The 63,259-nt window shown below is 41.0% G+C and overlaps 1 protein-coding gene across 3 annotated transcripts; it reads left to right on the forward strand.

Moving 5' to 3' along the window:
• The first annotated feature begins 30,169 nt into the window (after nt 1–30,169).
• LOC139767571 (uncharacterized) lies at nt 30,170–54,817 on the forward strand. 3 transcript variants are annotated; one of them, XM_071697003.1, is made up of 2 exons: nt 30,170–30,261; nt 48,635–54,817. In XM_071697003.1, exon 2 carries the CDS (start codon nt 51,947–51,949, stop codon nt 53,036–53,038), a length of 1,092 nt encoding a protein of 363 aa, XP_071553104.1. In that variant the 5' UTR covers nt 30,170–30,261; nt 48,635–51,946; the 3' UTR covers nt 53,039–54,817. The 3 variants fall into 3 exon arrangements, with proteins under 3 accessions (XP_071553104.1, XP_071553105.1, XP_071553106.1); XM_071697004.1 differs by having other exon boundaries at nt 30,180–30,219; XM_071697005.1 differs by having other exon boundaries at nt 30,182–30,288.
• The last annotated feature ends 8,442 nt before the right edge of the window (nt 54,818–63,259 follow it).

Raw genomic sequence — 63,259 nt, forward strand, 5'->3', positions numbered from 1 at the left:
GTGTGGTTTCAGAAGTGGTAGAGGATATGTGGATCAGGTGTTTGCTTTGAGCAATGTATGTGAGAAATACTTAGAAAAGCAAATGGATTTGTATGTAGCATTTATGGATCTGGAGAAGGCATATGATAGAGTTGAGAGAGATGCTCTGTGGAAGGTATTAAGAGTATATGGTGTGGGAGGCAAGTTGTTAATAGCAGTGAAAAGTTTTTATCAAGGATGTAAGGCATGTGTACGTGTAGGAAGAGAGGAAAGTGATTGGTTCTCAGTGAATGTTGGTTTGTGGCAGGGGTGTGTGATGTCTCCATGGTTGTTTAATTTGTTTATGGATGGGGTTGTTAGGGAGGTGAATGCAAGAGTTTTGGAAAGAGGGGAAAGTATGAAGTCTGTTGGGGATGAGAGAGCTTGGGAAGTGAGTCAGTTGTTGTTCGCTGATGATACAGCGCTGGTGGCTGATTCATGTGAGAAACTGCAGAAGCTGGTGACTGAGTTTGGTAAAGTGTGTGAAAGAAGAAAGTTGACAGTAAATGTGAATAAGAGCAAGGTTATTAGGTACAGTAGGGTTGAGGGTCAAGTCAATTGGGAGGTAAGTTTGAATGGAGAAAAACTGGAGGAAGTGAAGTGTTTTAGATATCTGGGAGTGGATTTGGCAGTGGATGGAACCATGGAAGCAGAAGTGAATCATAGGGTGGGGGAGGGGGCGAAAATTCTGGGAGCCTTGAAGAATGTGTGGAAGTCGAGAGCATTATCTCGGAAAACAAAAATGGGTATGTTTGAAGGAATAGTGGTTCCAACAATGTTGTATGGTTGCGAGGCATGGGCTATGGATAGTGTTGTGCGCAGGAGGGTAGATGTGCTGGAAATGAGATGTTTGAGGACAATATGTGGTGTGAGGGTTTGATCGAGTAAGTAATAATAGGGTAAGAGAGATGTGTGGTAATAAAAAGAGTGTGGTTGAGAGAGCAGAAGAGGGTGTTTTGAAATGGTTTGGTCACATGGAGAGAATGAGTGAGGAAAGATTGACCAAGAGGATATATGTGTCAGAGGTGGAGGGAACGAGAAGTGGGAGACTAAATTGGAGGTGGAAAGATGGAGTGAAAAAGATTCTGAGTGATCGGGGCCTGAACATGCAGGAGGGTGAAAGGCGTGCAAGGAATAGAGTGAATTGGAACGATGTGGTATACCAGGGTCGATGTGCTGTCAATGGATTGAACCAGGGCATGTGAAGCATCTGGGGTAAACCATGAAAAGTTCTGTGGGGCCTGGATGTGGAAAGGGAGGTGTGATTTCGGTGCATTACTACATGACAGCTTGAGACTGAGTGTGAACAAATAGGGCCTTTGTTGTCTTTTCCTAGTGCTACCTCACACACATGAGGGGGGAGGAGGTTGTTAGTTCATGTGTGGCGAGGTGGCAATGGGAATGAATAAAAAAGGTCGACAGTATGAATTATGTACATGTGTATATATGTATATGTCTGTGTGTGTATACATATGTATACGTTGAGGTGTATAGGTATATATATTTGCGTCTGTGAACATGTATGTATATACATGTGTATATGGGTGGGTTGGGCCATTCTTTCGTCTGTTTCCTTGCGCTACCTCGCTAACGTGGGAGACTGCGACAAAGCAAAAAAAAGAAAAAAAGAGTAAAGTAATGGTGTAAGAAAATGGAGTGAAAGTATAGATTTTGTACAACCATACAGAGTGAAAGAAGAAAGGGTACTAAATTGTGCTGTGGATATGAGGGGAAAAGACTGGAAGAAATGACGGAATTTAAGTATCTGGGAGCTATCTTGGATAAGTGAGGTGATATGTTAGGAGAGATAAAGGAGAGAGCAGTACAAGATAGGAAACTCATTGGGTTCCTTCATAGAATAATGAAGGGTAGAGGTGTAAGTATGGAAATGAAGAGAAGATAAAGGGACAGCACTGTCCTCCCAACCCTGACCTATGCAGCCAAAACATGGACATGGAATGAGTCACAGAGGTCAAAAATCCAGACTGTGGAAATGAGCTATTTGAGAAGAGCATGTGGTGTGATTAGATGAAATGAAGAAAGAAATGAAAGGGTGTATGAGAGATGTGGTATGGCAAGGAATACAAAGGGAATGAATAGTGGAGTGGTAGAATGGATGAAAAGCAACACTTTGAGTAGTTTGGGAATGTGGAAAGAATACAAGACTGAGAGTTTAAAAGGAGAGTGTATGAGAGTACAATTATAAGGGTTGGTGTGAGTGGAAGACCATCTGTGACATGGGGAAATGGGGTGAAAGAATACTGGAGGGAGAAAAACAGAGGGAGAATGCATGGAATGGTGCATGCGAGGGAGGCATGTAAGGACAGGAATAAGTGGAGACTCTTTTGCCATGGCCACCCCTTGAGGGGAGTTCCCAGAAGGAACAGGCATCAGAGATATAGACATATAGAGATAGTAAACCTTATCACATGCATGAGTACAAATCTACCATATAGTCTTATATACTATATTAAGAAAAATAATTTTCATATGGCATGGACTATTTCTTCAAATCCTGCACTAGGAGTATACATAATGTATGGAGCAGGTGCATTCATTTTGTTAATAACTGGAAAGTGAGAGCAGAAAGAAAAGCACACATTAATGACAGGGTGAAAAAAATCTCAAAAATGATGAATATATTTGATTTAACAGAATCAAAGTGTCCATAATATGTGCATCAAATCTATGGTACCAACACTTATTTCACAAGGTATGTAACTTTTCAGAATCTGTTACATCTGTATGAGAAAGTCAGATTATCACAATCAGTGAGCATATTCTATGTACAATTCAACTAATGTCAAAACCTTATTCGGAGCAGGCAGATTATGCATGGAGTCTGAGGGTATAAATAGGGACTGTTCAGTCATTGTTTGTTTATATGACTAAAACAATTTTTTGATTGGTGCTTATGGTTGACGTTCAAGGCTTTAATAACTTTGGCAATCTACAGCCCTAACCCCAAATAACCGACAAACTTGTCGCAGGAATTTACCTTATAATCGTCATTGTTAACAGTAGTCGAAATCAGGTATAAGTAGCAGGCTTGAGGCTTTTGGAGGTGAACAGTGTGCCTGCAGGGAGAGATGTCTTATTCTATAGCACTTGTTAAGACTAGTGGAAACATAAAGTAATGGAACATGGATTGTCAAACAAGAGATCTGGCATGTCTAGATGCTTGAGCTGATATGGGGAGCATGGTGTTTTATTGTATAGAGAGAAGTGGAGAGGGACCTGGCCTCACCTAAACTCTGCAAAAGGACCACAAGAAGCACAGAAGCCACTGCTTTCAACAACGCACTGATTGTGAACAGTTCATCTTGGTACACCTAACTCTGGGTGTCCTGGAGTAGGTTGGGCTTAATTTGCTATAGCACTCCTTACCTCACAGACCTCAGATGTCAAGGGGTAGGTCAGTTCAAGACTGATCCATCATTCAATTCGCATATGGATTGTGAAGTTATGTTGTTAAAGTTAACCAATGTGACTTGGGATGAGGCTAGTGCTTCACTTTTCATCATGCAGAGACTGTGAGCAGTTCCTCTCACTAATTCATTATAGATGATCTGGAGCAGATCTGGTTGTGGTTGGTGTTCCCCTTTACACCACATATGTGTTATGGGCACATTATCTCACAACAGTTGACACTGAATGATCTTGATTAAGATGGATAAGAGTAGTATCACAACACTCACTTATCTTGTGCACAACCCAAAGGCCACACATACAGGTTATTCAATACAGGTCTGGTGTTTGTACTCTGAACCATTAGTTGTCGCAGCTTGCACCTTTGGAGAGCAGTATAATCATTTAACAAGACTGCATCATGGAGAGGCTTTTTGAATCTTAACAATGCCAAAAATCTTCACCAAAAAAGTTCTTCAATGCAACATATGACAACTCATATATGAGAGAAGCCACATATATATTTACAGTGCATAAAGACCTTCTTACTAAAGGATAATTTTGTATGGCACATGACAGTTCATACTGAAAAGAGGCCACATTAATGTTCACAATGCTTGTCAAAAAGTACATTAGTGCAACACATGACTAACCATCATAGAGAGAATCATTATGAATGTGCACTGTGCCAAAACACCTTTTCCCAGAAGAGCCTCTGAGTGAAGCATACGACTATTCATCGGAAAGCTTAGCCATGTGAATGTTTCCACTGCCTAAAGACCTTCTTTCAAAGGAGTAATTCATTATGCACAGGAATGTTCATAATATGTCAAGAAGCCATATGAATATTCTCATTGCTTACAGATCTTTTCCTCCGGAAGAAGTATTTAGCGGAGCACATGACTGTCAATTCAGGAAAAATGTAACATGGCTTTGTTGAAATACATTTTTGAAATATATTTAGTTAAATATATATATTCCCTTTTACATATTTCATCCTTGGGGTAGGGGAGAAAGGACATTACTTAAGTATCTCCTGCATGTCTTAGGAGGTGACAAAGAGGGGCAGGAGTGGAGTGACTGAAAATCCCCCCAAACCAAAGGAATAGAAGGAGACAGAAGAAGTTTTTTTCTCAAAGGGTTAGACATCTCATCCTGACACTACCTCACTAAGAGCGGCAGGAGTGGAGTGACTGAAAATCCTCCCAAACCAATGGAACAGAAGGAGACAGAAGAAGTTTTTCCTCAAAGGGTCAGACATCTCATCCTGACACTACCTCACTAAGTCAGGAAATGGGGAACAAACATAACAGAAATAAGAAATAAATTTCTTACACTTTTCACACAAAGCTGATACACTTCAAAGATACAGTAAAATTTATCATGTTTAGTACATTCACTCCCATAGGAACAATAACAGATATATCACAACCATTACCTACTACACTAAATGGGCCAACGTTAATGGTACTTGACTCATTTAACAGAATAAAGGTTGCTCTTATGTCATTAACTGCCTATGAATCAGTCTCAAGTGTCCAACCCCATCCTGACTGAAGTGAACTCTGTCACCGAGCTGCCAAGGACTTCTTTAACCTTTTGGGAACAATGGTTTTCCCAACATTATTAGTAACAGATGGCAGAATACTATCAATAATTGAAATATTTAAAAACTGTTACCTAAACAACTGAAACAAACATAATGTCACAAAGACCTTGGTGCATAACTAAGGCCTTTTAACCTTCATGTGCTACCGTAACTTAACACATTGTATTCAGAGACCAAATCTCCCTTTGATAATATATTAAGAACCATCCTCCAGGGTCTTTTGATATGTAAATATGATGGCTGGCTATTTTTGTCATCTGGATCACACACACCAGCTTTGATTACACTACACATTCAGGTAAGGCCCTACAAGGGATGAGCCCAGAGCACTCTCTGGCCATGGATATCTCTGATATCGGAGCCTTGTTGATATTTCTGCAAGTTAATTAGAGATGGGTTGACGTCTGGCTTTTATATATACCCCCATTCAACAAGTAAAGCTAGAATCCTTCAGTCACAGGTATAAAGTTAGGCCTGCAACTTTTGCATATTTTGTCCACACTGGGTGCCCACATATGTTCCTGGGATTATACTTAAGGGATCATCTTTTACAGTATGTTGATCCTGGTCTGTCTCCATTCTTCCATTCAGCTGTTGCTCAGGCATTTTCTTATCTGGGGCTCTTAATGTTGCTGTGTGGGTGAGGAAAAGTAAGTGAGGTGGTCACAGTCACTTCTGCCTGCTGATCAGCTTGCTCTTTTCACAGAAATGGTAACATGAGCTGGAACCTGGTAGAGTTGTCGCCCTGCATCAAATAGATAATGATGCAAACCAGTGGATTTCCTTAGCCACTCGGTGAGAAGAGTTTTAATTAAGTATAACCTAAAATATATTGTGAACGTTGGGATATAGGACATCATGTTTTGGCTCTCTAACTCCTAGGTCATCTCACCTGCCAAAAGTATGGCATGGAATATGGTGGTTTGGATGGAAGCCACATGTGGGTAGCTACCTCCATTGGTCATCCTACTACTTATTGCCATAAATACCACCTAATCATTGGATGTGGAGCTACATGTGAGTAAGCTTGATTTTTTCACAAGTCTTTTCTCTCTTCCCAATCTATCCAAATCCTTACAGTGTGGCTATATTGTATTGGTCCATGGTGGGGTCCCCAGATCACTACTTCTTGTAGAATCTTGCATAGATTCAAAATGATGTGTGTTTACAGAATCTCTTATTCTCCCACCAAAGGACAACACATTTGATCGAGGATCCAGCCCTATAACAAGGAGATTCATGATTTTTCAGGTTTATATATTTTCATTACAGAGGTATAAGTTTGTTGAGTATTCCTGGTAAACTATATGGGAGGGTATTGATTGAGAGGGTGAAGGCATGTACAGAGCATCAGATTGGGGAAGAGCAGTGCGGTTTCAGAAGTGGTAGAGGATGTGTGGATCAGGTGTTTGCTTTGAAGAATGTATGTGAGAAATACTTAGAAAAGCAAATGGATTTGTATGTAGCATTTATGGATCTGGAGAAGGCATATGATAGAGTTGATAGAGATGCTCTGTGGAAGGTATTAAGAATATATGGTGTGGGAGGCAAGTTGTTAGAAGCAGTGAAAAGTTTTTATCGAGGATGTAAGGCATGTGTACGTGTAGGAAGAGAGGAAAGTGATTGGTTCTCAGTGAATGTAGGTTTGCGGCAGGGGTGTGTGATGTCTCCATGGTTGTTTAATTTGTTTATGGATGGGGTTGTTAGGGAGGTAAATGCAAGAGTCCTGGAAAGAGGGGCAAGTATGAAGTCTGTTGGGGATGAGAGAGCTTGGGAAGTGAGTCAGTTGTTGTTCGCTGATGATACAGCGCTGGTGGCTGATTCATGTGAGAAACTGCAGAAGCTGGTGACTGAGTTTGGTAAAGTGTGTGGAAGAAGAAAGTTAAGAGTAAATGTGAATAAGAGCAAGGTTATTAGGTACAGTAGGGTTGAGGGTCAAGTCAATTGGGAGGTGAGTTTGAATGGAGAAAAACTGGAGGAAGTGAAGTGTTTTAGATATCTGGGAGTGGATCTGTCAGCGGATGGAACCATGGAAGCGGAAGTGGATCATAGGGTGGGGGAGGGGGCGAAAATTTTGGGAGCCTTGAAAAATGTGTGGAAGTCGAGAACATTATCTCGGAAAGCAAAAATGGGTATGTTTGAAGGAATAGTGGTTCCAACAATGTTGTATGGTTGCGAGGCGTGGGCTATGGATAGAGTTGTGCGCAGGAGGATGGATGTGCTGGAAATGAGATGTTTGAGGACAATGTGTGGTGTGAGGTGGTTTGATCGAGTAAGTAACGTAAGGGTAAGAGAGATGTGTGGAAATAAAAAGAGCGTGGTTGAGAGAGCAGAAGAGGGTGTTTTGAAATGGTTTGGGCACATGGAGAGAATGAGTGAGGAAAGATTGACCAAGAGGATATATGTGTCGGAGGTGGAGGGAACGAGGAGAAGAGGGAGACCAAATTGGAGGTGGAAGGATGGAGTGAAAAAGATTTTGTGTGATCGGGGCCTGAACATGCAGGAGGGTGAAAGGAGGGCAAGGAATAGAGTGAATTGGAGCGATGTGGTATACAGGGGTTGACGTGCTGTCAGTGGATTGAATCAAGGCATGTGAAGCGTCTGGGGTAAACCATGGAAAGCTGTGTAGGTATGAATATTTGCGTGTGTGGACGTGTGTATGTACGTGTGTATGGGGGTTGGGCCATTTCTTTCGTCTGTTTCCTCGCGCTACCTCGCAAACGCGGGAGACAGCGACAAAGTATAAAAAAAAAAAAAAAAAAAAAAAAAAAATATTTTCATGCAATTTTTGATGTGGTTTTCTGTTGTGTGCATAAAAGCAAGGACGGCACAGGTAAAGACAGAACGGTGCCAGTGCAAAACCTTAGAGCTTCTTTCTGGACTGGATCGAACATCTTTAGAACTGTAGATAATGCTGACAAATATCCCTTAAGAGGCTGGTTTTGACTCACACCCAAACTTTGTGGATGCAAGAAAGTCCTGGAGTGAGGTGAGGTCCCTGCAAACCAATGGAGTGCAACTTATTTATGATAACAAGCTTCCACATGATATCATCAGCTTTCAACAAAATTGCCAAGAGGTAACGGTAGTGTGAAGGAATTCCTAATGGTAGTTTATAGTCTAACAAAGGCATCTACAGCTGACCTCAACTTTTGATATCTGAACTGTAATGAAGTTAGCACTTTTCTAAAAACTAGTATAACCTAAAATTGACTATCCTATAGTCGGTTGCAGATGCAGCTTGTAGGTCTCTCATACTGCAACACCCTTAACAGGTTTGGAAACTGGGATAATGATTGCTCTCCTCAATGCATGAGGCACCGTGTCTTCCCAGAAAAGTCTGTTACACAGAGACAGCAGGAGTTATCCTAAGAATTTTCTGGTGAAATATCACTTGATACAGAATATCATTTTCTGTAGCAGTTCATCAGCAAAGGCTTTCGACAGCTTGTTCAGGAGGCTGGTCTGTAAGTTTCTCATTCTAAAGCATCCTTACCAGATTCGGGAATTGAAATAATGATTACTTCCCTCCATGCTATAGGCACTGTGTCTTTCCAGAAGACCCTATCATACAGACATGCAGGAGCTTCCTTTAGACTTTTCTGTTGAACTACCTTTTGTTACAGAATGTTGTCATTTTTCATGACAGTCCATAAGTAAAGGCTTATGGCAGTTTGTTAGGGAGATCAGTCTATTATTAGAGAGGGACTGATCCATAAGATTCTCATACAGGTTGAGCATCCCTAATCCAAAAATCCTAAATCCCAAATGCTCCAAAATCCCAAACCTTTTGAGTGGCAAAATGATGTTACAAGTGGAGAATTCCACACCTAAACACATTATTTTTTCATTGTATTAATGGTAACTTTTGTGCAAGCCACCACTGCTTCCCCAAATACATCCCATTCCTCCTCCACTCCCTTTACGTCATTTGCTTTCACTTTTTCCATTCTGCACTCAATCTCTCCTGGTACTTCCTCACATCTCACTTCCAAACTCACTTACTCTCACTACTCTCTTCTTTTCTGAAAACCTCTACAAATCTTCACCTTCACCTCCAAAAATAACGATCAGACTTCCCTCTAGCTGCCCTTCTCAGCACATCAACATCCAAAAGTCTCTCTTTCACACGCCTATCAATTAACATGTAATCCATTAATGCTCTCTTGCCATCTCTCCTACTTACATATGTATACTTATGTATATCTCTCTTTTTAAACCAGGTATTCCCAGTCACCAGTCCTTTCTCAGCACACAAATCTACAAGCTCTTCACCATTTCCATTTACAACACTGAACACCCCATGTACACCAATTATACCCTCAACTGCCACATTACTCACCTTTGCATTCAAATCATCCATCACTATAACCCAGTCTCATGCATCAAAGCTGCTAACACACTCACTCAACTGCTCCCAAAACACTTGCCTCTAATGATCTTTCCTCTCATGACCGGGTGCATAGGCACCAATAATCATCCATCTCTCTCCATCCACTTTCAGTTTTACACATATCAATCTAGAGTATACTTTCTTACACTCTATCATGTACTCCCACAACTCCTGCTTCAGGAATTGTGTTACTCCTTTCTTTGCTCTTGTCCTCTCATCAACCCCTGACTTTAATCCCAAGACATTCCCAAACCACTCTTCCCCATTACCCTTGAGATTCATTTCATTCAGAGCCAAAACATGGGCAGATTAGAAAGGGTAGTAAGTGGTGGGATGAAGAAGTAAGACTGTTAGTGAAGAAGGAGAAAGGCATTTGAATGATCTTTGCAGGGAAGTAGTGCAAATGACTGGGAGGTGAATAAAAGAAAGTGGCAGGAGGTCAAGAGAAAGATGCAGGAGGTGAAGTAGAGTGCAAATGAGAGTTGGGATGAGAGAGTATCATTAAATTTTTGGGAGGATAAAAAGATGATTTGGAAGGAGGTAAATAAAGTGTGTAAGACAAGAGAACAAATGGGAACATCAGTGAAGGGGGCTAATGGGGAGGTAATAACAAGTAGTGGTGAACTGAGAAAGAGAAGGAGTGAGTATCTTGAAAGTTTGTTGAACGAGTCTGATGATAAGAGTGGCAGATATAGTGTGTTTTGGTCTAGGTGGTGTGTGAAGTGAGAGGGTAAGGGAAAATGGTTTGGGTAAAAAAAAGAAGAGGTAGTGAAGGCTTTGCGGAAGGTGAAAGTCACTAAGGCAGAGGGTTTGGATGGTATTGCAGTGGAATTTATAAAAAAAAAAAAAGGCAATGACTACGTTGTTGATTGGTTGGTAAGAATATTCAATGTATGTATAGTTCATGGTGAAGTGCCTGAGATTTGGCGGAATGCATGCATAGTGTCACTGTACAAAGGCAAATGGGATAAAGGTGAATGTTCAAATTACAGAGCTATAAGTTTGTTGAGTATTCCTGGGAAATTGTATGGGAGGGTATTGATTGAGAGGGTAAAGGCATGTACAGAGCATCAGATTAGGGAATAGCAGTGTGGTTTCAGAAGTGGTAGAGGATAAGTGGATCAGGTGTTTGCTTTGAAGAATGTATGTGAGAAATACTTAGAAAAACAGATGGACATGCATGTAGCATTTATGGATCTGGAGAAGGCATATGATAGGGGTGATAGAGAAGCTTTGTGGAAGGTATTAAGAGTATATGGTACAGAAAGTTAGTTGCGAGAATCAGTGAAAAGTTTTTACCAAGGATGTATGGCATGTGTACAGGTAGGAAGAGAGGAAAGTGATTGGTTCCCAGTGAATGTCAGTTTGTGACAGGGGTGCGTGATGTCCCCATGGTTGCTCAATTTGTTTATGGATGGGGTGGTTAGGGAGGTGAATGAAAAAGTTTTGATGAGAGGGGCAAGGATGCAGTCTGTTGTGGATGAGAGGGCTTGGAAAGTGAGTCAGTTGTTGTTTGTTGATGATAAAGCGCTGGTGGCTAATTTGGCTGAGAAACTGTAGAAGTTGGTGAGTGAGTTTGGTAAAGTGTGTGAAAGAAGAAAGCTGAGAGTAAATGTGAATAAGAGCAAGGTTATCAGGTTCAGGTAGGGTTGAGGGACAAGTAAATTGGGAAGTAAGTTTGAATGGAGAAAAACTGGAGGAAGTGAAGTATTTTAGATACCTAGGAGTGGATTTAGCAGCAGATGAAACCATGGAAGCAGAAGCGAGTGACAGGGTGGGAGAGGGGGCAAAGGTTCTGGCAGCGTTGAAGAATGTGTGGAAGGCAAGAATGTTATCTCGGAGAGCAAAAATGGGTGTGTTTGAAGGAATAGTGATTCCAACACTGTTATATGGTTGTAAGGCATGGGCTATAGATAGGGTTATGCAGAGGAGGGTGGATGTGTTGGAAATGAGATGTTTGAGGACATGTAGTGTGAGGTGGTTTGACTGAGTAAGTAATGAAAGGGTAAGAGAGATGTGTGGTAATAAAAAGAGTGTGGTCAAGACAGCAGAAGAGGGTGTGTTGAAATGGTTTGGTCATATGGAGAGAATGAGTGAGGAAAGAGTGACAAAGAGGATAGATGCATCAGAGGTAGAGGGAACGAGGAGAAGCGGGAGACCAAATTGGAGGTGGAAGGATGGAGTGAAAAAGATTTTGAGCAATTGGGGCCTGAACATACAGGAGGGTGAAAGGCATGCAAGGAATAGAGTGAATTGGAACGATGTGATATATCGGGGTGGACGTGCTGTCAATGGACAGAACCAAGGGGCGTGAAGCGTCTGGGGTAAACCATGGAAAGTTTTGTGGGGCCTGGATGTGGAAAGGGAGCTGTGGTTTCAGTAAATTCCACATGACAGCTAGACTGAGTGTGAACGAATGTGGCCTTTTTTGTCTTTTCCTAGCACTACCTCGCTCAGCGGTGGCATGGGGGGGATTTTATGTGTGGCGGGTTGGCAATGGGAATGGATGAAGGCAACAAGTATGAATATGTACATGTGTACATATGTATATGTCTGTGTATGTATATGTATGTATACACTGAAATGTATAGGTATGCATAAGTGCATGTATGGGCATTTATGAATATACATGTGTATATGGGTGGGTTGGGCCATTCTTTTATGTTTCCTTGTGCTACCTCACTAACGCGGGAGACGGCGATTAAGTATAATAAAAATGAAATATCAATGGTATATCTCATTTCTTTACTGTTAAGTATCTATGTGTGAATAAGTGTAAAAAAGTGATTATCAGTAACATATAAATTCAGAGTCAGGAATGAAGGTGATGCCAAACAACCAAAGACTGTCCGCATGGGTGGCTGAGGTTGTGACATCTTAGCTTTCCGATGGTTCAGTTATGCAAACTTTGTTTCATGTGCAAAATGATTGAAAATATCGTATAAACTACCTTCAGGCTATGTGTATAAGGTGTATATGTAAAATAAGTATATTTTGTATTTGGATTGGGTCCCATCCCCTAGATATCTCATTAGTTATGTGCAAATATTCCAAAATCCAAAAAAATCCATAATCCAAAACACTTCTGGTCCCAGGCATTTCAGATAAGGAATACTCTACCTGTACCATGGCATCCTTACCAGATTTGGGAATTACAATAATAAATGCTTCCAAGAAAACACTGTTTTTCAGAGACAGCAAGAGTTTTCCTAGGAGTTTGTTGTGAAATGATATCATTTTCCAAAGTAGTATATCATCAAAGGCTTAAGGCAGAGTCCAATTCCTTCCTCGCTCCTTCTAGAGAAAGAGGATGGTTTTCATTCTTATTCCCTCTATGGAGGGAAATCTGGCATAGTAAAATGATTCACATGAGACCTATGACAAATATGCACAAGTACTTGCTATTTTTAAATGATGCTTAGTGAGCTGTCCATGTTTAAAGCTGGATGGGAAACTGATGACGATTCATCTGCAATATTGCAAATTTTATTACATGCAAGTGAAAAAGACATTCCCAAACTGATCCTAAGGACGTTTACTGCGCTTATGAAACACCTCACATTCTCGAGTATGCACATAGCCTTGGTGTTGGTCCTTTTGTAATGAACCAAAATCATTGTGTTATATGGGGCCTCTACTGCTACTGCTGCTGCTCTTTTGTGGTAGTAGCAGAGGATGGCAGGCAATCACCAATCACAGATATGCGACCATCTAAAAGGGACAGTGAGCCAGCATTGCAGCGTTTGTTACAAACACCTACTACTCACTTCATGGATAATGGGTCTCTTAACTTTAATGCCGTCTGGCTTAAAATCTCTAACTTCTATTACCTTGCTTTTGCGTGGCAAACAATTACCATGCAGGGACATACTACCGCCTAGGAGGGACAGTAGTAGCAATGCAATAAGCCAGCACTGCAGCATTTGTTACAAACCCCCTTTCAGGTCCAGATTGCTGTCTCTTTTCCCTTTCCTCATACACATGTGGTGCTTGCATTCAACCCAACCTTACACACTATTTTTCTCAAACACAACACTAAACAACACATAACACACATATTTCTGCAGATTCTCCCCAACTTACGACCTATGCAACTTATGATCATCCATATATATGACTGAATAAAATATGAATTAAAAAATTTATGCAAATATAAACTCTAGATTGATATGGGTAAAACTGAAAGTGGATGAAGAGAGATGGGGGATTATTGGTACATATGCATCTGGGCATGAGAAGAAAGATCACGAGAGGCAAGTGTTTTGGGAGCAGCTGAATGAGTGTATTAGTGGTCTTGATGCACGAGACCGGGTTATAGTGATGGGTGAATTGAATGCAAAGGTGAGTAATGTGACAGTTGAGGGAATAATTGGTATACATGGGGTGTTCAGTGTTGTAAATGGAAATGGTGAAGAGCTTGTAGATTTATGTGCTGAAACAGGACCGGTGATTGGGAATACCTGGTTTAAAAAGAGAGATATACATAAGTATACGTATGTAAGTAGGAAAGATGGCCAGAGAGCGTTATTGGATTATGTGTTAATTGATAGGCACGTGAAAGAGAGACTTTTGGATGTTAATGTGCTGAGAGGTGCAACTGGAGGGATGTCTGATCATTATCTTGTGGAGGCTAAGGTGAAGATTTGTATGGGTTTTCAGAAAAGAAGAGTCAATGTTGGGGTGAAGAGGGTGGTGAGAGTAAGTGAGCTTGGGAAGGAGACATGTGTGAGGAAGTACCAGGAGAGACTGAGTACAGAATGGAAAAAGGTGAGAACAAAGGAGGTAAGGGGAGTGGGGGAGGAATGGAATGTATTTAGGGAAGCAGTGATGGCTTGCACAAAAGATGCTTGTGGCATGAGAAATGTGGGAGGTGGGCAGATTAGAAAGGGTAGTGAGTGGTGGGATGAAGAAGTAAGATTATTAGTGAAAGAGAAGAGAGAGGCATTTGGACGTTTTTTGCAGGGAAATAATGCAAATTGAGTGGGAGATGTATAAAAGAAAGAGGCAGGAGGTCAAGAGAAAGGTGCAAGAGGTGAAAAAAAGGGCAAATGAGAGTTGGGGTGAGAGAGTATCATTAAATTTTAGGGAGAATAAAAAGATGTTTTGGAAGGAGGTAAATAAAGTGCATAAGACAAGGGAACAAATGGGAACTTCAGTGAAGGGGGTTAATGAGGAGGTGATAACAAGTAGTGGTGATGTGAGAAGGAGATGGAGTGAGTATTTTGAAGGTTTGTTGAATGTGTTTGATGATAGAGTGGCAGATATAGGGTGTTTTGGTCGAGGTGGTGTGCAAAGTGCGAGGGTTAGGGAAAATGATTTGGTAAACAGAGAAGAGGTAGTAAAAGCTTTGCGGAAGATGAAAGCCGGCAAGGCAGCAGGTTTGGATGGTATTGCAGTGGAATTTATTAAAAAAGGGGGTGACTGTATTGTTGACTGGTTGGTAAGGTTATTTAATGTATGTATGACTCATGGTGAGGTGCCTGAGGATTGGCGGAATGCGTGCATAGTGCCATTGTACAAAGGCAAAGGGGATAAGAGTGAGTGCTCAAATTGCAGAGGTATAAGTTTGTTGAGTATTCCTGGCAAATTATATGGGAGGGTATTGATTGAGAGGGTGAAGGCATGTACAGAGCATCAGATTGGGGAAGAGCAGTGTGGTTTCAGAAGTGGTAGAGGATGTGTGGATCAGGTGTTTGCTTTGAAGAATGTATGTGAGAAATACTTAGAAAAGCAAATGGATTTGTATGTAGCATTTATGGATCTGGAGAAGGCATATGATAGAGTTGATAGAGATGCTCTGTGGAAGGTATTAAGAATATATGGTGTGGGAGGCAAGTTGTTAGAAGCACTGAAAAGTTTTTATCGAGGATGTAAGGCATGTGTACGTGTAGGAAGAGAGGAAAGTGATTGGTTCTCAGTGAATGTAGGTTTGCGGCAGGGGTGTGTGATGTCTCCATGGTTGTTTAATTTGTTTATGGATGGGGTTGTTAGGGAGGTGAATGCAAGAGTTTTGGAAAGAGGGGCAAGTATGAAGTCTGTTGGGGATGAGAGAGCTTGGGAAGTGAGTCAGTTGTTGTTCGCTGATGATACAGCGTTGGTGGCTGATTCATGTGAGAAACTGCAGAAGCTGGTGACTGAGTTTGGTAAAGTGTGTGAAAGAAGAAAGTTAAGAGTAAATGTGAATAAGAGCAAGGTTATTAGGTACAGTAGGGTTGAGGGTCAAGTCAATTGGGAGGTGAGTTTGAATGGAGAAAAACTGGAGGAAGTGAAGTGTTTTAGATATCTGGGAGTGGATCTGGCAGCGGATGGAAACATGGAAGCGGAAGTGGATCATAGGGTGGGGGAGGGGGCGAAAATTCTGGGAGCCTTGAAGAATGTGTGGAAGTCGAGAACATTATCTCGGAAAGCAAAAATGGGTATGTTTGAAGGAATAGTGGTTCCAACAATGTTGTATGGTTGCGAGGCGTGGACTATGGATAGAGTTGTGCGCAGGAGGATGGATGTGCTGGAAATGAGATGTTTGAGGACAATGTGTGGTGTGAGGTGGTTTGATCGAGTAAGTAACGTAAGGGTAAGAGAGATGTGTGGAAATAAAAAGAGCGTGGTTGAGAGAGCAGAAGAGGGTGTTTTGAAATGGTTTGGTCACATGGAGAGAATGAGTGAGGAAAGATTGACCAAGAGGATATATGTGTCAGAGGTGGAGGGAACGAGGAGAAGAGGGAGACCAAATTGGAGGTGGAAAGATGGAGTGAAAAAGATTTTGTGTGATCGGGGCCTGAACATGCAGGAGGGTGAAAGGAGGGCAAGGAATAGAGTGAATTGGAGCAATGTGGTATACCGGGGTTGACATGCTGTCAGTGGATTGAATCAAGGCTTGTGAAGCGTCTGGGGTAAACCATGGAAAGCTGTGTAGGTATGTATATTTGCGTGTGTGGACGTATGTATATACATTTGTATGGGGGTGGGTTGGGCCATTTCTTTCGTCTGTTTCCTTGCGCTACCTCGCAAACGCGGGAGACAGCGACAAAGCAAAAAAAAAAAAGAAAAAAAAAAATGATTCATGGTGAGGTACCTGAGGATTGGTGGAAAGCTTGCATAGTGCCATTGTACAAAGGCAAAGGGGATAAGAGTAAGTGCTCAAATTACAGAGGTATAAGTTTGTTGAGTATTCCTGGTAAATTATATGGGAGGGTATTGATTGAGAGGGTGAAGGCATGTACAGCGCTTCAGACTGGGGAAGAGCAGTGTGGTTTCAGAAGTTGTAGAGGATGAGTGGATCAGGTGTTTGCTTTGAAGAATGTATGTGAGAAATACTCAGAAAAGCAAATGGATTTGTATGTAGCATTTATGGATCTGGAGAAGGCATATGATAGAGTTGATAGAGATGCTCTGTGGAAGGTATTACGAATATATGGTGTGGGGGGCAAGTTGTTAGAAGCAGTGAAAAGTTTTTATCGAGGATGTAAGGCATGTGTTCGTGTAGGAGGAAAGGAAAGTGATTGGTTCTCAGTGAATATAGGTTTGCGGCAGGGGTGTGTGATGTCTCCATGGTTGTTTAATTTGTTTATGGATGGGGTTGTTAGGGAGGTGAATGCAAGAGTTTTGGAAAGAGGGGCAAGTATGCAGTCTGTTGTGTATGAGAAAGCTTGGGAAGTGAGTCAGTTGTTGTTCACTGATGATACAGCGCTGGTGGCTGATTCATGTGAGAAACTGCAGAAGCTGGTGACTGAGTTTGGCAAAGTGTGTGAAAGAAGAAAGTTGAGAGTAAATGTGAATAAGAGCAAGGTTATTAGGTACAGTAGGGTTGAGGGTCAAGTCAATTGGGAGGTAAGTTTGAATGGAGAAAAACTGAAAGAAGTGAAGTGTTTTAGACATCTGGGAGTGGATTTGGCAGCAGATGGAACCAGGGAAGCAGAAGTGAATCATAGGGTGGGGGAGGGGGCAAAAATTTTGGGAGCATTGAGAAATGTGTGGATGTCGAGAACATTATCTCAGAAAGCAAAAATGGGTATGTTTGAGGGAATATTGGTTCCAACAATGTTGTATGGTTGCGAGGCATGGGCTTTGGATAGAGTTGTGTGGAGGAGGGTGGATGTGCTGGAAATGAGATGTTTGAGGACAATATGTGGTGTGAGGTGGTTTGATCGAGCAAGTAATAATTGGGTAAGAGAGATGTGTGGTAATAAAAAGAGTGTGGTTGAGAGAGCAGAAGAGGGTGTTTTGAAATGGTTTGGTCACATGGAGAGAATGAGTGAGGAAAGATTGACCAAGAGGATATATGTGTCAGAGGTGGAGGGAACGAAGAGAAGTGGGAGACCAAATTGGAGGTGGAAAGATGGAGTGAAAAAGATTTTGAGTGATCGGGACCTGAACATGCAGGAGGGTGAAAGGCATGCAAGGAATAGAGTGAATTGGATTGATGTGGTATACCGGGGTTGACGTGCTGTCAATGGATTGAACCAGGGCATGTGAAGCTTCTGGCGTAAACCATGGAAAGTTCTGTGGGGCCTGGATGTGGAAAGGGAGATGTGGTTTCGGTGCACTATTACATGACAGCTAAAGACTGAGTGTGAATGAATGGGGCCTTTGTTGTCTTTTCCTAATGCTACTTCGCACACATGAGGGGGGAGGGGGTTGTTATTCCATGTGTGGCGAGGTGGCAATGGGAATGAATAAGGGCAGACAGTATGAATTATGTACATGTGTATATATGTATATGTCTGTGTGTGTATATATATGTGTACATGGAGATGTATAGGTATGTATATTTGCGTGTGTGGACATGTATGTATATACATGTGTATGTGGGTGGGTTGGGCCATTCTTTCGTCTGTTTCCTTGCGCTACCTCGCTAACACGGGAGACAGCGACAAAGCAAAATAAATAAAATAAAAATTACACTTGGTCATATATCTGTCAGCGCTAACAGCTGCATGCATGCAACAGTGAACGTCAGACGAGCCTGGCATTGTGTACATCAGAGCATTTCTCTCAGTTCTTGCATCAGATACCATTCAGGAAGCATGCATTATTCAAGTGAATCTAATGAATTTTCATGCTTAATTAAACCATTTTTGTATTAAACCCCAAAGATGTTGAGCAAGAGGAAAACCCATCACATGTTGATAGATCTGGCAAGAAGCCAAGGAATATGCTCGATTTGAGAGTGAGAATGAAGGTAATCACCCATTACGAAGGAGGAAAAAAATTAATGTGATTGCAGTGATCTACAGTTGTCCCACTCAATGGTTTACACAACTGTAAAGGATAAAGAAAAAATATGTAAAGCAGTATAAGATTCAGCAGGTATGAAGTCTACAATAATAACAAAGTAATAGTGAGGGCTCATCCATGAAATGGAAAAATTGTTGATGCTTTAGATGAAAGATCAAATTCAAAAACATGTACCACTAAGCTCACTAATATTTCAAGCTAAGGCTAGAAGTCTCTTTGAGACTCTGAAGGAGCAAGTGGGAGAGATTATATCAAGAACTTCACAGCAAATCATGGTTTGCTCAACAGATATAAAAGAAAATATAGCTTGCACAATGTTTGAGTCACAGGTGAAGCAGCAAGTGCTGACGAAGGAGCTACTGAAAACTTCATTGAAAGTTTGGATGAATCAATCCCTGAAGTAAAGAATCTGAAGTTAAAGGTAAAAAGAAACTACAGAACCATATAATAAAGTTGGTTAATAAAAAATGAGATAATCATGATAGGAATTGAGTGGGATAACAGAAAGCTGTACAGGTATACTAATTCTACATACCATGCTGATATGTCTGACTTACGCCCATTTCGAGATCTGACCAGTCGGTCAGAATGGAACTTAAGACATATATTGGGGGGCATCTTACTTCTTTTTATATCATTTCTTACTTTTCAGTATTTCAAAATATGGCAGTACAACCATCAAATAATGCTCTAGTGCTGATTTGGATTTGGACCCAATGGTCAAGAAGGGTTGAGCAGAACCCAGGGTCCACTTGATCACCATCTGCAACTGCAATCCACCCCACTTCCTTAGCTACAGCTCCTAGACCTCTTTCTTTTTCTATCTATATTTGCAACATTCGCAGTCATAATTCCTGCTTTTCTGAACACCACGTGATTTTTTCTCCTCTCTGAAATTCAACTATCCAAGGCCATCTTTCCTTTGCACTGTCAGAGCTCCGAATATTTCAATCATTGTTTCCACTCTAAGGGTGGAATTCATGCCTAATGCAGTGCAAAGAGACCTATTGCCCAAGTTATGGGTCTTGGGTCTCCTAACTAAAATCTCTCTACCTTTTATCAACTTGCTTTTGTGTTTTGTTAATTGCCCCAATTCCTCTTCAACCATTTGACTTCTTGCCACAAAGTTCTGCTCTCTTCACATCCAAGTGCTGAGATCCTCTATGCACGGGACTTCAATATATACCACAAGGATTTGTTAACTAGCACAATTCTGCTGGAGCCAAGACTCTTTTCTTTTCTTCTCCTTAATGATCTAGATGAATTAATCACACACCCCGCCTGAGTTCATGACCATCATGATCACTCTTCTAGCATACTTTATTTCTTTTTTAACCTCTGAACTTTCCTGCTACTCATACACCATTTCTACCCCCCTTAGGATCCTCTGACTACATTATTATTTCTGTTAATTCATACTGGGCATTCCCATCCTCTATCCCACCCCTCAAAATGCCAACTATGGCTCTTTGGGAGAACTCACAGGTAATCCCTGCACAAAGTTTTATAGACTCGCCTTGAGATGGTTACTGCTTCTCTAGCTTGGAAGTTTTGTACTGTGCTGAATGCATAGCAAAAGTTATCTTGGCTTGGATGGAGTTCTACATCTCATCTCATAAATCTTTTTCTTCAACAATCATGATTTCATTGCTCCTGCTCTGATACTTGTTGCTGTTCCTCAAAGAGCCAAATGTATTTTCAAAAAAGAAACTGTGTTGACTTGATCTTCTGACAAATTATTTTGATCCTTAACCAAAAGCATCTCCAACTACTTCTGTAGTTCAGCCTTTCCTCCTTTTTTCCAACCTGATCGATCTATTTTCAACTCTCCAACTATAAAGCTACTCTCTTTGGTACCTTGTTCTCCTCTAACTCAATTTTGGACGATTCAGGTTCTAACCCTTAGCCCTCATCTCCTCCCACTGAAGCTACTCAGTCTTCTAAATTCTCCTTATGTGGGTCATCCATGTACTCTTTCAGCTTTAGGCAGACAAGGTGTAAAGCTTGGATGGCAAACCTCCTTGGGTTCTAAGAGAATGTGCCTCTGACCAAGTACCAATCCTCACTTGCCTATTTTGCCTGTGTAAAAAAAGAACGAAAAAACAGACTTTCCCTTCTATTTGAAAGCAAGCCTTTTTACAGCCCATCCTTAAGAAATAATCCTCCAACTATCGTACCATAGCTCTCACTTCTGGTATTTCCAAAGTCTTTGAAACTTTCACTTTCTCATATACTTAAAATCCCATTCCTTTCTCTCAGATCAGCAGCATGGTTTTCACAGTGCTAGGTCTACTGATGTTCTTGTCTTTTGACTCATCTATGGTCCTTGACATTTCTAAAGCATTTGACAGGGTATGGCACAAGTCTTTCCCCTCTAAATTCCTTCCCTCTGGTTTCACTGCTTCTTTTCTCTAATGCATAGCTTCCTCTATTGCCATTCTACTGCAACTGTCATTGATGGACCAACTTCCCCATCCCATCCTAACAAAAGTGGTATTCCTTAAGGGTCTGTCCTATTGCCTACTCTCTCTCTTCACTTTCAATAGATGATCTCTTCTACTTTTAACCTTATTCACTCTTATGCTGCTGGATTCCACTTTACCTACTTCAGTCTGTTTTCCCTCCCCTCCTCCCTTTAATACTCATTTTTATTATCATTATTATCATTTTCATTTTCATTATTATTATTATCATAATTATTATTATTATTATTATTATTATTATTATCACTATTATCATTATCATCATTGTTATTAATATCATTATCATTATTATTTTCTCTTCATACTATTCGCCATTTCCCGCATCAGAGAGGTTGCGTTAAGAACAGAGGACTGAGCCTTTGAGGGAATATCCTCACTTGGCTCCCTTCTCTGTTCCTTCAATTGGAAAATCAAAATGAGAGGGGAGGATTTCCAGCCCCCCCACTTCCTCCCCTTTTAGTCGCCTTCTATGACATGCAGGGAATACGTGGGAAGTACTCTTTCTCCCCTATCCCTAGGGATAATCAATATTATCATCATCATTATTATTATCATTGTCTATATATGTATATGTATATCATAGGCTCAGATTGGGGTGTCTAAATGTGTGTGGATGTAACCAAGATGTGAAAAAAGGAGAGATAGGTAGTATGTTTGAGGAAAGGAACCTGGATGTTTTGGCTCTGAGTGAAACGAAGCTCAAGGGTAAAGGGGAAGAGTGGTTTGGGAATGTTTTAGGAGTAAAGTCAGGGGTTAGTGAGAGGACAAGAGCAAGGGAAGGAGTAGCACTACTCCTGAAACAGGAGTTGTGGGAGTATGTGATAGAATGTAAGAAAGTAAATTCTAGATTGATATGGGTAAAACTGAAAGTTGATAGAGAGAGATAGGTAATTATTTGTGCATATGCACCTGGGCATGAGAAGAAAGATCATGAGAGGCAAGTGTTTTGGGAGCAGCTGAATGAGTGTGTTAGTGGTTTTGATGCACAAGACCGGGTTATAGTGATGGATGATTTGAATGCAAAGGTGAGTAATGTGGCAGTTGAGGGAATAATTGGTATACATGGGGTGTTCAGTGTTGTAAATGGAAATGGTGAAGAGCTTGTAGATTTATGTGCTGAAAAAGGACTGGTGATTGGGAATACCTGGTTTAAAAAGCGAGATATACATAAGTATATGTATGTAAGTAGGAGAGATGGCCAGAGAGCGTTATTGGATTACGTGTTAATTGACAGGTTAGGTTAATGTGCTGAGAGGTACAACTGGAGGGATGTCTGATCATTATCTTGTGGAGGAGAAGGTGAAGATTTGTATGGGTTTTCAGAAAAGAAGAGTGAATGTTGTGGTGAAGAGGGTGGTGAGAGTAAGTGAGCTTGGGAAGGAGACTTGTGTGAGGAAGTACCAGGAGAGACTGAGTACAGAACGGAAAAAGGTGAAAACAAAGGAGGTAAGGGGAGTGGGGGAGGAATGGGATGTATTTAGGGAATCAGTGATGGCTTGTGCAAAAGATGCATGTGGCATGAGAAGCGTGGGAGGTGGGTTGATTAGAAAGGGTAGTGAGTGGTGGGATGAAGAAGTGAGATTGTTAGTGAAAGAGAAGAGAGAGGCATTTGGACGATTTTTGCAGGGAAAAAATGCAAATGAGTGGGAGATGTATAAAAGAGAGAGACAGGAGGTCAAGAGAAAGGTGCAACAGGTGAAAAAGAAGGCAAATGAGAGTTGGGGTGAAAGAGTATCATTAAATTTTAGGGAGAATAAAAAGATGTTCTGGAAGGAGGTAAATAAAGTGCATAAGACAAGGGAGCAAATGGGAACTTCAGTGAAAGGGGCTAATGGGGAGGTGATAACAAGTAGTGGTGATGTGAGAAGGAGGTGGAGTGAGTATTTTGAAGGTTTGTTGAATGTTTTTGATGATAGAGTGGCAGATATAAGGTGTTTTGGTCGAGGTGGTGTGCAAAGTGAGAGGGTTAGGGAAAATGATTTGGTAAACAGAGAAGAGGTAGTATAAGCTTTGCGAAGGATGAAAGCCGGCAAGGCAGCAGGTTTGGATGGTAATGCAGTGGAAGTTATTAAAAAAGGGGGTGACTGTATTGTTGACTGGTTGGTAAGGTTATTTAATGTATGTATGATTCATGGTGAGGTGCCTGAGGATTGGCAGAATGCTTGCACAGTGCCATTGTACAAAAGCAAAGGGGATAAGAGTGAGTGCTCAAATTACAGAGGTATAAGTTTGTTGAGTATTCCTGGTACATTATATGGGAGGGTATTGATTGAGAGGTTGAAGGCATGTACAAAGCATCAGATTGGGGAAGAGCAGTGTGGTTTCAGAAGTGGTAGAGGATGTGTGGATCAGGTGTTTGCTTTGAAGAATGTATGTGAGATATACTTAGAAAAGCAAATGGATTTGTATGTAGCATTTATGGATCTGGAGAAGGCATATGATAGAGTTGATAGAGATGCTCTGTGGAAGGTATTAAGAATATATGGTGTGGGAGGCAAGTTGTTAGAAGCAGTGAAAAGTTTTTATCGAGGATGTAAGGCATGTGTACGTGTAGGAAGAGAGGAAAGTGATTGGTTCTCAGTGAATGTAGGTTTGTGGCAGGGGTGTGTGATGTCTCCATGGTTGTTTAATTTGTTTATGGATGGGGTTGTTAGGGAGGTGAATGCAAGAGTTTTGGAAAGAGGGGCAAGTATGAAGTCTGTTGGGGATGAGAGAGCTTAAGAAGTGAGTCAGTTGTTGTTCGCTGATGATACAGCGCTGGTGGCTGATTCATGTGAGAAACTGCAGAAGCTGGTGACTGAGTTTGGTAAAGTGTGTGAAAGAAGAAAGTTAAGAGTAAATGTGAATAAGAGCAAGGTTATTAGGTACAGTAGGGTTGAGGGTCAAGTCAATTGGGAGGTAAGTTTGAATGGAGAAAAACTGGAGGAAGTAAAGTGTTTTAGATATCTGGGAGTGGATCTGGCAGCAGATGGAGCCATGGAAGCAGAAGTGAATCATAGGGTGGGGGAGGGGGTGAAAATCCTGGGAGCCTTGAAGAATGTGTGGAAGTCAAGAACATTATCTCGGAAAGCAAAAATGGCTATGTTTGAAGGAACAGTGGTTCCAACAATGTTGTATGGTTGCGAGGCGTGGGCTATGGATAGAGTTGTGCGCAGGAGGGTGGATGTGCTGGAAATGAGATGTTTTAGGACAATGTGTGGTGTGAGGTGGTTTGATCGAGTAAGTAATGTAAGGGTAAGAGAGATGTGTGGAAATAAAAAGAGCATGGTTGAGAGAGCAGAAGAGGGTGTTTTGAAATGGTTTGGGCACATGGAGAGAATGAGTGAGGAAAGACTGACCAAGAGGATATATGTGTCGGAGGTGGAGGGAATGAGGAGAAGTGGGAGACCAAATTGGACGTGGAAAGATGGAGTGAAAAAGATTTTAAGTGATCGGGGCCTGAACATGCAGGAGGGTGAAAGGTGGGCAAGGAATAGAGTGAATTGGATCAATGTGGTATATATACTGGGGTCGACGTTCTGTCAATGGATTGAACCAGGGCATGTGAAGCGTCTGGGGTAAACCATGGAAAGTTCTGTGGGGCCTGGATGTGGAAAGGGAGCTGTGGTTTCGGGCATTATTGCATGACAGCTAGAGACTGAGGGTGAACGAATGGGGCCTTTGTTGTCTTTTCCTAGCGCTACCTCGCACACATGAGGGGGGAGGGGGATGTTATTCCATGTGTGGCGAGGTGGCGATGGGAATAAATAAAGGCAGACAGTGTGAATTGTGTGCATGTGTATATATGTATGTGTCTGTGTGTGTATATATATGTGTACATTGAGTTGTATGGGTATGTATATTTGCGTGTGTGGATGTGTATGTATATACATGTGTATGGGGGTGGGTTGGGCCATTTCTTTCATCTGTTTCCTTGCGCTACCTCGCAAAAACGCGGGAGACAGCGACAAAGCAAAATAAATAAATATAAATATTAATATGTGTATGTATGTATATGTTTAAATGTATAGGTATGTATATGTGCGTGTGTAGGTATGTATGTATATACGTGTATATGGGTGAGTTGGGCCATTCTTTCGTTAGTTTCCTTGCGCTGCCTCACTAATGCGGGAGACAGTGACAAAGTATAATATAAAAAAAATAAAATCATTATCTTCATTATCAAGTGCAACCAGCCCCTCAAGGGAAAGGGAGCCCAAAGGACAATGTCTAAAAACCACCAATATGTGGTAATGTTCACCCCTACCCTAACTGTCAGATACATGCACAACCTGAACCTTAACTGCATCCACAACATTTTACATCAACTTCACCCTAAGCTTCAACAAATTCTCATATAAGCTCACCCATAACCCCATCATCAGTCATTGTTAATCTCACCCTCAACCTCACCAATAATACCAGTGCAGGAGTGGTATTGGCTCCCCAGAGGAGAAGCTACACAAAGGACAATGTAAGAGAAAAAACTGATTCAGTGCCAAGTTTCACCCTAAACTACCCAACAGACACATGCGCAACCTCATCCTTAACCTTATCCACAAAGATCACCGCTCACCCTAACATATCCTTAAACTCAAAAGCAACCTCACCCTTAACTTCATCCACAATATTAAACAACACCTATCTCACTTTCAACCTCATCAGGTTGCCACAAAATATAAGGCTTAAAGTGAGAAATCCACCCCACTCCATCTAATATAATCTTCAAACTCATGTGCAACCTCATCCATAATCTCACCCTCAACTTTGCCAATTGTGCCACAGTGCAAAAGTGATACTAGCCCCTCAGAGGAGAGGCAGCTCACAGGAAAATGTGAAAAACAGCAATCCATGCTAACGTTCCCCATGACCTAACCATTTGAGACATGCACAACCTCGCCCTAAAGCTCTTCCATAATGTTATACATCAATCTCATCAAGTTACCAAAAAGATAGTGAAAACAACTACTCGTCCTAACATAACCATCAAATGTGCACATACCCTTAACCTCACCCTGAATATAACACAACAACCTAGCCCCGCCTTGCTCTCAATCTCACTAAACTGACACAAATGGATAAAGTGTAAAGAAAACAGTTGAGATCAGTGCTAACTCAACCATAATCTTCAAACTCTCGCACAACCTCAACCTACACGTAACCCACAATGTCGTACATAAACCTCACCAAGCTGCCACAAAGGATAAGGTGTAAAGAGAGCAGCCCACCTCACTGTTCACCCGATCACAGCCTTCAAACTCATACATAACCTCAACCACAAGCATATCATCGATATCACCCTCCTCTCATTAATAGTGCCACAGTGCTATCTGTCTATCTTTCTATATCTATGATGCCTATTCCCTCTAGGAACTCCCAACAAGGAGTGGCCATGGCAAAAGTCTCCACATATCCTTGTCCTTACATGCCTCCCTCACATACATCATTCCATACATTCTTCCATCATTCCTATCCCTCCACCTTATTTGCTCATGTCACAGGTGGTCTTTCTCTCACATCAACCCATTTAATTGTACTATCATACACTCTCCTTATAAACTCTCAGTCTTGCGTTCTTTCCAAATGCTCAAAACCACCTCAAACTATTAGTTTCACCAAATCTACCACTCCACAATTCATTCCCTTTGCATTCCCTGCCATACCACATTTCATTTCTTTCTTTATTCCATCTAGTCACCCCACATGCTCTTTTCAAATAGCTCATTTCCACAGCCTGGATTATTGACCTCTGTGACTCATTCCATGTCCATGTTTTGGCTGCATAGGTCAGGTTTGGGAGGACTATGCTGTCCCTTAATCATCTCTTCACTTACATACTTACACTCTACCTTTCATTATTCTATTAAAGGACCCAATGATTTCTACCCTGCAATGCTCTCTCCCTTATCTCTCCTTCCAAATCACCAAACTTACCTGAGGCAGCTCCTAAATACTTAAATTCTCTCACTTCTTCCGGTCTTTCTCTTCCCATATCCAAAACACAATTTTGCGCAGTTTCTTCTTTCATTCTGTATGGTTTTACAAAATCTATACAGAACAGTTCCTGGTGAGATTAAGAATGTGGTTGAAAGTAAGGCCGTATGTGAGTCTGAAGGTCATGTTTGGGTGAAAGTGACTGAATGTGCTCTCTCTATACCTCCTTTGTGGCAACTTGGTGAGGATGAGATCAAAGTTGGGGTTGCGGTTAATGTACAATGTTGTGAGTGGGGTTATAGGTGATGTTGTGCATGGTTAGGTTATAGTGAACATTGATTTGGATTGGTTTTTGTCTTTTTCCCATATGTCCTATGAGTTACCTATCTTCTGAGGCAAGTCAGTACTTTTACACTGTGGCACAGTTAATGAGGTTGATGGAAACTTTGTGAGAGAGTTTGAAAGTTATGTTAGGGTGGGCATTAATGGGTAAACTGCTAGTTTCATATATTACCTTTGTGGCAACTTGGTGAGGTTGGGAGTAAAGATTTTGTATAATGTTATATGTAAGCTTAAGGGGAAGGCTCTATATGAGTTTAAAGGATATGTTACAGTGAGCTGTGACCTGGACTAATCTCTTAATATTAATACACTTTAGCCTTGGTGAAGCTGAGTTAGGATAAGGGTAATAAATAATTTAGCATGTGAGGTTAGAGGTAAGGTTGTAGATTTGTCTAATGTTTAGATCAGTGTCAACACTAGCCTGAATTGGTTTTTCCTCTTTGTCCTGTGTGCCACAAATGTCTTGTAGGCTGCCTCTCTAGGTGGGTTTGAGAGTGATAATAAGGGTGAGGTTGATGGTAAGGCTGTGTGTGTCTGAAGGTCATATTAAGTTGAGTAGTTAAGTGGACCTTATCCTCTGTAGCAATTACAAGAGGCTGTAAGTGAGGTTGATTTTATTGATGAGGTTATAGGCGACGTTATAAACAAGTTTGAAGGTTATCTTCAAGCGAGCAATGGCCCAGACTGCTCTCTGTACACTTTATCCTTTGTGGAACTTAAGTGAGGGAGGGTGGGGTGAGCTTAATGTTTGATGACATGGATGATGACGGCAGTTTTTCCAAACCATCATTTTCCTTCCCAGTAACATTAGCTATGACCGAAATTTAAATTTCTTGGGGAAGTTAGGTTAGGTTTCCAGAGGTTCTCTTGACTTTTAAAAGTGTATGACACAAGGGAGTTGAATGCTTCATGGGATGTGTTAAGGATGCATGTGACAGGGGCACAACTGTTGGATGGTGTGAAAGCCTTCTATAGTGGAGAAAAAGCATGTACAAGAGTGGATGGAGAGTTGTGAGAAAGTTTTGGTATGCAATTGGGTAAGAGATAGGGCTGTGTGACATCACTGTGGCTTTTTGATATATATATATGAAAGGAGTGGGAAGAGAGATGATAGCAAACCTAGGTAAGATGGAGTATGGTGGTGAGAGGTCTGGTGACCAGTGACAAGCCTGTTTGCAGATGATACAGTGTTGCTTGCTGAGAGTGAAGAGGAGTTGAAGATGATTGTTTGCTTTATATGTGTAAGCACAGGCAACTGAAGTTAAATAAGTTAGAGGAAAGTAATGGTGTTTGAAGTCATAGAGTAAAAGTATAGATTTTACAAGGCCCACACATTGAGAGAAGAAAGTGTACAAAACTGTTATAGATATGTGGCAGAAAGATGGGAAGTGAACTGTTATAGATATGTGGCAGAAAGATGGGAATTGACAGAATTTAAATATTCAGGAGTTATCTTGGTTAAGTTTGGTGATATGGAAGGGAAGATAAGGGTAAGAGCAGTAAACAGTACCCAACACTGACCCATGCAGCCAAAACATGGTCATGGAATGAGTCATAGAGGTCAGGAATCAGGGCTGTGGAAATGAGCTATTTGACAGGAGCATGTGGTGTGATGAGATGAAATGAAGAAAGAAATGAAGGGTTGTATAAGAGATTTGGTATGGCAGGGAATGCAAAGGGAGTGAATTGTGGAGTGGTAAGGTAGGTGAAACAATACTTTGATGAGGTTCAGGCATGCGAAAAGAATGCAAGGCAAGGAGTTTACAAGGAGACTGACTCTAAGAAACCATGATTAAAGCAGATAGCAAGAGGAGGACCACCAATAACATGGGGAAATTTAGTGAAGAATAATGGATGGAGAGAAATGGTGGAAGAATGAGTGGAATGGCAAATGTGAGGGAGGCATGCGAAGAAAGGTACAAGAGGAGACTCTTTTGCTGTGGCGATCCCCTTGATGGGAGATCCCAGGGGACTGGACATCAGGGATGTAGATAGATATATAGAATTGCCAAATCTCTATATTACACCTCCCTGGTCTAATTGATGCACAAAAAAGAATGATCTCATTACTACGCATTTCTTCTATGATGCCTGTAAACTAAAACTTTATTTTGCTATTTTTAATGTCCTGTAGTCCGCCTACCCTCTCAGACAACTGTCCTCAGGGATGCTTTGAATGTCCTGTGGGCCATTGGTTACTAGTTCGGAGGCAGCTGTTCTCTGGGTGACAGTATCATTCTGCCTATCAGCATTGTCCTCTGAGCCACTACAACTGTTGGCTGGACTGTTGAAAGAACTTGGGTGATAATTGCCCTCAGTGAGGGCTGCCGGCAGGGGAGCACCTCCTCATCTTTATCCTCAAAGGTTGCCTTACTATTCTCATCTGTCATGTGGAGAGATTCATCACAACTCATACTGCTCACCTGTAGGGATGCAGCATCACCCTCATCTGACTGTCACCTGGAGGAATACATCACTACTCTCACCTGTTAATTATTCCATTAACTATTGGCATCAATAACCCCCTACAGTCATATCCTGCATCCGTATCCTTTAAGAATACCTATAATCAGAGAATCACAGTAAATGCCATAAAATATATACATAACTTCGGACTGAGGTATAAAAAAAGGTGAGTTTGGACTGAGAGATAAAAAAAAAAAGAAAGTGGTTTATCATAACGCTAATAATGGATAATGATCCGAAGTCAGGATCGTGCGAAGCTTTCAAGGATTCGGACATCGGTAGCCCCCAGCTGACATGGTAAACAAAACAAAGAGTTTGACAGCGGCGGCGGCGGTGGCTGCTCTTCCTCGCACGTAACCGCATATATTTCCCTTCTTATTTATCCTCTGGTGGAGGTATTAATTGAAGTTGCACTTTAAATGGTACAATTATGGCTTGGGACATCTACCTGTTGGGTATAACTAGGGGTTTTTAAGTGAGGGGAATGTCAAGAAAGTAGTGATTTGCAATGGAATCGTGAAAAAAAAATCGGAAAAACAATTTTGAGTGAAACCTAACAAACTGTCTCAAAATTTCCTGGATGTTTGACTTGGCATTAATACTTTTTCTATACCTGAGAACGAGAGAGGCTGAGTAAAGGTCTGGTTTTAGGTAGATTTGTGACTTATTACGATATGGCGTCATTTTCCTCGGTAGTGTGGTTTAGGTGGAATGCAGTAACACTTGTGCATTATTATATTTTATTGAAAATATGAAGTCAGGTGGGAGTAGAGTGGGTTATGCATATCAGGTAAAGGTAATTTATCTTTTTAGTTTGTTCAGCAATTCTAATATGGTGCTTCAAGAATATAAAAGTTGCAGAACAGAATTTAGGGCATTATATTCTATTTAATGACGGTTAATGTCTAGTTCATCTTTGAAATTCAAGTGATTTTGTTCTGCAATATTAGTTTGGTGATTAGATGGTGATTTATGCGTAGGTCTTACTTTTAAGATCCTTGTTCTACTCTTTTGTCATTACTGTTTCGTAAAAAAAAGTTAAGAATTAAGATTTTTTCGTCAGGATTCTATTATTCAGCAGCAAATAACCCAATAGTGAGGAGGGTTGTAAAGGTTAGGGGAAAATATGGGGTTGAGTATTGTGAAATGGAAATCCCAACTGTCATATGGAGAATTAAAGATGAAACATGTCTTGTATTAAGTAATTTCCCACATTTCAGAGGAGAGACACCATGTTATGATGTTTGGTGGATGGCACCATGCATCATAAGGTTCAACATGTATAAAAAAGATTGGTAACCCTAAACTCCGCATAGTACCAAAGTACCAGAATTGAAGAGGACTGGAGGAGTCAGTAAAAATACACCTTTAATTCTGTAGGAGATCCAGTCGACTAATGAAACATATGTTTATATCAACAGTTTATTGATTTTTTGTATATATTCTTAATTAGTTTGTGTCATAATCTCCAAAATGGTAATGTGACACCAAACTTAAAAGTCTGAAAAATGGGCATTTTCTAAGGGGAAAAAAATTTCTCTTACAAAATGAAAGAATATAAGTGGTGATGTGAGAAGGAGATGGAATGAGTATTTTGAAGGTTTGTTGAATGTGTCTGATGACAGAGTGGCAGATATAGGGTGTTTGGGTCGAGGTGGTGTGCAAAGTGAGAGGGTTAGGGAAAATGATTTGGTAAACAGAGAAGAGGTAGTAAAAGCTTTGCGGAAGATGAAAGCCGGCAAGGCAGCAGGTTTGGATGGTATTGCAGTGGAATTTATTAAAAAAGGGGGTGACTGTATTGTTGACTGGTTGGTAAGGTTATTTAATGTATGTATGACTCATGGTGAGGTGCCTGAGGATTGGCGGAATGCTTGCATAGTGCCATTGTACAAAGGCAAAGGGGATAAGAGTGAGTGCTCAAATTACAGAGGTATAAGTTTGTTGAGTATTCCTGGTAAATTATATGGGAGGGTAGTGATTGAGAGGGTGAAGGCATGTACAGAGCATCAGATTGGGGAAGAGCAGTGTGGTTTCAGAAGTGGTAGAGGATGTGTGGATCAGGTGTTTGCTTTGAAGAATGTATGTGAGAAATACTTAGAAAAGCAAATGGATTTGTATGTAGCATTTATGGATCTGGAGAAGGCATATGATAGAGTTGATAGAGATGCTCTGTGGAAGGTATTAAGAATATATGGTGTGGGAGGCAAGTTGTTAGAAGCAGTGAAAAGTTTTTATCGAGGATGTAAGGCATGTGTACGTGTAGGAAGAGAGGAAAGTGATTGGTTCTCAGTGAATGTAGGTTTGCGGCAGGGGTGTGTGATGTCTCCATGGTTGTTTAATTTGTTTATGGATGGGGTTGTTAGGGAGGTAAATGCAAGAGTTTTGGAAAGAGGGGCAAGTATGAAGTCTGTTGGGGATGAGAGAGCTTGGGAAGTGAGTCAGTTGTTGTTCGCTGATGATACAGCGCTGGTGGCGGATTCATGTGAGAAACTGCAGAAGCTGGTGACGGAGTTTGGTAAAGTGTGTGGAAGAAGAAAGTTAAGAGTGAATGTCAATAAGAGCAAGGTTATTAGGTACAGTAGGGTTGAGGGTCAAGTCAATTGGGAGGTGAGTTTGAATGGTGAGAGGCTGGAGGAAGTGAAGTGTTTTAGATATCTGGGAGTGGATCTGTCAGCGGATGGAACCATGGAAGCGGAAGTGGATCATAGGGTGGGGGAGGGGGCGAAAATTTTGGGAGCCTTGAAAAATGTGTGGAAGTCGAGAACATTATCCCGGAAAGCAAAAATGGGTATGTTTGAAGGAATAGTGGTTCCAACAATGTTGTATGGTTGCGAGGCGTGGGCTATGGATAGAGTTGTGCGCAGGAGGATGGATGTGCTGGAAATGAGATGTTTGAGGACAATGTGTGGTGTGAGGTGGTTTGATCGAGTAAGTAACGTAAGGGTAAGAGGGATGTGTGGAAATAAAAAGAGCGTGGTTGAGAGAGCAGAAGAGGGTGTTTTGAAGTGGTTTGGGCACATGGAGAGAATGAGTGAGGAAAGATTGACCAAGAGGATATATGTGTCGGAGGTGGAGGGAACGAGGAGAAGAGGGAGACCAAATTGGAGGTGGAAAGATGGAGTGAAAAGGATTTTGTGTGATCGGGGCCTGAACATGCAGGAGGGTGAAAGGAGGGCAAGGAATAGAGTGAATTGGAGCGATGTGGTATACAGGGGTTGACGTGCTGTCAGTGGATTGAATCAAGGCATGTGAAGCGTCTGGGGTAAACCATGGAAAGCTGTGTAGGTATGTATATTGCGTGTGTGGACGTGTGTATGTACATGTGTATGGGGGGGGTTGGGCCATTTCTTTCGTCTGTTTCCTTGCGCTACCTCGCAAACGCGGGAGACAGCGACAAAGTATAAAAAAAAAAAAAAAAAAAAAAAAAAAAAAAAAAGAATTTTTTAGTAAATCAGATACATACATGAATCAATGATATGAGTAAACTTGCTGGAAAAATAAACAAAGAAACTCCAAGCTTTTGACTGTATTTCAAGCCATTTTCAAGGATACAGAGTCAATGTGTTGACTTTGTATCCTTGAAAATAGCTTAAAATACTGCTGAAAGCTTGAGGCTGCTCCATTTATTTTTCCAGCAAGTCTACTTACGTAAGAAATATAAAGTATTCTAGAAGCAGGTGATATAAGGATAAATCTACCCTGGGGAAATATCATACTTCTGGTGAGAAAATACTATGAAGATGAGTGATAAACAATCTGATGTTGACATTTCTTGCCAGGCTGTACATATTTCTTTTTAACACAAACCTCATCCATTACATATATGTCATACATAAATACCATTTTTCCATATGTCTCCAATGTGTAGTCTTTAGCAGAATCTGATGATCTTTGGTAGTATTTATTGTTTAGGTAAATCCAGCAAGGGTAGAACCATATTGTAAGATTTTTTCAATACTGTAAGAAGAGTTGACATGTCTGTGAATGTATTTTGGTATCTTTCAAATAAAATCTGACACCTTGAATTCTGCTATATAGTTTCTGGATACCATATCCAAGCTAGGGTATGCATGGTAATTTGCGCTAGCCACAGGAGGGACACAATAGTACCCTAAAAGTAAAATGCACATGCATCATGCTTGAAATTACTGGTCCTGCTGACAAAAGACAACATACATGCACCATCTAGTTTCAAACCCTATATGTGGTAATTTGATCTCTTAAGGTCAATTAATAACACATGCTGTGTTTAAAAGCAGGATTGATTGACTGTATAACGAGTTCAAATTACAAACTGAATAGTGCCATATAATCTACACAATTTGCCTAGTGGATGTACATTGTCAGCTGTCCTCAAAACTGGTAATTGCTATGTCTCAAACGTAAGCACGATGCATGAGGAAATTATGGCATCCTTTCTGTGGCTGGCACAAATTACCACACATACCCTAGCCTGCATTCTATGTCGGAGAACCAAATTGCATGAACTAAAGGTGTCAGATTTTATTTGAAAGGTAATGCAGTATATCTGTAAACATGTTAAACTTCTTGCACATTTTTGGAAAACTTCAGTTAAGTCATGTCTACAGTTGCTTAAATCTCAAGCCTTAGGATGTATATCCCATCAAGTGAATCAAAATAAAGGTGTCTCCTCTGATACAAGAGAATTAGCCATACTAGACTGCACATTTCATCTGTAACACTACAAAATGGGAGTTGGGTTAGTTTCTTTATATTTTAGTACTTATGATGATTTATCAATATTTTACCCTACATTTTCCCCTCTCTTTCATAGCCCTTCTTGCTGTTTAGTACCAAATCGTTAGAAGTAACAGCCTTATTGAATGTTGCTCAGTAGAGTATTATGCTCTGAATCATGTTCCACAAATTCATATTCTCAAAACACTACACCAGCAATGCAGAACAAAGTCATTTCATTACATGAAGCTAACAGCAATGCAGAGTGTTTTTTCTGCAGTGTTTAAGAGATTACCTGAAAATCCAGTTCCAGCATTTTTCTAGGCTTGGTTAAGTTGTGACAAGTTATTAACCTAACCAGTTCTAACCTAACCTAGAAAAAAAAAAAAACAGTGAGGAAGGGGGTGTTGAATCTTCAGGTGATCCATCCATTTGGAGGACACAATAACAAGCCTAGTTAATCTTTGCAACATTGTCAGCTTTGTATATTGAGTGATTTTAATCAGCAGTGTTGATGTAGTGTTTTGAGAATACAATTACAGTTGTGGAGTATGAATCTGAATTATACATTTCATCAAATAATTAGGTTATAACAGTGAGGGTTATGTTTATCAAGGAAAATTCAGGTTTAACTGATTTATGGAAAAACACGTAAAAACAATATCTGCAACACTGTCAGCTTTGGATATTGAGTGATCTTAATCTGTAGTGTTGATGTAGTGTTTAGAAAATACAATAACACTTGTGGAGTATGAATCTGAATTTTACATTTTATCAAAAAGTATTCTTTTCTTTTTCTTTCAAACTATTCGCCATTTCCCACGTTAGCGAGGTAGCGTTAAGAACAGAGGACTGGGCCTTTGAGGGAATATCCTCACCTGGCCCCCTTCTCTGTTTCTTCTTTTGGAAAATTAAAGGAAAAAAAAAAAAAAAAAAACGAGAGGGGAGGATTTCCAGCCCCCCGCTGGAATATAATAGTGAGGGATAGGGGAGAAAGAATACTTCCCACGTATTCCCTGCGTGTCGTAGAAGGCAACTAAAAGGGAAGGGAGCGGGAGGCTGGAAATCCTCCCCTCTCGTTTTTTTTTTTTTTTTTCTTTTCCAAAAGAAGGAACAGAGAAGAGGGCCAGGTGAGGATATTCCCTCAAAGACCCAGTCCTCTGTTCTTAACGCTACCTCGCTATCGCGGGAAATGGCAAATAGTATGAAAGAAAAAGAAAGAATGTTTATCAAGGTTTATTCAGGTTTCACTGATTTACGGAAAAACACATAGAAAAGCAACCAAACTTTTAAATATAATTTACCAGTTAAGTTTGGCATCATTATTTTCCAGAAATAAAGAAAATTGTCTGAGGAAACTCAAGAAACTATATAATTCATATTTACCCACAGAGATGACACTTAAAACCTTTCATTACAAGAATCTTGGCCCCCACAAAGTAGGTAGGGCTTTTAAGTTGAGAAAAGTAGTAGGGTTACAGTATCAACTGCACTTGAAAGGACATTATGGTGGTGATGTAATCCAACAAAAAATGCCAAACATTACCAACTCAGACATAATGTAACAAACACAGATGACATATATAAGCCTAATTGAAACTACTGTGGTCATAACAAAAATCTACCTAAATCTAAGCTAACCAAACATGATATAATCTAACCTAACGAAACTTCACCTATGAAAACCAAACTTAACCCAGCATTACGGAAGGCACACATACTACCTATGTTAACAAACCACTGGTGACTTGGAATATGTGGTTTAAAAAGAGGGACATACACATAGGTATATGTGGGTGAGTGGAGTTAATGATAAAGCGGCATCATTGGATTATACAAATTGACAGACGAGCTAAAGACACTCTTGGGCATAAATGTACTGAGAGGGGCAGCTGTTGGGATGCCTCATCACTTCTTGATAGAGGCAAGAGTGAAAGTTTGTAAAGGCTAAAGGAATAGAGGAAACGATAAGGACAGCAAGTGGGAGGTGATAGTGGATGAGCTTAGAAAAGAGACATTGAGGAAATACCAGAAGAAATTGGGTGAGAACCAGATGGTTTTTAGGGAAGCATTGCCAACATGTGTGACAGAAATCTGTGACACAAAGAAGGTGTGGTAGGACAAAGAAGTCAAGTTGTTAGTGATATAAGATAGAAGAGTATGGCTGTTACTTGCAGGGAAGGAATGCCTTTAATTGGGAGATGTACAAGGGTAAAGGCATGTGTACGTGTAGGAAGAGAGGAAAGTGATTGGTTCTCAGTGAATGTAGGTTTGCAGTAGGGGTGTGTGATGTCTCCATGGTTGTTTAATTTGTTTATGGATGGGGTTGTTAGGGAGGTGAATGCAAGAGTTTTGGAAAGAGGGGCAAGTATGAAGTCTGTTGGAGATGAGAGAGCTTGGGAAGTGAGTCAGTTGTTGTTCGCTGATGATACAGCGCTGGTGGCTGATTCATGTGAGAAACTGCAGAGGCTGGTGACTGAGTTTGGTAAAGTGTGTGAAAGAAGAAAGTTAAGAGTAAATGTGAATAAGAGCAAGGTTATTAGGTACAGTAGGGTTGAGGGTCAAGTCAATTGGGAGGTAAGTTTGAATGGAGAAAAACTGGAGGAAGTAAAGTGTTTTAGATATCTGGGAGTGGATCTGGCAGCGGATGGAACCATGGAAGCGGAAGTGGATCATAGGGTGGGGGAGGGGGCGAAAATCCTGGGAGCTGTGAAGAATGTGTGGAAGTCGAGAACATTATCTCGGAAAGCAAAAATGGGTATGTTTTAAGGAATAGTGGTTCCAACAATGTTGTATGGTTGTGAGGCGTGGGCTATGGATAGAGTTGTGCGCAGGAGGATGGATGTGCTGGAAATGAGATGTTTGAGGACAATGTGTGGTGTGAGGTGGTTTGATCGAGTAAGTAACGTAAGGGTAAGAGAGATGTGTGGAAATAAAAAGAGCATGGTTGAGAGAGCAGAAGAGGGTGTTTTGAAATGGTTTGGGCACATGGAGAGAATGAGTGAGGAAAGATTGACCAAGAGGATATATGTGTCGGAGGTGGAGGGAACGAGGAGAAGTGGGAGACCAAATTGGAGGTGGAAAGATGGAGTGAAAAAGATTTTGTGTGATCGGGGCCTGAACATGCAGGAGGGTGAAAGGAGGGCAAGGAATAGAGTGAATTGGATCAATGTGGTATACCGAGGTTGACGTGCTGTCAGTGGATTGAATCAGGGCATGTGAAGCGTCTGGGGTAAACCATGGAAAGCTGTGTAGGTATGTATATTTGCGTGTGTGGACGTATGTATATACATGTGTATGGGGGTGGGTTGGGCCATTTCTTTCATCTGTTTACTTGTGCTACCTCGCAAACGCGGGAAACAGCAAAAAAAGAAAGAAAAAAAAAAGGGTAAATAACAGGAGGTCAAGAGGAAGGTGCAGGGGTTAAGAAGGTGAATTAGAGTTGGGGAGTGATTATTGAAAAGCCAGACAGAATAAGAAAATGTTTGGAAGGTGATGCATAGTGTGAGGAGAACAAGAGTCAAATGGGAGCATCAGTGAAGGGAGCAGAAAGGCAAGGGATAACAAGCAAAGAGGTGAAGAAGATATAGAGTGAGTATTTTGAAGGACTGTTGTATATGATAGGATGGCAGATTTGGGACGTCTAGGACATGGAGATATGCAAAACAAGTCATGGCAAGAAGTTTGGTAAAAAAAGGTAAGAGACAGTGCCTTGCATAAAATGAAATGTGGCAAATAGCTGAAGTAGATAGGATTGCAGTTTAATTTGTTCAGAAAAGGGGTGAAAGTGTTGTTGATTGGTTTGTTAGGATGTTTAGCACATGGATGGCTTGAATTGTGGTGTCAGGATTGGCAGAAAGCCTGTATAGTGTTACTGTATAAAGGCAAGGGGAACAAAAATGAATTTTCAAATTACATAGGTATAAATTTGATGAGTATACCTGGTAAGTTGTATGGGAAGGTAGTGACTGAAAGGGTGGTAAGATGCACAGAGCATAAGATTTAGCAGGAATAATATGGTGTAGGATTTATGAATCAGTTACTTGTTCTGAAGTCTCAGTGTGAGATACATTTAGAGTGGAAAGTATTTACTTGTGGCATTTATGGATATGAAGAAGGCAGATGATATTACTGGCAGAGATGTCATTTTCCAATGTAAGTTGGGAACCATTTCTTCCTAGATTTTTTAAAGTATAGGTGATAATTTACCTCTCCTATCTGCAATCCATGGAGTATAGCCTCAGAAATTTTAAGTGTTCCCTCCCACTGAGATACTCATCTATCCATCAAAAAGGGTTCTCCCTTTTCCTACCTGTTGATCCAGCTTCTTAATTATCCTCCTATGAAGTACAGTGTCAATTTTTTTCTGGCAGTCCAGAAATAAAAAAATCCATCCACGTGACTTTCCCTGAAACTGTGCTATCTCTCACCGAGGTAATTACCCCCCCCCCCCAACAGTCATTCTTTTGCTTTCTAATAATCTTTTCCAGAATGGGTGACCTCTTATTTCTTTGGTAACTTTGTTTCCACGACTCCAACAGTGTCAAGTGCACTTTCCCTTATATGATCGGGAAGCAGCTGCCTGATCATATGTTCTACAAATCTCACATGTACCCACATTTTCTTACTTTTGGGTAAGACTTTGGGCTTTTTCCTCTTTAGAAAAGTAAAAACCAACCATCTTCAAGCACAGTTGGAAGAAGTACAGTGCTAAGAAGCGAAATTCTCAAAACAACGTGGCAGCAAGGAAGAATAAAGAACATCCTTCCCTTAAGACAGCTTTAGGCACACTGAGGCAGGTTGCTGGTGCTCACTCCATTAGAAATGCTAGTCTCAGTGACCAGATGTACAATGATTTCCTTGAGAGTATCAAATGTTTGTACCACAATAAACCATGGCCATGTATTGCCTTTGCAAATAGATGAGGGAAGGGCAATGCATTTGGCAGACACTGTAATAATCATACTGAGGCCTTCACTTTGTCCTGTCCTCATTACCTAACACACTACCTTAGTTAGTGAAACCAGTTCCTACTTCAGCATTAGAGGACCTTCTTCTTTATTTCTGCCTGGTACTCCAGTTCTGGTTCATCAACCTCTGTGCCTCCAGCTTTCTTGATAATCTTCCTTTTTGTTAATAAGTACTGATCCTGTATGTTCTGTACTTTTCTGAAATTTTCATCGACTAGAACATAGATTTTGCCTATTGCTTTAATATTACATATTTTTTTTTTCTTTTTTTTTTTGCCGCTGTCTCCCGCGTTTGCGAGGTAGCGCAAGGAAACAGACGAAAGAAATGGCCCAACCCACCCCCATACACATGTATATACATACGTCCACACACGCAAATATACATACCTACACAGCTTTCCATGGTTTACCCCAGACGCTTCACATGCCCTGATTCAATCCACTGACAGCACGTCAACCCCGGTATACCACATCGCTCCAATTCACTCTATTCCTTGCCCTCCTTTCACCCTCCTGCATGTTCAGGCCCCGATCACACAAAATCTTCTTCACTCCATCTTTCCACCTCCAATTTGGTCTCCCTCTTCTCTCGTTCCCTCCACCTCCGACACATATATCCTCTTGGTCAATCTTTCCTCACTCATTCTCTCCATGTGCCCAAACCATTTCAAAACACCCTCTTCTGCTCTCTCAACCACGCTCTTTTTATTTCCACACATCTCTCTTACCCTTACGTTACTTACTCGACCAAACCACCTCACACCACACATTGTCCTCAAACATCTCATTTCCAGCACATCCATCCTCCTGCGCACCACTCTATCCATAGCCCACGCCTCGCAACCATACAACATTGTTGGAACCACTATTCCTTCAAACATACCCATTTTTGCTTTCCGAGATAATGTTCTCGACTTCCACACATTCTTCAAGGCTCCCAGAATTTTCTCCCCCTCCCCCACCCTATGATCCACTTCCGCTTCCATGGTTCCATCCGCTGCCAGATCCACTCCCAGATATCTAAAACACTTCACTTCCTCCAGTTTTTCTCCATTCAAACTCACCTCCCAATTGACTTGACCCTCAACCCTACTGTACCTAATAACCTTGCTCTTATTCACATTTACTCTTAACTTTCTTCTTTGACACACTTTACCAAACTCAGTCACCAGCTTCTGCAGTTTCTCACATGAATCAGCCACCAGCGCTGTATCATCAGCGAACAACAACTGACTCACTTCCCAAGCTCTCTCATCCCCAACAGACTTCATACTTGCCCCTCTTTCCAAAACTCTTGCATTCACCTCCCTAACAACCCCATCCATAAACAAATTAAACAACCATGGAGCCATCACACACCCCTGCCGCAAACCTACATTCACTGAGAACCAATCACTTTCCTCTCTTCCTACACGTACACATGCCTTACATCCTCGATAAAAACTTTTCACTGCTTCTAACAACTTGCCTCCCACACCATATATTCGTAATACCTTCCACAGAGCATCTCTATCAACTCTATCATATGCCTTCTCCAGATCCATAAATGCTACATACAAATCCATTTGCTTTTCTAAGTATTTCTCACATACATTCTTCAAAGCAAACACCTGATCCACACATCCTCTACCACTTCTGAAACCACACTGCTCTTCCCCAATCTGATGCTCTGTACATGCCTTCACCCTCTCAATCAATACCCTCCCATATAATTTACCAGGAATACTCAACAAACTTATACCTCTGTAATTTGAGCACTCACTCTTATCCCCTTTCCCTTTGTACAATGGCACTATGCACGCATTCCGCCAATCCTCAGGCACCTCACCATGAGTCATACATACATTAAATAACCTTACCAACCAATCAACAATACAGTCCCCCCCTTTTTTAATAAATTCCACTGCAATACCATCCAAACCTGCTGCCTTGCCGGCTTTCATCTTCCGCAAAGCTTTTACTACCTCTTCTCTGTTTACCAAATCATTTTCCCTAACCCTCTCACTTTGCACACCACCTCGACCAAAACACCCTATATCTGCCACTCTATCATCAAACACATTCAACAAACCTTCAAATACTCACTCCATCTCCTTCTCACATCACCACTACTTGTTATCACCTCCCCATTTGCGCCCTTCACTGAAGTTCCCATTTGCTCCCTTGTCTTACGCACTTTATTTACCTCCTTCCAGAACATCTTTTTATTCTCCCTAAAATTTAATGATACTCTCTCACCCCAACTCTCATTTGCCCTTTTTTTCACCTCTTGCACCTTTCTCTTGACCTCCTGTCTCTTTCTTTTATACATCTCCCACTCAATTGCATTTTTTCCCTGCAAAAATCGTCCAAATGCCTCTCTCTTCTCTTTCACTAATACTCTTACTTCTTCATCCCACCACTCACTACCCTTTCTAATCAACCCATCTCCCACTCTTCTCATGCCACAAGCATCTTTTGCGCAATCCATCACTGATTCCCTAAATACATCCCATTCCTCCCCCACTCCCCTTACTTCCATTGTTCTCACCTTTTTCCATTCTGTACTCAGTCTCTCCTGGTACTTCCTCACACAAGTCTCCTTCCCAAGCTCACTTACTCTCACCACCCTCTTCACCCCAACATTCACTCTTCTTTTCTGAAAACCCATACAAATCTTCACCTTAGCCTCCACAAGATAATGATCAGACATCCCTCCAGTTGAACCTCTCAGCACATTAACATCCAAAAGTCTCTCTTTCGCGCGCCTGTCAATTAACACGTAATCCAATAACGCTTTCTGGCCATCTCTCCTACTTACATAAGTATACTTATGTATATCTCGCTTTTTAAACCAGGTATTCCCAATCATCAGTCCTTTTTCAGCACATAAATCTACAAGCTCTTCACCATTTCCATTTACAACACTGAACACCCCATGTATACCAATTATTCCCTCAACTGCCACATTACTCACCTTTGCATTCAAATCACCCATCACTATAACCCGGTCTCGTGCATCAAAACCACTAACACAATCATTCAGCTGCTCCCAAAACACTTGCCTCTCATGATCTTTCTTCTCATGCCCAGGTGCATATGCACCAATAATCACCCATCTCTCTCCATCAACTTTCAGTTTTACCCATATTAATCGAGAATTTACTTTCTTACATTCTATCACATACTCCTACAACTCCTGTTTCAGGAGTATTGCTACTCCTTCCCTTGCTCTTGTCTTCTCACTAACCCCTGACTTTACTCCCAAGACCTTCCCAAACCACTCTTCCCCTTTACCCTTGAGCTTCGTTTCACTCAGAGCCAAAACATCCAGGTTCCTTTCCTCAAACATACTACCTATCTCTCCTTTTTTCACATCTTGGTTACATCCACACACATTTAGGCACCCCAATCTATGGTTTTGCTCAGTGCCCTGGACACCTTTCTTTCAATGTCCCCAGTTTCCTGTCCTAGCCCCTAAAACTGCACCTCCTTCCACACTATTTCCATCAGCATAAGTACTCGGTGTTATGCACACTTCCTCATGTTCGACATCTAGAATAGTCCCTTCTGACCTTTCCAACTCTTCAGTTTTTCTACCTTCCCTCCTCTGGTTACACACTGTATCAACACTCTTAACTGATGCTGATCTGTGCTCATGATTATTATTTCAATCTTTAATTTCCTGAGATCCCTTTTCATTTCATGACACCTACCATGATTTTTTGATCGATTTTCAAATTTCTGTATTTCCATGTCTAATTGCATTTATCTCTGGTCCTGTTTTTTATTTCAAACAATAAATCCAATTTTTTTCTTTAATAAATGTTTTATCCCCTTCTCAAGCTTCCTTTGTGTGAATCTTGTCACAGTTGTCAAGTCTTGATATCCTCCATTATTTAAATATGTTTTTGGCTTATATGAAATTGAAAAGAAAGATAAAACTGAAAAATTTTTGTGTTGCTAAATAAGTATAACCTGACTGCCTCTAACAGTCTGCTGTCTGGAGTAACTTGGACCAATTTTCCTACTTACACTTACTGTCCTCTCATATTCTTGGTTCTCATAACAGATAGAATAACAGTGTGATCCTCCACATGTCCATATTTATAGCCCATGTCTCACATCCATATAATAATGTTGGGACAACTATTCCTTCAAAGATACCCATTTTTGCCTTCCCAGATAACGTTCTCTCTTTCCACACACTCCTCAGCACTCCCAGATCCTTCAACCCCTCACTCAATCTATGACTCACTTTCACTTCCATGATTTCATTCACTGCCATGTCCACTCCCAGATATCTAAAACACTTCTCTTCCTACAACACCCCCAACTTACTTTTCCCTCAACCCTGCTAAACTTAATAACTTTGTTTTTGCTCACCTTTACTTTCAACTTTCTCCTTTCACACACTTCCAAATTCAGTCACTAGCTTATACAGTTTCTCACTCAAATCTGCCACTAATTCCAACTTGTACACATGCCTTGTGCACTTATCACATTTCATCTTATGCAAAGCTTTCTTTCTTCACCATCAAACACATTCAACAGTCCTTCAAAATACTCACTTCATCTCCTTGCTCCATCATTGCCTGTTATCATTTTCCCTTTTGTCCCCTTCACTGATGTTCCTATTTGTTCTTGTTTTTCACACATAATTTACTTCCTTCCAAAACATCTCATTCTCCCAAAAATTTACTGATACATGCTCTCTGCAACTCTCATTTGCCCTCTTTTTCAACCCATGCACCTTCCTCTTAACCTCCTGCTGTTTTCTGTTATGCATCATCCATTCATTTGCACTCCTTTCCTTTAAGGACAGCTGAAATGCCTCTCTTTTCTCTATCACTAGTGACTTTACTTCTTCATTTTACCACTCACTATTTCTAATCTGCTCGCAAAGCTTCCTCTCTTCATCAAACCACTTTCTATGATTCTCTCACTATACATACAATCCTAACCCAAATCTTCCACTCTATCATCAAACACCTTCAAGAGTCCTTCAAAATACTTATTCTATTCCCTTTCCACTTCATCACGATCTGCTATCACTTCTCCTTTTGCCCCCTTCACCAATGTTGCTATTTTTTCTTATTTTTGGCACATTGTTTACCTCCTTCCAAAACATCTTATTTTCCCTAAAGTTTACTGACACTTGCTCACCTCAGCTCTCATTTGCCCTCTTTTTCAACCCCTGCACCTTCCTTTTGACCTCTTGCTGTTTTTTTTTTTTATTATACATCACCCATTCATTTGCACTCTTTCCCTGTAAGTGCAGCCTAAATGCCTCTCTTTTGTCTTACACTAGTGACTTTGCTTCTTCATCCCACCATTTATCACCCTTTCTAATCTGCCCATCTCCCACTTTTAGCATGGCACACTGCTTCCCTAAATACCTCCCATTCCTCACCCATTCCCCTTGCTTCAATTACTCTCACCTTTTGCCATTCTTCACTCAATCTCTCCTGGTATTTCTTCACTCAAGTCTCTTTTCCAAGCTCATTTATTCTCATCATTTTCTTCTCCAACATTGTTTCCTCTTTTCAAAAAACCTCAAACCTATCACAAGATAGTGATCAGTCATCCCACCAGCTGCCTCTCAGCACATTTACATTCGAAAGTCTCTTCTACATGAATATCAATTAATATGTAATTCAATTATGCCCACAGACTACCTCATACTCACATGCATATACTAGTGATGTCTCTTTTTAAACCAGATGTTCCCATTAACTAGTCCTTTTTCAGCACACAACTCCACAAGCTGTTCATCATTTCCATTCATAACACTGAATACACCAAGGCCCCCAGTTATACCTTCAACTGCCATACTACTCACCTGTGCAATTAAATCACTCATCAGTAATATCTGGTCTCATATCAAAACTGCTGACACTACTCAGCTGCTCCTAAAACACTTGCCTTTCATGATCACTCTACTCATGGCCAGGTGCATAAGCACTAACAATCACTCATCTCTCACCAATCACTTTTATTTTCATCCAAATCAGCCTAAATTTGCTTCCTTACACTCTCTATCACACATTCCCACAACTGTTTCAGGAGTAGTGCTACTCCTTCCTTAGGTCTTGTCCTCTTACCAACCCCTGACTGTACTCCCAAGACATTTCCATATCATTTTTCCCCTTTACCCTTGAGCTTTGTTTCACTCAGATCTAAAATATCCAGGTTTCTATCTCATCTTGGTTACATCCATACACATTTAGACATCCCAACCTGAGCCTTCGAGGAGGATGAGCTCTCCCTGTTTGGCTCCTCCTATTTCTTCTTTTGGAAACTGAAATACAAGGGATTTAACTCTATATATACAGTATTTGAGGAAGAGGACCTCATCTCTTTAAACTGAAATATAAGTATATATTTATATATATATATATATATATATATATATATATTTTTTTTTTTTTTTGCCGCTGTCTCCCGCGTTTGCGAGGTAGCGCAAGGAAACAGACGAAAGAAATGGCCCAACCCACCCCCATACACATGTATATACATACGTCCACACACGCAAATATACATACCTACACAGCTTTCCATGGTTTACCCCAGACGCTTCACATGCCTTGATTCAATCCACTGACAGCACGTCAACCCCGGTATACCACATTGCTCCAATTCACTCTATTCCTTGCCCTCCTTTCACCCTCCTGCATGTTCAGGCCCCGATCACACAAAATCTTTTTCACTCCATCTTTCCACCTCCAATTTGGTCTCCCTCTTCTCCTCGTTCCCTCCACCTCCGACACATATATCCTCTTGGTCAATCTTTCCTCACTCATTCTCTCCATGTGACCAAACCACTTCAAAACACCCTCTTCTGCTCTCTCAACCACGCTCTTTTTATTTCCACACATCTCTCTTACCCTTACGTTACTTACTCGATCAGACCACCTCACACCACACATTGTCCTCAAACATCTCATTTCCAGCACATCCATCCTCCTGCGCACAACTCTATCCATAGTCCACGCCTCGCAACCATACAACATTGTTGGAACCACTATTCCTTCAAACATACCCATTTTTGCTTTCCGAGATAATGTTCTCGACTTCCACGCATTCTTCAAGGCTCCCAGAATTTTCTCCCCCTCCCCCACCCTATGATCCACTTCCGCTTCCATGGTTCCATCCGCTGCCAGATCCACTCCCAGATATCTAAAACACTTCACTTCCTCCAGTTTTTCTCCATTCAAACTCACCTCCCAATTGACTTGACCCTCAACCCTACTGTACCTAATAACCTTGCTCTTATTCACATTTACTCTTAACTTTCTTCTTTCACACACTTTGCCAAACTCAGTCACCAGCTTCTGTAGTTTCTCACATGAATCAGCCACCAGCGCTGTATCATCAGCGAACAACAACTGACTCACTTCCCAAGCTCTCTCATCCACAACAGACTTCATACTTGCCCCTCTTTCCAAAACTCTTGCATTCACCTCCCTAACAACCCCATCCATAAACAAATTAAACAACCATGGAGACATCACACACCCCTGCCGCAAACCTACATTCACTGAGAACCAATCACTTTCCTCTCTTCCTACACGTACACATGCCTTACATCCTCGATAAAAACTTTTCACTGCTTCTAACAACTTGCCTCCCACACCATATATTCTTAATACCTTCCACAGAGCATCTCTATCAACTCTATCATATGCCTTCTCCAGATCCATAAATGCTACATACAAATCCATTTGCTTTTCTAAGTATTTCTCACATACATTCTTCAAAGCAAACACCTGATCCACACATCCTCTACCACTTCTGAAACCACACTGCTCTTCCCCAATCTGATGCTCTGTACATGCCTTCACCCTCTCAATCAATACCCTCCCATATAATTTGCCAGGAATACTCAACAAACTTATACCTCTGTAATTTGAGCACTCACTCTTATCCCCTTTGCCTTTGTACAATGGCACTATGCACGCATTCCGCCAATCCTCAGGCACCTCACCATGAGTCATACATACATTAAATAACCTTACCAACCAGTCAACAATACAGTCACCCCCTTTTTTAATAAATTCCACTCTCATACCATCCAAACCTGCTGCCTTGCCGGCTTTCATCTTCCGCAAAGCTTTTACTACCTCTTCTCTGTTTACCAAATCATTTTCCCTAACCCTCGCACTTTGCACACCACCTCGACCAAAACACCCTATATCTGCCACTCTATCATCAAACACATTCAACAAACCTTCAAAATACTCACTCCATCTCCTTCTCACATCACCACTACTTGTTATCACCTCCCCATTTGCGCCCTTCACTGAAGTTCCCATTTGCTCCCTTGTCTTACGCACTTTATTTACCTCCTTCCAGAACATCTTTTTATTCTCCCTAAAATTTAATGATACTCTCTCACCCCAACTCTCATTTGCCCTTTTTTTCACCTCTTGCACCTTTCACTTGACCTCCTGTCTCTTTCTTTTATACGTCTCCCACTCAATTGCATTTTTTCCCTACAAAAATCCTCCAAATGCCTCTCTCTTCTCTTTCACTTATACTCTTACTTCTTCATCCCACCACTCACTACCCTTTCTAATCAACCCACCTCCCACTCTTCTCATACCACAAGCATCTTTTGCGCAATCCATCACTGATTCCCTAAATACATCCCATTCCTCCCCCACTCCCCTTACTTCCATTGTTCTCACCTTTTTCCATTCTGTACTCAGTCTCTCCTGGTACTTCCTCACACAAGTCTCCTTCCCAAGCTCACTTACTCTCACCACCCTCTTCACCCCAACATTCACTCTTCTTTTCTGAAAACCCATACAAATCTTCACCTTAGCCTCCACAAGATAATGATCAGAAATCCCTCCAGTTGCACCTCTCAGCACATTAACATCCAAAAGTCTCTCTTTCGCACACCTGTCAATTATATATATACTTATATATAAGTATATATAAGTATATATTTACAGTTTTTGAGGCTAGGGAACTCATTCCTTTACAGTATTCACATTATTCTTTAAGGATTAGAAAAGTGCATGTCAAAAACACTTTACTGATATCTTTATCTTGTACATCTTCAGCAATTTATGTGAAAATGTCAGTATATAATGCTTACTTTCATCATTGGCAGTTCCTGGTGTTCAGCACAAATGCATGATACGTGATCCAAGCTTTACCGCATCAAATGCTGCCACAAGAATGAATTAGGGCAACCATAGCAGTATGGGGAGCTGTACAAAAGCATATAGCAAACATTCCATCTCATATAAAGAAACAAGCATTTTATCTTTAAAGACAAGAACAGCAAGAGCAGTACAAGCAGCTGAGGAACAGTAACAGCACTTGGCTTTATAGCATAATGATATAAATGACAAAAGGAGCAGCATTAATGATAAAGAGGTAGAAACTTCAAGAAAAGGACTCATTAATGACACAAACAGTGAAAACAGTGAGAAAAATCTTTCAGTATTGATGATGAATGGAATAAAATTCAGCAGAATCAAACTGTCCATAATATGTACATTAAATGATGGTAAGAAAACCTATTTTACAATTTGTGTTACTCCTCAGAGGTCATTTCCTCATTACTTGAAAAAGTCAGATTATCGCAATCCGTGAGCACATATTATTTATGAACTAGTCAGTACCAAAATTACTTTCTGTGAAAAGTCCTAGCATGAACTCTGAAGTGGCAGACCATGAATGGAGAGTCTAAGGTATAAATAGTTATACCCTTGATTTGTTTGTTTAGTATGTAAAAAGAATATTCTGTTGTTCTTGACACATATAGTTTATGTGTATGATCTTTAAAAGAGTTTTTGACTGGTAGTTATGATTGACATTTAAGGCTTTAATGACTGACAATTGATACACTCTCAGCCCAAATAAACAACAAACTTGTGACTGGAATTAACCTTACACATGTAAGTTATTGTCAGCAGTGGTTGAGAGCAGATGCAAGTGACAAACTAGCAGCTTTAAGAAGTGACTGCAGGGAGACATGCTTTACTCTTCAGTACTTTTTAAGTAGTGGAATCATAAAGTAAGAGGAAATAGATTGTGAAACACAAGAACAGGAATGTTTAGATGCTTGTGCTGATATGGAAAGCATGTTTCAATGCACAGATAGAGGTAGGGAGGGACCAAACTTTATCTGACTTCTGCAGAATATTAACGGAAAACACAGAAGCCACTGCTTTCAATAACACACTGATTATGAACAGTTCATCTTGGTATGTTTAACTCTCAGTTTCTTGGAGTAGGTTTGACCTCATTCCTTTACAGTGTTCACATTATTCTTTAAAGATTAGAAAAGTGCATATCAAAAACACTTTATTGATAACTTTATCTTGTACATCTTCAGCACTTTATGTATTGAGCAGTCCATTCCATGTAACTGTCCCTGCATGACCAGGGGTAGGTTATTTCAAGACTGGACCATCATTCATTCACACACAAATTGTGAAGTCTTATTGTTAAAGTTGACTGATGTGACCTGGAATGAGACTGGTGCTTCACTTTTCACTTTCAACATGGATGACCTGGGACAGGTTGGGTTGTGGTTGGTGCTCCACTTTCCTCCACAAATTTGTTATGGGGACTTCATCTCCCAGCAGTTGACCCTAAGTGATCTTGATTAGGTTGGATAAAGGTAGCATTGCACCATTCATCTACCTTCAGCGCAACCTAAAAGCTACAAACTGGTTATTCCTCACAGCTCTGGAGTTCATTCTCTAAACTATTAAGCTGTTGCAACGCACAGTTTTTGGACTGTATTATCATTAGTTTACAAGACTGCAACATGGAGAAGCCATTTGAATGTTTATACTGCCAAAAGACCTTCACCCAAAAGTGTTCTGTAATGCAACACATGACAGTTCATACAGGAGAGAAGCCACACAAGTGTTTTCAGTGCCTAAAGACCTTTTCGCAAAGGTGTCATTTAGTACGACACATGACTGTTCATACAGGAGAAAGGCCACATGAATGTTCACAATGCCAAAAGACCTTCTCTCAGAGGGGTACATTGTTGAAGCACATGACCATTCATACTGGAGAGAAGCCATATGAATGTTCACAGTGTCAAAAGACCTTCACACAAAGGAGTACATTAGTGCAGCACATGGCCATTCACACTGGAAAGAAGCCATATGAATGTTCACAATGCCAAAAGACCTTTTCCCAGAGGAGTTACTTGGTGAAGCACATGAATATTCATACAGGAGAGAAGCCACATGTATGTTTACACTGCTTGAAGACATTCTCACAAAGGAGTAATTTAGTGACACACATGACTGTTCATACAGGAGAGAGGCCACATGTTTGTTCACAATGCCTAAAGACCTTCGCACGAAGGAGTAGTTTAGTGAACCATATGATTGTTCATTCTGAAGAGAAGCCATATGAATGTACACAGTGTCAAAAGACCTTTTCTAGGAAGGGTAACTTAGAGAGTCACATGAATTCTCATAAAAGTAGAGAAGCCACATGATTGTTCAGGTTACCAAAAGAATTTTTCCCAAAAATGTTATAGTGTGGCCCATGAAGCTTCAGACAGATGAGAAGCCATTTATGTGTTTCACTGGCCAAGGGTTCCCTTTCAATGCTGGCACATCATATGGTGAACATCACTGTGACGAGATGATATCATTCCAGCACACATCTGAGGTTCATTTGATGTCTCATTTGTCAACAAAGAAGTTAGGCAGACCCAGGAAAGAAAAACAGGAAATGGGAAATGGTGCAGAATCTGCAAAACAAACCATTGTCCGGAACTTGCCAAAACTGTCCTTCATTCATTGATAGAGGATTATGTGGCTGTTGCTGACAAATCTTCCATTTTGAATATAAGATATGGTGCCATCAGCAGAATTCTAAGCCATTCTATGGTTTGTCAAACAATGTAGCAGCTTCTTACTCAACAGACAGTGAATATAACTGCGGATCCCCCAACAAAATATGTGTAGTGTATTCATGTAGAAAGCTGCATTGTTTCCATGTAGTTTTTATGCAGTATCAGTTTACATGTATATTTCCTAAACAAAGTCCTCTTAGGTACATATACTACATCTAAAATGATTTCAATGGTAATATCTTCCTTATTATTATTTAACTATACTTTTATTAATATGGAAAAATCAGTCAATAAATGTCTGTTATTGATAATTGGCAACTGGACTGATGTACTGATAAAAAGAAAAAATATTTTTTTACTGTAAGAAATGCTGAAAGGTATTTCAACAAACAATGGTCAGTTCTGCTGCACATAGTTTCCACTACAGTGTACTATTAAGATTAGAGTGATGTTTTAGTTCATATTCTGACTTGCTTTTATTGCAAGTTTATATATGTGATAATGGCATTTCTGTTACATCAAAAAATATTGTAGATGTAATCCTGAATTGACCGTCATTTGTAATACACCAAAACCACAGACCTTTGTATGGTTACCCCGGGTGCTTCACATACCCTGATTCAGTCCATTGACAGCATGTCATCCACTGTATACCACATTCCAGATCACTCAAACCTAGGCACACCTTTCACCCTCTTGCATGTTCAGGCCCTGCACACTCAAAATATTTCATTCCATCTTTTCATGTTCAGGCCCTGCACACTCAAGATATTTCTCATTCCATCCTTTGTTCAGGCCCTGCACACTCAAAATATTTTTCATTCCATCTTTCCATTTCCAATTTGGTCTCCCCTTCTCCTTGTCTCCTCAACTTCTGACTCGTATATCCTCTTTGTCAGCCTCCTCTCACTTGTTCTTTCCACGTCTAAACCATTTCAGCACACCCTCTTCAGCTGTCTCAAACAACACTCTTCTTGTTACCACATCTTTTATTACTTATGCGATCAAACCATCTCACACCACATATTGTTCTTGAATATTAAATATGACACAATCCTTCTCTTCCTCGCATCTTCCTCAAAAGCATATGCCTCACATCCATATAACATTTTTGGAACTATTATACCTTCAAACTTGACCATTTTTACCCTCCCAGATAATGACATCTCCACACATTCCTTAAAGCTCCAAGTACTTCACCTCCTCATCCACCCAGTCACTCACTTTTGCTACCATGCTTCTGTTTGCTGCCAAGACCACTCCCAGGTATTTAAAACACTTCACTTCCTCCAAATTTTCTCCATTCAAACTCACACTCCAACTAACCCATCTCTGCCTGCTAAACCCAATAAATTTGCTTTGATTCACATTTCCTTCAACTTTTTCCTTTTGCTCACTCTCTTAAACTCTGACACCAAGTTCTGCAGTTTGTCACCAAGCTCTGTCAACAGCAAACAAAAACTGACTCACTTCCCAGCCTCCCCCCCCCCCCACAAACACACACACACACACACACACACACACACACACACAAACAAACAAACAAACACACACACTCACTCACACATCCCTGGAGATGGTATATTCACCCCTTTTTCTGAGACCCTTGCATTTACCTCCCTCACTAACCCATTTTTAAACAAATTAAGCAGCCATGGTGACATCACACACCCTTGTTGAAGTGTTGAAGACTAACCTTTACATGAAATCCCTCACTCTCCTCTCTTTCTACTTGCACAAAAGCCTTACACTCTTGATAAAAACTTCTTCGTGCTTTTAGAAGCTTTCCTCCCACACCATACATTCATAAGACCTTCCTGCTTTTTCCAGATCCATAACTGCAACATACAAATCATTCTATTTCTCCTAAGTATTTCTCTCTTGATCTGCACTCTCATTACCACTCCTGAGACCATACTGCTCCTCCCCAAGCTGATGCTTTGTACATGCATTCACCCTCTCATGCAACTTACCAGGAACACTCGACAAACTCATACCTCTCTAGTTTAAACACTCACCTTTGCCTCCTTTGCCTTATACAGCAGCACTAAGTATGCATTCTATCAATCCTCAGGTACCTCACCATGATCCATACATACAGTGAAAATCCTAACCAACCAATCAACAACACAGTCACCCCCTTGCTCAAGAAATTCAGCTGCAATTCCATCCACTCTGGCTGCCTTGCCACACTGCAACTTATGTAAGACTTTCACCACCTCTTCTATCTTTACCAAACCACTTTCAATGACTCTTTCACTTTGCATACCTCCTGGACACAAACACCATACATCTGCCACTATATCATCAAACACATTCAACAGTCCTTCAAAATACTCTCTCCATCTCCTCCTCACTACCTGTTACCAATTCCCCATTTGCCCACTTCTCTGATATTCCAATTTTTTCTCTCTGTTTTTTTCACACTTTCAAACTCCTTCTAAAACATCTCATTCTCCCTGAAGTTTACTGAAACTTGTTCACCTCAACTCTCATTTGCCCTCTTTTTCAACCCCTGCACCTTGCTTTTGAACTCCTGGCACTTTTTCATGTATGTCTACTCATGTGCACTCCTTCCCAGTAAGTACCACTCAGACAAGTCTCTTTTCTCTGTCACTTGCAACTTCTTTATCCCTCCACGTACTACCTTTTCTCTCCTGCACACCTCCCAACTTCCTCATGTCACACTATTCTCTCACACATGCCAGTGTTGCTTCCCTAATTACCTCCCAATCCTCTCTCATTCCCCTATTTTCATTTACTCTCACCTTTTGTCACTCTACACTCAATGTCTTCCAGTATTTCATCACACAATTCTTATCAAGGCTCGCCAAATTTCACCTCTCCTCACCATACTGTTTCCTCATTTTCACAAACTCCTACAAATCTTCACTCTCACTTCCACCCAAATGTTATTATTCTTACATATATCCACCGATGTCTGAAAATTCCCAGTGTTTTTGCATTTATAAACAACTTTTTCTGTTTGTTTACAATCAACTATAGAAACTTGTGCTCTAATTCTCTTCTAAATCTAAATCTCTCAAGTTTAGTTCCACTACTGTGATTGGTTAATTATTGAAAGTTATCTGATATGTCAATAGTTAAGTGAAATATGTGACTACCTTAAAATGCATTATGTTGAATATATATTTCTTTCTATGATTTCATCTTTGGGGACATGAAAGAAACACTACTACCCAGGTATCGCCTGTATGTTTTAGAAGTTGAGGACAGGTCACCTGAAATACTTGAGGTTACACCAAGTATTTCATGTCACCTTTCCCCACTTGGACAGGAATATGATATACTTCATCATATCAGGTCACCTGCCCCCTTCTTAATCAGTAATCTTTTAATTGTCTGACCAGTGAGTCATGTCCCCTCTCTGGTCTGCCTATGGTGGGTGACTTTGTCTCGTTATCCCTGAGGATGTGTTTGAATAAATATGAAAGCTTGAAATAACCTGTTTCATCTTTCCTGCAAGATGTAAGAGTACTTATGTAAACATGTATATATTTGCTTATGTTTATTAATTTATTATGTATTATACTTGATTGCCAATTCCCGTACCAGAGGTAATGCTACGAAACAGATGAAGAATGGCCCATCCACTCATATACACAAATATATACATAAACGCCCACACAAACACACACATGTAAATTTTTTAATTTTTTTTTTATTTTGCTTTGTCGCTGTCTCCTGCGTTAGTGAGATAACGCAAGGAAACAGATGAAAGAATGGCCCAACCCACCCACATACACATGTATATACATACACGTCCACACACGCAAATATACATACCTATACATCTCCATGTACACATATATATACACACACAGACATATACATATACACACATGTACATAATTCATAGTCTGCCTTTATTTATTCCCATCGCCACCTCGCCACAAATGGAATAACAACCCCCTCCCCCCTCATGTGTGCGAGGAAGTGCTAGGAAAAGACAACAAAGGCCCCATTCGTTCACACTCAGTCTCTAGCTGTCATGTAATAATGCAACGAAACCACAGCTCCCTTTCCACATCCAGGCCCCACAGAACTTTCCATGGTTTACCCCAGACGCTTCTCATGCCCTGGTTCAATCCATTGACAGCATGTTGACCCCAGTATACCACATCGTTCCAATTCACTCTATTCCTGGCATGCCTTTCACCCTCCTGCATGTTCAGGCCCCGATCACTCAAAATCTTTTTCACTCCATCTTTCCACCTCCAATTTCATCTCCCACTTCCCCACATTCCCTCCACCTCTGACACATATATCCTCTTGGTCAATCTTTCCTCACTCATTCTCTCCATGTGACCGAACCATTTCAAAACACCCTCTTCTGCTCTCTCAACCACACTCTTTTTATTTCCACACATCTCTCTTACCCTTACATTACTTACTCGATCAGACCACCTCACACCACATATTGTCCTCAAACATCTCATTTGAAGTAATCCACCCTCCTGCACACAACTCTATCCTTAGCCCATGCCTCGCAACCATACAACAGTGTTGGAACCACTATTCCTTCAAACATACCCATTTTTGCTTTCCGAGATAATGTTCTTGACTTCCACACATTCTTCAAGGCTCCTAGAATTTTCGCCCCCTCCCCCCCCTATGATTCACTTCTGCTTCCATGGTTCCATCCGCTGCCAGGTCCACTCCCAGATATCTAAAACACCTTAATTCCTCCAGTTTTTCTCCATTCAAACTTACCTCCCAACTGACTTGAGCCTCAACACTACTGTACCTAATAACCTTGCTCTTATTCACATTTACTCTTAACTTTCTACTTTCACACACTTTGCCAAACTCAGTCACCAGCTTCTGCAGTTTCTCACATGAATCAGCCACCAGCGCTGTATCATTAGCGAACAACAACTGACTCACTTCCCAAGCTCTCTTATCCACAACAAACTACATACTTGCCCCTCTTTCCAAAGCTCTTGCATTCACCTCCCTAACAACCCCATCCATAAACAAATTAAACAACAACGGAGACATCACACACCCCTGCCACAAACCTACATTCACTGAGAACCAATTACTTTCCTCTCTTCCTACACGTACACATGCCTTACATCCTTGATAAAAGCTTTTCACTGCTTCTAACAATTTGCCTCCCACACCATATACTCTTAATACCTTCCACAGACAATCTCTATCAACTCTATCATAAGCCTTCTCCAGATCCATAAATGCTACATACAAATCCAATTGCTTTTCTAAGGTCTTCTCACATACATTCTTCAAAGCAAACACCTGATCCACACATCCTCTACCACTTCTGAAACCGCACTGCTCTTCCCCAATCTGATGCTCTGTACATGCCTTCACCCTCTCAATCAATACCCTCCCATATAATTTACCAGGAATACTCAACAAACTTATACCTCTGTAATTTGAGCACTCACTTTTATCCCCTTTGCCTTTGTACAATGGCACTATGCAAGCATTCCGCCAATCCTCAGGCACCTCACCATGAGTTATACATACATTGAATAACCTTACCAACCAGTCAACAATACAGTCACCCCCTTTTTTAATAAATTCCACTGCAATACCATCCAAACCTGCTGCCTTGCCGGCTTTCATCTTCCGCAAAGCTTTTACTACCTCTTCCCTGTTTACCAAATCATTTTCCCTAACCCTCTCACTTTGCACACCACCTCGACCAAAACACCCTATATCTGCCACTCTATCATCAAACACATTCAACAAACCTTCAAAATACTCACTCCATCTCCTTCTCACGTCACCACTACTTGTTATCACCTCCCATTAGCCCCCTTCACTGAAGTTCCCATTTGCTCCCTAGTCTCATGCACTTTATTTACCTCCTTCCAAAAATCTTTGTATTCTCCCGAAAATTAATGATACTCTTTCACTCCAACTCTCATTTGCCCTCTTTTTTACCTCTTGCACCTTTCTCTTGACCTCCTGCCTCTTTCTTTTATACATCTCCTGCTCATTTGCATTTTTTCCCCGCAAAAATCGTCCAAATGCCTACCTCTTTTCTCTTTCACTAATAATCTTACTTCTTCATCCCACCACTCACTACCCTTTCTAATCAACCCACCTCCCACGCTTCTCATGCCACAAGCATCTTTTGCGCAAGACATCACTGCTTCCCTAAATACATCCCATTCCTCCCCCACTCCCCTTACCTCCTTTGTGCTCACCTTTTTCCATTCTGTACTCAGTCTCTCCTGGTACTTCCTCACACAAGTCTCCTTCCAAAGCTCACTTACTCTCACCACTCTCTTCACCCCAACATTCTCTCTTCTTTTCTGAAAACCCCTACAAATCTTCACCTTTGCCTCCACAAGATAATGATCAGACATCCCTCCAGTTGCACCTCTCAGCACATTAACATCCAAAAGTCTCTCTTTCGCGCACCTATCAATTAACACGTAATCCAATAACTCTCTCTGGCCATCTCTCCTACTTACATACGTATACTTATGTATATCTCGCTTTTTAACCCAGGTATTTCCAATCACCAGTCCTTTTTCAGCATGTAAATCTACAAGCTCTTCACTATTTCCATTTACAACACTGAACACCCCATGTATACCAATTATTCCCTCAACTGCCACATTACTCACATTTGCATTCAAATCACTCATCACTATAACCCAGTCTTGTGCATCAAAACCACTAACACACTCATTCAGCTGCTCCCAAAACACTTGCCTCTCATGATCTTTCTTCTCATGCCCAGGTGCATATGCACCAATAATCACCTATCTCTCTCCATCAACTTTCAGTTTTACCCATATCAATCTAGAATTTACTTTCTTACACTCTATCACATACTCCCATAACTCCTGTTTCAGGAGTAGTGCTACTCCTTCCCTTGCTCTTGACCTCTCACTAACCCCTGACTTTACTCCCAAGACATTCCCAAACCACTCTTCCCCTTAACCCTTGAGCTTCGTTTCACTTGGAGCCAAAACATCCAGGTTCCTTTCCTCAAACATACTACCTATCTCTCCTTTTTTCTCATCTTGATTACATCCACACACATTTAGACACCCCAATCTGAGCCTTTGAGGAGGATGAGCACTCCCCACGTGACTCCTTCTGTTTCCCATTTTAGAAAGTTAAATTACAAGGAGGGGAAGGTTTCTGGCTCTCCCCTATCCCCAGGGAACATATAAACATATATATATATTTATATATTTTGCTTTATCTCTGTCTCCCATGTTAGCGAGGTAGCACAAGGAAACAGACGAAAGAATGGCCCAACCCACACACATACACATGTATATACATACACGTACACACATGCAAATATACATACCTATACATCTCAAGGTATACATATATATACACACACAGACATATACATATATACACATGTACATAATTCATACTGTCAGCCTTTATTCATTCCCATCGCCACCCCGCCACACATACAATAAAAACACCCTCCCCCTCATGTGTGCGAGGTAGCGCTAGGAAAAGACAACAAAGGCCACATTCGTTCACAGTCAGTCTCTAGCTGTCATGTAATAATGCACTGAAACCACAGCTCCCTTTCCACATCCAGGCCCCACAGAACTTTCCATGGTTTATCCCAGATGTTTCACATGCCCTGGTTCAATCCATTGACAGACATCGACCCCGGTATACCATATCATTCCAATTCACTGTATTCCTTGCTTGCCTTTCACCCTCCTGCATGTTCAGGCCCTGATCACTCAAAATCTTTTCACTCCATCTTTCCACCTCCAATTTGGTCTCCCAATTCTCCTCATTCCCTCCACCTCTGACACATATATCATCTTGGTTCATTTTTCCTCACTCATTCTCTCCATGTCACCAAACCATTTCAAAACACCCTCTTCTGCTCTCTCAAGCACACTCTTTTTATTACCACACATCTCTCTTACCCTATTATTACTTACTCAATCAAACCACCTCACACCACATATTGTCCTCAAACATCTCATTTCCAACACATCCACCCTCCTCCGCACAACTCTATCTATAGCCCACGCCTCGCAACCATATAACATTGTTGGAACCACTATTCCTTCAAACATACCCATTTTTGCTTTCCGAGATAATGTTCTTGACTTCCACACATTCTTCAACGCTCCCACAAGTTTCGCCCCCTCCCCCACCCTATGATTCACTTCTGCTTCCATGGTTCCATCCGCTGCCAAATCCACTCCCAGCTATTTAAAACACTTCACTTCCTCCAGTTTTTCTCCATTCAAACCTACCTCGCAATTAACTTGTCCCTCAACTCTACTGTACCTAATAACCTTGCTCTTATTCACATTTACTCTCAGCTTTCTTCTTTCACACACTTTACCAAACTCAGTCACCAGCTTCTGCAGTTTCTCACACGAATCAAACACACGTATAATCAGCTAACACCAACTGACATACTTCCCAAGCTCTCTCATCCACAACAGACTGCATACTTGCCCCTCTTTCCAAAATTCTTGCATTCCCCTCCCTAACAACCCCATCCATAAAGAAATCAAACAACCATGGAGACATCACACACCCCTGCCGCAAACCTACATTCACTGAGAACCAATCACTTTCCTCTCTTCCTACACGTACACATGCCTTACATCCTCGATAAAAACTTTTCACTGCTTCTAACAACTTACCTCCCACACCATACATTCTTAATACCTTCCACAGAGCATCTCTATCAACTCTTATCATATGCCTTCTCCAGATCCATAAATGCTACATACAAATCTATTTGCTTTCCTAAGTATTTTTCACATACATTCCTCAAAGCAAACACCTGATCCACACATCCTCTACCACTTCTGAAACCACACTGGTCTATCCCAATCTGATGCTCTGTACATGCCTTCAATCTCTCAATCAACACCTCACATATAATTTCCAGGAATACACAACTTATACCTCTGTAATTTGAGCGCTCACTTTTATCCCCTTTGCCTTTGTACAATGGCTCTGTGAAGGCATTCCGCCAATCCTCAGGCACCTCACCATGAGTCATACATACATTAAATAACCTTACCAACTAGTCAACAATACTGTCACCACCTTTTCTGATAAATTCCAATGCAATACCATCCAAACCCGCTGCCTTGCCGGCTTTCATGTTCTGCAAAGCTTTTACTACCTCTTCCCTGTTTACCAAATCATTCTCCCTAACCCTCTCACTTTGCACACCACCTCGACCAAAGCACCACATATCTGCCACTCTATCATCAAACACATTCAACAAACCTTCAAAATACTCACTCCACCTCCTTCTCACATCACCACTACTTGTTATCACCTCCCCATTAGCCCCTTTCACTGAAGTTCCCATTGATTCCCTTGTCTTATGCACTTTCTTTACATCCCTCCAAAACATCTTTTTATTCTCCCTAAACTTTAATGATACTCTCTCACTCCAACTCTCATTTGCCCTCTTTTTCACCTCTTCCACCATTCTCTTGACCTCCTGCCTCCTTCTTTTATACATCTCCCACTCATTTACATTATTTCCCTGCAAAAATCGTCCAAATGCCTCTCTCTTCTCTTTCACTAAAAATCTTACTTCTACGCCCCACCACTCACTACCATTTCTAATCTGCCCACCTCCCACGCTTCTAATGCCACAAGCATCTTTTGCGCAAGGCATCACTGCTTCCCTAAATACACCCCATTCCTTCCCCACTCCCCTTATGTCATTTGTTATCACCTATTTCCATTCTGTACTCATTCTCTCCTGGTACTTCCTCACACAAGTCTCCTTCCCAAACTCACTTACTCTCACCATTCTCTTCAACCTAACATTCTTTCTTCTTTTCTGAAAACCTCTCCAAATCTCCATCTTCGCCACAAGATAATGATCAGAAATCCCTCCAGTTGCACCTCTCAGCACATTAACATCCAAAAGTCTCTCTCTCGTGCGCCAATCAATTAACACATAATCCAATAACGCCCTCTAGCCATCTCTCCTACTTACATACTTATACTTATGTATATCTCTCTTTTTAAACTAGGTATTCCCAATCACCAGTCCTTTTTCAGCACATAAATCTACAAGCTCTTCACCATTTCCATTTACAACACTGAACGCCCCATATACACCAATTATTCCCTCAGCTGCCACATTACTCACTTTTGCATTCAAATCACCCATCACTATAACCCGGTCTCGTGCATAAAAACTACTAACACACTCACTCAGCTGCTCCCAAAACACTTGCCTCTCATGATCTTTCTTTCTCATGCCCAGGTGTATATGCACCAATAATCACCCATCTCTCTCCATCCACTTTCAGTTTTCCCCATATCAATCTAGAGTTTACTTTCTTACACTCTATCACATACTCCCACCACTCCTGTTTCAGGAGTAGTGCTACTCCTTCCCTTGCTCTTATCCTCTCACTCTCTCTCTCTCTCTCTCTCTCTCTCTCTCTCTCTCTATATATATATATATATATATATATATATATATATATATATATATATATATATATATATATATATTATTTATTCATTCATCTATCTTGCTTTGTTGCTGTCTTCAGCATTAGCGAGGCAGCGCAAGGAAAGAAACGAAAGAGTGGCCTAACCCACCCACATACACATGTATATACATACACATCCACACATGCAAATAATCATACCAATACATCTCAACATATGCATATATATACACACAGACATATACATATATACACATGTACATAATTCATACTTTCTGCCTTTATTCATTCCCACTGCCACCCCGCCACACATGAAATAACAACCACCTTCCCCCGCATGTGCGCAAGATAGCGCTAGGAAAAGACAACAAATGCCACATTCGTTCACACTCAGTCTCTACTTATCATGTATAATGCACTGAAACCACAGCTCCCTATCCACATCCAGGCCCCACAGAACTTTCAATGGTCTACCCCAGAGGCTTCACATGCACTGGTTCATTCTATTGACAGCACATAGACCCTGGTATACCACATCGTTCCAATTCACTCTATTCCGTGCATTCTTTCCATGTGACCACAACATTTCAAAACACCCTCATCTGCTCTCTCAACCACACTCTTTTTATTACCTTACATCTCTCTTACCCTATTATTACTTACTCGATCAAACCACCTCACACCACACATTGTCCTCAAACATCTCATTTCCAGCACATCCACCCTCCTGCGCACAACTCTATCCATAGCCCACGCCTCGCAACCATACAACATTGTTCGAACCACTATTCCTTCAAAAATACCCATTTTTGTTTTCCGAGATGATTTTCTCAACTTCCACACATTCTTCAAGGCTCCCAGGATTTTCACCCCCTCCCCCACCCTATGATTCACTTCCGCTTCCATGGTTCCATCCGCTGTCAGATCCACTCCCAGATATCTAAAACACTTTACTTCCTCCAGTTTTTCTCCATTCAAACTTACCTCCCAATTGACTTGACCCTCAACCCTACTGTACCTAATAACCTTGCTCTTATTCACATTTACTCTTAACTTTCTTCTTTCACACACTTTACCAAACTCAGTCACCAGCTTCTGCAGTTTCTCACATGAATCAGCCAACAGCGCTGTGTCACCAGCGAACAACAACTGACTCACTTTCCAAGCTCTCTCATCCACAACAGACTTCATACTTGCCCCTCTTTCCAAAACTCTTGCATTCACCTCCCTAACGACCCCATCCATAAATAAATTAAACAACCATGGAGACATCACACACCCCTGCCGCAAACCTACGTTCACTGAGAATCAATCACTTTCCTCTCTTCCTACACGTACACATGCCTTACATCCTCGATAAAAACTTTTCACTGCTTCTAACAACTTGCCTCCCACACCATATATTCTTAATACCTTCCACATAGCATCTCTATCAACTCTATTATATGCCTTCTCCAGA

This window comes from Panulirus ornatus, chromosome 62, assembly GCF_036320965.1.
Source record: "Panulirus ornatus isolate Po-2019 chromosome 62, ASM3632096v1, whole genome shotgun sequence".
In the NCBI taxonomy this organism is placed as follows: domain Eukaryota; kingdom Metazoa; phylum Arthropoda; class Malacostraca; order Decapoda; family Palinuridae; genus Panulirus; species Panulirus ornatus.

Bases quoted from the DNA above. Each gene is read 5' to 3' on its own strand.
- LOC139767571 (XM_071697003.1), top strand. From the start codon at position 51,947: ATGGTTACCCCGGGTGCTTCACATACCCTGATTCAGTCCATTGACAGC.